Below are 72,089 nucleotides of genomic sequence, written 5' to 3'. Positions count from 1 at the left end.
TAAATGATGCACTTAATAAACGATGCTACTCATTTTGATTCACGAACTGATTCGCTGTCCTTATTAAACCTAATATTAATATTTGATTCCATTCAATTTATTGACTCGGGTATTATACCTATCATTAGAGATATAAGTGATCATGAAGGTACTTACATAACAGTCAGAAGCGGGTTCAATAACTCGAAGAGTTTCAAACGTACAATATGGGACTATACAAAATTGTTATCCGTTGGGAGTCCGTTGATGTACTGACCGAATAAAACGGACGTGTAACGGATGCATAACGGACACACACCGGATATGCAACGTACGAGAAACGGACACGTACCGGACAGAACGGATGTCGAACGTACATCCAACGGACAAGTACTGCATTAAACGGACACATAACAAAAGCGTACCAGATAAAACAAATAAAAAGATATATGGAAAAATCAAAGACGACAATAATAATACATGTAAATCGCATAAATATTCAAAATGTTTCTGTGTAACTGGTTTTGGTTTGTTCTTCAAAATTCCGCCAAAGGGCAGTGTCTTGCCTGAATAAGAACTGCTTGATTGTGAATACGTGCCTATACTCTAAGATCGATTATGAATAATAAGAATTCATGAACCTTAAGAAATCTGACATACCAATAATTGGCATTTCTGACGCTAAATTTTCAATTGGCATTTATCCGTTTCAGATCCGTTCATCATCCGTTTTATCCGTTATACGTCCGGTAGAAGTCCGTTTTTCATCTGTTCAACATCCGGTAGAAGTCCGTTGGTGAATTTATCTTCCAGACATCCAACGGATGTATAACGGACACGTAACGGATACAAAACGGAAACGAAACGGACGAGTATCGTACAAAACGGACGCCTAACGGACGTTCAACGGACATTTTATCCGTTGGACGTCCGTTCAAAGTTTTGAACATGCTCAAAATTTTCCACCGGACAGAACGGACGTCGACGGATATAACGTACGCTTAACGGACATGCAACGAATATGGACGGACGTCTAACGGATAAGAATGGACGTCTAACGGCCATGAACGGATTGGAAAAAAGTTATCCGTTAGGCGTCCGTTCGAGCTATCCGGTAAGGTGTGACCAAGGCTTAAAGAAATAAGAAAGCGAGACAGGTTTCCGAAACTATTTTTAAAAATAAAAGCACTACAAACGAAAAGAAATTTAAATACCAAGGGCATCTATTGAATAATTTAAAGAAACAAATGAAACAAAACTTGAATGAAAATATTAATAAAAACTTAAATGAACTTAAGCAAACAAATAGTAGAGTATATTGGAAAATCATCAACTCTTTATTAAAAGAAGACAGATCTTCAAATGATTTTCCACTGATGCAAAACCCTAGTAATAATTTGGAATTTTCTTTTGATGCAAAAGAAAAAGTTGATTATTTAAATATTTTTGTTCAACAGCTAGTCTAGATGAAGAAAACAAACATTTGCCTGACTTCTATGATAGAGGTATTAATGTTTTGTCATAAGTTATTGAAACGTTAAAAGACGTTAAGATATTATTTCTACTTTAGATCCAAATAAAGTTGTTGGTCCAGACAAAATCAGTAATAGAATGCTTGTAACAGTAAAAAATGAAATTGCACTTCCCTTATGTATTCTTTTTAATATATCGCTCTCTCAAAAGATATTTCTTAAAAATTGGAAATTGGCATATGTTATTCCTTTATTTATTTATATAGAGCCAAGTCAATGCCGTCTAATTATAGACCAGTATCACTTCTTTCTAGCGTGAGCAAGGTACTGGAAAAAAATATATAAACATATATTCAATCATTTAGTTTCTAATAAAACTTTTATATAAATTTCAGTCTGGTTTCATACCCGGCTGCTTTACTTTTCATCAACTAATTGAGATGTACTATTCTATCGTGTATGCTTTGGACAATAAATTTTATACAAGTTTAACATTTGCTGATGTAAGCAAGGCATTCGATCGAGTTTGGATAAGGGGCCTACTTCACAAGTTAGAAAGATATGGTATTAAAGGCAATCTGTTAATATGGCTTGAAAGTTACTTCAAAAATAGAACTCAGAGGGTAGAATTAAAAGAGGCGACTTCCAAATTAGACAATCTTAAAGCTGGTGTTCCACAGGGTTCGGTACTGAGTCCTCAGACAGTTGAATTCTGAAAGACTAGAAAAATTACAACTGAAAGCAGCGTGTATTGACACTGGTCTAACAAGCTTTGCTATCACCCAATCACTTTATTTAGAGACGGGATGGGAAAATTAAAGATTAGACGGGAAGTTAAGAAATTAACTTTATTTTATAAAATTATGAAAGAGGACGCTCCAGAATACATATTTGTTTAATACCCCCTTCAGTTGCAGAAACAAATAATTACAATCTACGAAGCAGTCAAAATATATACCAAACCTCTAGCAGACTGGCCGTTTATCAAGAATCATTTATTCCGTCTAGTATTAAACTGTGGAATTCGCGCAATTTATGTAATAGAAATGAACTGTCTTTAAATATGTTTAAATTAAAAATTAAACAGAAATGTTGTGAAAACAGTTCACCCTCTACATATTTCACTATTGGCGATAGATATTTGTATGTTTTGCACCCAAGATTAAGAAACAAACGCAGTGCTCTTAATATGGATCTGTATTACGTAGATATTAAACCTAACGCAATGTGTCAATGGGGAGATTTATATGAAAATGCTCAACATTATTTCCTCTCATGTAAAAATTATACAGCTCAAAGGAAAAGGCTATTTTGTGAACTTAAAAAAGAAAACATACCTGCTGACGTGGAAACTTTAATGTACAGTAATGATCTGTTTAATATGAGCATAAACACGCTAATCTATACAAAAGATCAGATTTATATCAAAGAGACCTATCGCTTTTCATAGTTTATAGACATTATGGTTAAATATATATCAATACTAATGTAATTACTTTTTGTTGACTTCGAATGAATTTTTTTTTCCCACAGACAAAGAACAGTTTGATTTCATATATAAAATATTATCAGTTGACAACAACAATTTAATTTAATTGCTTTAAAATTATATCTTACCTTTTGAGTGAATATTTATTCCAAATTTAAAATAACCTACTAGATCTATCATAAACAAATTTACGGTCAACTCGACTTGTAGAATTCGATGAGCTATGTCGTTTAAATTCTTGTTAATTTTAATGTCTCCATATAAGTATTGTTTATGATATTATTGGTATGTATTTATTTTGTTCGGTTATTTATTATTTGTATGTGATGGAGAAGACGTTCTAAGTTGCAAAACTTGGATCTAATCTTATGTAAATGTTTTTGGACAATAAAGTATTTTTAAACTACGTACGTTTCGATGATAAAAGGTGTCAGGTCTTATGCATTCATGTGAGAGTCAATTCGCATTCCATTAATTACAGACGTTTTTTTTATTTTAATAAATCACAATTCATGGCCAAGCTCAGTAAACATTCAATATACCTGAAAAATTAAACAAAGAGTTATCAAAGGTACCAGGATTTCAATTGAATACGCCAGACGCGCGTTTCGTCTACATAAGACTCATCAGTGACGCTCATATCAAAATATTTTTATAAAGCCAAACAAGTACAAAGTTGAAGAGCCTGATTTAAACTTAAGGACACTTTTTTCATAAATAATAAGGAATACTATAATCAAAATGTTGAATATTACAAAAAAGGAGCTCACTTCATAAAAATCAAATATAAACAGCCAAAAAACTGTCTTTGCCTAGATTAGGTTATTTTAGTTTCAGAAGTGGCGACTCTTTACAAAAAGGGTCGACAAAAATGACTTTCTTTTATCAAGATGCGAGCAATGTAAGATTTCTTGGTACTGAAATTCAATTTTGTTTATACATTAATTAAAACACATCTTATATATCACTATACACTTATACACTTTATGTTTAGATATGTACTGATTGATAATTTGTCTCGAACACATAATTGGCTGTAAACGAAAGGCGAAAGATTCAAGAGGTACACTCAATCTCAAAAATTGAAAATAAAGTTGCAACACCATAACTATTAAATAAAAAGAAAAAAAGAGAAACATTAGTACAAAAACACAACAAAGAAAAATAAAGACTAAACAACACGAAAATACCAAAAACTGGTCTCCGGTGTTCCGGAAGGGTAAGCAGATCTTGCTCCACATTTGGCACCCTGTTGATTATGTTAGTACAAAACCATCATACGTCTAATTCGGTAGGTCACATTTATGAAATGGGAACGAGATTGTAGTAACGACATATCCGCTAGCATCTGTGGAAGTTGTTATTAGCTTTGAACCAAATTTTGTGTTTGTGTCTAGTTTGGTTGTCGCTTATGCTTTGTATCAATCTGATGAGTCAGACCAATTTAACAATTTAACTGATGTATATGGTTATTTTAAATGTTTTGCTTTATCACAATTTTCCCATGTCATAGAGATGATTTAATAGTCACACACATACTTAACCCCGCCATATGTTATTAGTGTCTGTTCGATGTCAGGAACCAGTAGTTGAGTAGGTTATATCATAAACAGTAAACAACTGTCAGCAAACTTTAAGAAACTGTGAAAAGTTTTGATGTAACATTGTTTATCATTTCTCGTTTGAACTTCAATTGAAATCAATACATTTGCAGGTTTAAAATACCGGTACCTCGATTATGCCTGTTTCATTAGTAAATACCATTTGTTTGGCAAATTTATGCAAATATCAGTTATGTAAACGTTCATTGATATTAAATAAATAACAGTTTTGATGAAGAAAGATGAACTATCATACATATAATCGCACTACGGGTAAATTATGACTTTGTGATGGTTAAACGCCATCACGTGGTGACCACCTACGAATCGGCAGAAGGTTGGTAAATTACATATGGAGTTTCTTTTTATCTATCTACAAAATAAATACAAGGATTTATTTCCAAAACAGTGTTGTTAGTCGTGCAGTGTTCTGTCTCTAAGGGGAAAAAAGAGGTGCTTTATTTATTTCAGGTGATTGTCTATTCAAAATATAATTGAAAAATGAGTTACTTTTCTATCAATGAAATAAATTTTTACATAATTCTTAGTAACTTTTGATATTTCTGTTGAATATTTATGATATCGCGTTTTTAAACTTTATGTCCAAATTCCCAACACTTGATTAAATGTGACTTTCACATGACGATATGGTATATATATATATATATATCTCAATTAATATTTTAACGTTGTATTTTTCTGTCATGATTTCATTATTAAAGGGTTGCTCTTTACAAGGTAGCTTTTATAGAGTTCAAAATGGTAAAGTTGACATTGAAATTGGACAGACGCAATGACTAATTGACAGTTATGGAATACCACAAATGACGACGTACATGTATATTTTCCTAATGTCGTTACCACAATACAATTTCTCGTATATGATCTAGATAATAAGACTTATCACCGGGTTTCCAAGAGCAGCACGATTGGTGACACATGAGCATCAGGATATGCCTACCCTTAAAGAACACCTCATGATCAGATAACCACTGGTTTTTGGTGTGTTGCTGTTTAGGAGTTTTGAACAGCGGTATACTACTGTTGCCTTCATTTATTGCTCAGTCTTTAGATACTATTTTTGTCCTCTATATAGTGTCTGTATTTTCCTAAGGTATTGTCATTTTGTTTAGACCAATAAGTTTGAATGCTCCTCTGGTCTCTTTTGCCTTTCTTGAACCAATATGAATTTAAGTATCAGTCATAAATGGAAAGAAGTCCACATTTTAGTGAAAATGACAGCTATTTCGTTTATTAAGGATAGTGTGTTTGAAAATTTTTGATGCCAAAAAGTCTTTTATTTTTAGGACTACACAAAGTAATTTAAATCCCAACATATGTTTTTTTTATATGATAATATTCATTATAAGAAATAAATCAATTGATTTATACCCATTGAACTGCTCATCAAAAATAAAAAAAAAAAAAAAAAAAGATAGTGGAAAAAAGCATGAATAACCTAAAATTACCTATTACATAACTATTTTCTGCAATCTTAAATTAAAACATATACTGCAGTTCTAAGTTTTGATACCATGTTGAACTGCTGAAATTTATAATAAAATGTTGTTTTCAAAGTAAACATCTAGATCGTTAAATGTTTATCAAATTGCCTTAATTATTAGATTTGTACGTCATCGGAAACAATATTTGTTACATATCTTTTCAAATGTTTCATATTGCAATTTATATAGTATGCCCATTACTCTTTATATTATATTTTATATTTATATTTATAAATTAACTGTTAACAAAATTTTGAATTTTTTGAAATACTAAGGCGTTTCTTCCTCAGGCATAGACTACCTTATCTGTATTTGGCAACAAATTTCGGAATTTTTGATCTCATTGCTCTTCAACTTCGTACTTTATTTGGCTTTTTTGTTTTTTTTTTAACTTTTTTATATTCGAGCGTCACTGATGAGTCTTTTGTAGACGAAACGCGTGTCTGGCGTATATATAAAATTTAGTCCTGGTATCTATGATGAGTTTATTTAATTACGATTTTTTAGAACAGTGTTTGCACAAAGCACATGAACAATTTGATAAAATGTTGTTAATTGATTAACTTAGAGGTGCTAATTATTCTAAATTTCCTGGTTGTATGAATACACCTGAATTTTATTCGTATAAAATAAACTATGTTTGCGATCAAACAAATCGTTTTCATATTTAATGCGTTTCCCTCGGTTTTGGTTTTTGACCGGTATTTGTTTTTTCTTTCGATTTATGAGTTTTGAACATCGGTATACTACTGTTGCCTTTTTTCAGTCATTTAAAGATCAATAGGTGTATGAATTGAACAATTACAGTCATTACATTGTTTTATAACTTTGATTTTTATAATATAGACAGGAACATTTTATGACATGAGGTAGATTAAAGGTTAAGTGCCCTTAAACATGTTAAAGTGCTTCAAAAATTTGTAGATATGTTATCCATAAAATAAATCAAATTTTGCCAAATAAGTGCTATTGTAGTCACAAATAAAGCCAGAAGACTCATCATGTTTAAAAAAAATACACATTTGGTTCTTTAACCCATTCGTTTCACTAAGTATTACTTTACTCTCCTGTCCATCTTTTGATGTCACTATTATTCTATCTGCGTCATTGTCTGCTACAATAATGTTACCATACGTATCTGTACAAAGTCCTCTCGGTCCTTCTAAATCCTGAGTATATCTCCAGATCTGTTTATCTGATTTATCATAACAGTATACAGCTTTACCTCTCCAGTCACTAAAGATTACTCTGTCAATACAGTAAACATGGTAAAACAGTAATGATTTACTCTGGACTTGTATTACATGCTGTGTATTTCCTTGTAAGTCTATAATACGGATTTCATCATCGTTTAAACCTATAGCAAGATCATGTTAAGAGAATAATAAACCATAGCCTCTTTGTTTAATGAGATAACTTTGGTTACTTTTTCTTTCTTCAGATTGAAAATTTGAATGGCTTTCGCACTGGGATTTGTTAAGGCGAGAGTGTTCTGATTGATCTGTGTAACATTCAAGGCTCCACCAGATATAGATAGCTGTTTCTGTACTTTGCCATCAGAAGTAAGTTAAGTTTACCATGCTGTTCAACTGCTATGACTCTGCCTTCAACCAGACAAATCATATCGGTAATCAACTTTTTCATCTTTATCGGTATCTTTGTACTTATATTCATTGTCATGTTGTTTATATTAGACTCTACTTGTGCTTCTTTATGCTTATTTGTTTCTATTTTCAAGTTTATTTCTGATTTATCAACAATGATCTCTCCCAAGGATTTTAGTGATTTTATCTTGCTAAGAATCTTCTCTATCTCATTATTTTGCTTCATTTTGATGTCAACGTCGTTAGCACGATCGTCGTTGAACATCCACATATCGTTGACATTTATGTACTTCCTGTTCAAGCCTATGCAAATGTACGAATGATTGTAATTTAGAAGTTTTTGTTTTGACCTCTGTAAATCTTCTTTCATTTCCTGCAGGTTTGTCCTCTTCTTGTCAATTTTCAGAGATGAAATCAGTTGCTTTAGATTTTTCATGATTCCAAATGGTATCTAATTCTTGAAACAAATTCTTCTCCAGGTGGTCCAAATATTTGTTAAGTTCCTTTCTAATTTCTTTTATTGATTTCTGTATGCTTATATAATTATTTTCTCCAGTTTTGATGTTTCTAGATTTGTTGCTCACTAATTGGTAAAAAAAGATAGGATAGAATTTATGTCTGTCTCTATAATTTCTTTTGATTTTTCAATTTTTGTTTTCTCCACGACATCTGCTAGATTTTTTATTTCCGTACATTTTGAATGACCTGTGGAAATACATTTATCACAGCAAGGTATTAAATGACCGGGGCAATACAAGATGACCTGTTGATTATGTTCATCACATTTCATTTTGATCTAACGGTTTATCACTTTAAATAACCATATCATACGAACACTCTGATCTTATATGATGACCAATCATGTTTGGCATACTCATATTAGTTATACCAGGTGTCAGCCTCAGTGTTTATTTTTTCCTGATAACACAGTCAACAGAGTGTATAATTACTGGATTCTGAAACTAAAACATGTACAAGTTATTTTGCATCATTGGCCTATCCATTTAAAGACATTAAACGAATTCGAATGGAAAACAACTGTCATATCCTGACTAGATACAGACATTTTCTTATGCAGAAAACAGTTAATTTAGACTGGTTTTATTGCTAGCTCCACCTCTCACTTGTACGACAGTCATATAGAATTTCATTATATTGACAACAATGTCTGATCAAAACTAACAGACATAATCTGTAAACATGTAAAAAAAAGTATGGTACAACAGTTAACATCGTGTAATAATTGTAATCACTATGGAACCAAGCAACTATGTCAACAAGAAAAACAGAGCATGCAGAAAAACACATAAGAAAAACATGAAAGACGTGAATATGAACGATAACTATGGCCAAATAACACAATGGAATACATCTAAACAGAACCACGCTAAAAGGATGTTACAAAAAATAGATCGCAGCAAATGCTATGAAATATACAGAGACAAGTAAAAAATACACTTTAACACATAATAGGCATCACAGTTACCAGGCTTATAAATGAATACGCCAGACGCGGGTTTCGTCTACATAAGCTTCATCAGTGAAGCTCAGATCACAATAGTTAGAAAGCCAAACAAGCATAATGTTGAAAAGCATTGATGACCCGAAATTCTAAAAGGTTATGCCAAATACGGCTGAAGTAACCGATACCTTTGATAAGAATCCTAAATTTTAAATAATTCATACTTTTGCAAACAGTAAATTTATAAAAATGACCATATAATTGATATTCATTTCAACTCAAAAGTGCTGATTACTGGGCTCTGATTAATTCGGGGACGAAACGACCACCAACAGTGTCAACAACCTTATGGTGTAAATAGTTATCAAAGGTACAAAAATTTTACTTTTGCAACGTCTGCACCTATGATGTATGCTTCATTTATCTTGACGGGCCCATGGATATTTATAGTGACTATACGGTATGGGGTTTTTCTAGTAGATATAATATATATAATGTGAAAATTTGTATAAATATGAGGCTTTATTTAAGTAAGTGCCTTTTTTATTGTGAAAAGATATTTTATTTTCAAATCATTTACCTTTTGAGTCAATTTCCCTTCCCCCTTTAACATTAAATTTTTACCTTCCTTTCTGACTCTTTTTCCAAATATAGGCCTACTAGGAACTTACATCGGATATCAATAGTCATCAGTAAACATTTGAATGACATGCATATATATAATATATTGTACTCAACTAAACTATACTGAAACCTGTGTCCAAAATCAAACGCTGGAAAGATTATCTCTCGATAGTATAGACAAAATGTTTGTGAAGTTAGTATGCAGACAAATTAAATACCGGTTTAATACCATAATTTAAAACATTGTTGTGACGTCATTCTATTGTTTTACATGTTCTTTATTTTAGTGATTGGACTACCAATTACCTGCAAGAAACCATTATGTAACCTTTAGCAGTCCAATATTTTTAAGATTTTTTTTTCTTTCTTAAAAATATTGGACAGCTTAAGGTAGCATAACTGATTTTTACAGGTAAATGAAAGTTCAATCACTGAAATAAAAAAAAAAAACTATTACAGCTTATTTCCTACAATTTGTAGAGCAAGACTTTGGTTAGCTTGATTGATTTGTTTATATAGTGAACAATTGTAATTGGGATAACGTTCAATCACATCATAACATAGTAGACAGGTTTAATTGTACTGATGACGTTGAAGATGAAAAACATGTTTCGTTAAACTGTCCTATATATTCAGATAATAGTAATGTTATTTCTAACCATGCTAGTATTGTTTTCATCATGTAAACAAAAATACAACCAAAGAACAAATGACAAATCACTTATATCACAGCCATTTTTCTCATGTTTTTGGGTTGTCTCTTTAAGCACTAATTTAATAAGGTACTGTTGATTATGCCCGTTGTAAGTCTTGTTTGTGTTGCCTTTATGAAAAAGATTTATTCTCGTCCGTCTTTAGGTAATCAAAATTGACCTCTGGTGTTGCTCTAATTCTTCCTAACATCATTTGCAACTACAATTAAAATGAAAAAAAGCAATTAAGTAATCATGCTTCTAAAATTATCCATTGTACAAAGTTCGAATCTAGAACTTCCTTCATGAACTAGGGGACTATAATAGTTTCTATAATTTTCAGGTTTTTGCGTTGATTTGTAAGTTAACCAAGCGTGTGTCCGATTCGCACTTTGTTCGCAGTGATCGTTTTATAAAAAATTTTCCAAAAGAAAATCGAGAAACAAATACGTGTCGGTAACATTTAAAAAATACAAGGGACTCAATACACAAACTAACGAAAACATATCGACACTGACTTGAAGAAAAAGCAGAAAAGGGGGGAGTATTCAGGTGGTACTGTTTTAATGGACAATAACAGTCTCTTGAAAATTCTAACAAAAGAATATAACTGATTGCATGATGTTATCTCTTCGTTTAAATGTTAATATTAATTATAAATATGAAATAAAATCGACTGCGGTGCACTAGATATGGTTCAACAGGAACATATCTTCATATGCTTTTCTTTTTTTCTCATTCACCAATTACAAATTAAACCAGAGAAGAAGCAGGAAACTAATAAGAGAGAAATACATTTTGAAATATAATATATATAAAACTTGCCATTATGAGCTGTTTTGACTGTATCCTCTTAGTAATCGACACTGAAATAATGCACCTTAATATATTCTGAATACACATTTGATTTTAGTCCTAAGTTTGAAACAACACAATCACTAATAACGACATCTCTTCTTTCGTTTTTGCATTAAGAATATACTTTCATCACTTTTTCCATTTTGAAACACAAACCGTATATAAAGGTATTCACGGAAACTATGAGCGGAAACTATGAGCAGTCCTTTCGCGCAAAAATCATGATACGCATACCCTGTGTTATATTCTTCTTGTAGCAATACATGTTGCTTACCTCCAGCTGTACTTTCTTTTTGTCTATCTTTTTATAGATGAGCTACTGTATAAAGGGGCCAACATGTAGGATATATTTTAATGCAAAGAAAGTCTTTTCACAAAACAATTTTCATACTTGATGAAAATAAATCTTTGCTTGCTTTTTCTTGTGTTCTACCCTTTTCGACGTGTTAAACAATGTTTTAAGTAAGATATAAGCCTTTAACAGTCCATTCTGTAAAATATTGGCCATTGTCACATATTTTACAGAATGGACTGTAAGAGGCTTATATCCCTTACATAATATTCTAAAGGAAAACAATTATGAATAATACTGAAATATATTTCACTGCTGTGAAAGTCTGATGTTTGACTAGAAGTGACCAAAAAGGGGAAAAAAGTTCTGGTGGTTTTCTTCTATCATATGCACTTACTCAATGTTCAACTGATTGTCTCAATATTGATTTTGTATTCTATAAAGCAAAACGGCCATCACACTTATCGTATTCTATAAAGCAGAACGGCCATCACAATTATCGTATTCTATAAAGCTGAACGGTCATCATAATTATCGCGGATAATACATTCTATAAAGCAGAACGGCCATCACAATTATCGTATTCTATAAAGCAGAACGGCTATCACAATTATCGCGCATAATACATTCTATAAAGCAGAACGGCCATCACAATTATCGTACTCATAAAGCAGAACGGCTATCACAATTATTGCGGATGATACATTCTATAAAGCAGAACGGCTATCACAATTATCGCGGATAATACATTCTATAAAGCAGAACGGCTATCACAATTATCGCGGATAATACATTCTATAAAGCAGAACGGCTATTACAATTATCGCGGATGATACATTCTATAAAGCAGAACGGCTATCACAATTATCGCGGATAATACATTCTATAAAGCAGAACGGCTATCACAATTATCGCGGATAATACATTCTATAAAGCAGGACGGCCATCACAATTATCGTATTCTATAAAGCAGAATGGCTATCACAATTATCGCGGATAATACATTCTATAGAGCAGAACGGCTATCACAATTATCGCGGATAATACATTCTATAAAGCAGAACGGCCATCACAATTAGCGTATTCTATAAAGCAGAACGGCCATCACAATTATCGTATTCTATAAAGCAGAACGGCCATCACAATTATCGTATTCTATAAAGCAGAACGGCCATCATAATTATCGCGGATAATACATTCTATAAAGCAGAACGGCCATCACAATTATCGTATTCTATAAAGCAGAACGGCTATCACAATTATCGCGGATAATACATTCTATAAAGCAGAACGGCTATCACAATTATCGCGGATAATACATTCTGTAAAGCAGAACGGCCATCACAATTATCGTATTCTATAAAGCAGAACGGCTATCACAATTATCGGGGATAATACATTCTATAAAGCAGAACGGCTATCACAATTATCGCGGATAATACATTCTATAAAGCAGAACGGCCATCATCATTATCGTATTCTATAAAACAGAACGGCCATCACAATTATTGTATTCTTTAAAGCAAAACGGTCATCACAATTATCGCGGATAATAAATTCTATAAAGCAGAACGGCCATCACAATTATCGCGGATAATATTCTATAAAGCAGAACGGCCTTCACAATTATCGCGGATAATATTCTATAAAGCAGAACGGCCATCACAATATTGATTCTGTATTCTATAAAGCAGAACGGCCATCACAATATTGCCTCTGTATTCTATAAAGCAGAACGGCCATCACAATATTGATTCTGTATTCTATAAAGCAGAACGGTCATCACAATTATCGCGGAAAATATAATATAAAGCAGAACGACCATCACAATAATCGCGAATAATACAATATAAAGCAGAACGGCCATCACAATTATCGCAGATAATACAATATAAAGCAAAACGGCAATCACAATTATCGCGCATAATACAATATAAAGCAGAACGGCCATCACAACTATCGCGGATAATACAATATAAAGCAGAACGGCGATCACAATTATCGCGGATAATACAATATAAAGCAGAACGGCGATCACAATTATCGCGGATAATACAATATAAAGCAGAACGACCATCACAATTATCGCGGATAATATAAATTTTAGTTGTGTTGAGATTGTTTAAGGTCCCCGTTTGTTATTTTGTACCTTTGCATTGGTTGAAGAAGAGTTGGCCGTCGAAGTGAAATCTGTTTTTCTTTATGGCATCAGATTGGACGACATTTAAGAAACGGATTTCGATGATAAAAAATTGAAAACAACACGTTTAATAATTTCATGCGTCTGAAGCTCTTTTCTTGATTTACCTTCATCAGGAACGCTCAATAGAGAGTCGTGGTGTAGTGTTTAATGCATCGGACAACTAACACAGAGGTTCCTTGTTCGATTCCCGTTCCGGAATGACAATTTCAGGGCTGACTTAAGGCTCTCCCTTGACACCATTTGCGAGTATGGTCTTGAGAAAAACGATGATAGTCCGTCGATTGGGGACGATACATGGCTGGCCTGTGTTAAGAGAGAGACATATCTCATGCACGTAAAAGACACCCTTGTAGATTTCGAAAAAGAGCAGACTAATGCCGCTTCAACGCAGCACTCGCACCCGCAAAGTGTAAAGGTATTAATATAAGTTGCAAAACTTGTTTCCCAATCCACTTTAGATAAATATGTTTAAATTAAAAGGAACGCTCAAAGCCAAACATTTGAAATCCGAAGATGTATAAGTAACAAACCCGTAGAAGAGCTATATGACAAAAAATACCTAAAATAGACAGCCAAATTCATCTAAAGTAAACTTTAAACTGGGCGTCGATCTGAGTCTTACAGAAATATGGAGATATTGCACATATTTCTATACCATCAATATGTCAAGTTGGTAATGACAAGAGTCAAATCATTACAATTAAATAAGAACCTTCATCTAAATGTTTATTTCACAATTAAAATAAGATGCACTCATCATTTCGAAAAACTTGAATTAAATCACTTTTAAAGTTCTTGTGTTTTTACTACATCGAAATGATAGAATGTCAACGCATATATATGGCCATTGTTATATTATAGTTCGTTTCTGTGTGTTACATTTTAATGTTGTGTTGTTGTACTCCTCTTATATTTATTGCGCTTACCTCAGTTTTAGTTTGAAACCCGGATTTGTTTTTTCTCAATCGATTCATGAATTTCGAACAGCGGTATACTACCGTTGCCTTTATTTTCCACAATCTTTTGACATTTGGATCATCAATGCTCTTCAACTTTGTATTTGTTTTGGCTTTCTAACCATATTAATCTTAGCGTCACTGATGAGTTTTATGTCAACGAAACGGTCGTCTTGCCTATCCAATTATAAGCCTGATACCTATGATAACTATTTACACCATTAGGTCGATGATACTGGTGGTGGTCGTTTTGTCCCTTAGTGTATCAGCAGCCCAGTAGTCAGCACTTCGGTATTGACAAGCATATTTATTATATGGTCATTGTTATGAACTGAATATCTGAAAAAGTATGAATTAAATGAATTACTTAGGGTTTTCTTTTTCCAGGCATATGTATTTGGCATTTTAGAATTTCGAATCTTCAATTCTCTCTTTCTATTTTGATCTCAGCGTCACTGATGAGTCTTATGTTTACAAACGCGCGTCTGGCGTATCAAACTATAAGCCTAGTACCTTTGATAACTATTGGTATATCTTCTATTTTTCTCTTAATTGAGAAGCTCTTAATTCCAAAATTATGTCTTAATCTGCTGTCATCAATTCTATCTTATATGGTCCTGTTATATGTCTTCTAACAGAGGTGAAGAGATTAAATATTAAATGTAGATCTAAATGTCGTTAATGGTACTCTAAGATTCTTCTAGTATTTGTGCAACCTAATCCTCATAAAAAATATACAATGAAATCAAAACGCCAATTTTTAGTTTTCACATAATTTGTTCTGCAGCAAATCACCGATGTGTCGGTTGAAAAACTGTATCATTAATATGAGAGCCTACATACTCTATTAAAAATAGAATTACAGAGAAATTTTCAAGAAGGTGATAGTTAATGCGTAGATTTGAATATGCCCCTTCTCTATGTTTTAAATTGATCTTGACATATAATAACGTTTTAGTTAACTATGATAATGCAATAAGGAAGTTGTCAGAAAAAAGTTCAACATTCTTGATCATTACATCGACTGTGGATAAAAGGCCACAAGGAACTTTACAATAAATTCCTTTAGTTTTGTTATATCTTTCATTGATTTGTTGAATAGATTTCTGTGTTAAATTCATGAAACTAAATCTGTATTTGTAAGTTTCATTGAAATGTATCTCTAGTTAAGCCATTCAAACATGCAGAATAATTTCAATCTCACTGATTTATGCGTTATCATTCAAAGGATTGTTATTTTATTTGTCTTCTTAAAGATTTGAAATATCAGAGGTGAACATAAAAATAATTGTATTTCTTGTAGTATTCTTTGTAATTGAATTCTTGTGAACTTTTCTTTTTATAACAAATTTTTATTTTAATAGTTATATCATCATCACGATCCAATAATTTTTTTGTTGTACAAGTCTTGAGTTTTGTTATGCCCCTGTAACAAAATGTAGGGGTTATACAACGTTCCCACTATCTGGCTCATATTGAGCAAAAATTGTTCAGAAACATTCAGAAATCTATTATTAAAAATTGAAGTAAAACATCAGTATGAAAACTCATTCGTTTTCTTCTCCATTAATCATCATACTCTTGTCTTGTACTAATCTATGTCTTCAATGGCTTCAGGTTGCTCAACAATAGTTAGAAATAAGACATGTTTGTCAGGCACAAGTCTTTTTTCTATCTTATTGTCAACAATCATTTGACCTTTTTGTTCGTCAAAAGATTTCCGAATGCAATTACTTGTATTTTTTCCTGAACTTCATCAAGAAACGCCATATAAATCTTTAATCAATGTTTCAACAAATAAAAAAGGAAACAAATAAATATGTAAATAAATAAATAAAAAAAAAAACATATGCAAGGTTTCCACCGTAATCGTAAAACATACTAATGTTTTAAGTCAGTTTATTGAAACCTATAAAATGTCAACAGTAACTGAAGCCATGGAAACATACGATCAAGATCACCTATCATGTTTTCTGCGTTACCATGATAACTATAAACACGCTCATTTTATATCTGTGAGGATTTTTTCAGACATAAGCATTTTACATTTTCCTTTAAAGCGTATCTTTAGAGGCAAATAATGTGAAATAAAATGAAAACTTCTTGTTTTTAATATTTAACGGAAAGAGTTCCTTAGATAAGATTACAATGCAGCTTTGGATATTACAGTTATTATATATTTGACTTTAGAAAGGAACAGTAATTCTTGGAGTACAACCTTAATACTCATTTAATTTTGTTTTGGGTTCTTTTCTTTTGTTATTTCAAGGGATAGCTTCTATTTTCTATAAAGTTATATCCAAAAAGTTATTAAAAAGCAGTTATTGAAATAGGATAGATGCAACCATTGCCTAATGAAATGTAAATTGATAGAACAATATCGAATTGACAAGAAAACTGCAAACCAATAAAACCACTTGAAACCATGGACGTGCTCCTGAAATTGACAACAGTGGCTTCCGTCCTTTTATGTCAGATTTTATGAGAAAATGTCATTCCTTGGAATAATTAAAGAAAAGAACGCTCTAACTCTCAGGTAAATGGAACACAACTGACAAACAGGGAATGATTTTCTTATGTAGGAAATGGTAAATAAAACCTAGTTTTAAAGCTATCGAAACCTCTAACTTGTATGATAGTCTCGTAAAATTTCATCATCATGACAACAATGTATGAACCAAACAATAAGACATGACAGGCAATAATTTTCAAAAAAAGAGGTATAGCAGACACTATGTGTTATACAATTTAAAGAAAACGAAACAGTTTAACAAACTTTACTAAAATTGTCCGTTTACAAATTTTGAAATGTTATCCAATGAAAAAGATTGTGTCTTAAAAAATGCATTAAAATAAAGTATATTATTCCATATTGTTAATCTTTAGTAGGTTTTTCTATATGAATGGAATTTTGAATAATAGTTATCTAAGGTTCCAGGATTATCATTTAGTACGCCAGACACGCGTTTCGTCTACATAAGACTCATCAGTGACGCTCATATCAAAATATTGATAAATGAGCATATTCACCTGCATAAAAAAAGTATATTTATAGAATAAAGAATCAAAGATTTCAAATGTTTTGCTTTGTGAGCTCCTTATGAAGGTAAACCCATAAATGGGCTTCGGACGCAAGAAATTATTAAACGTGTTGTTTTCAATTTTTTAGAGGACGAGGGATATACACGAACATGAACAATACAAACAACAAATCCAAGAAAATAAATCCTCTATTTCCTTTAAAGAGAGGGAAAAGGACAATGAGAGCTTATGTAGCCTAACTGTAGATACTACAGTCGAGTAGCAGTTTCTTATGTTCTTTTTGTATGAGAGCTTATCTAGTCTAACTGTAGATACTACAGTCGAGTAGCAGTTTCTTATGTTCTTTTTGTATGAGAGCTTATATAGCCTAACTGTAGATACTACAGTCGAGTAGCAGTTTCTTATGTTCTTTTTGTATGAGAGCTTATGTAGCCTAACTGTAGATACTACAGTCGAGTAGCAGTTTCTTATGTTCTTTTTGTATGAGAGCTTATCTAGCCTAACTGTAGATACTACAGTCGAGTAGCAGTTTCTTATGTTCTTTTTGTATGAGAGCTTATCTAGCCTAACTGTAGATACTACAGTCGAGTAGCAGTTTCTTATGTTCTTTTTGTATGAGAGCTTATCTAGCCTAACTGTAGATACTACAGTCGAGTAGCAGTTTCTGTAGATATTACAGTCGAGTAACAGTTTCTGTAGATACTACAGTCGAGTAGCAGTTTCTTATGTTCTTTTTGTTAGTTTTTACAAATTTGACGATTTGTTACATGTATATAACACCACAACGGAACCTAGACTTAATTGATTAAATTTTTATGAAAGTCTTCGGTAATTATTACAACTTCACTTTTTTTTTCGAAAAAAAAAATTGGTGATAAAGAAATTATTATTGTAATTGAATAAGGAATTATTTACTTTTTTTGAATCTGTTAAGAACCATGCAACAAGATTGACTACAGAAATTGATTTCAATGATGTCCACTGATGGTCATCCAATATCTAATAAATCCAGGTATTAACAAACGAGGATGTGTTGACAAATCTGTCGACATATACATGTATATGGACTTCTCCCGTTCAGCAATATGACCAATTCTGACAGGGCGTCCGTTTTGGCTATTGTGGATGTTTAAATAGTCAAGGAGCTGCTTAGTTGGGAGCTTGACACAGCTACAAAACTCTCGAATACACGAGGTCTGACACTTTTGAAGATATAAGAAGATGAGTTACAAATACAAATGTCTACCAATATTGTAGATATAACAACAATTCAGTGGGATATTTCTAAAATAAAAGGATCAAATATGTAAACTGAAATGATAAATACTAATTAGTCACAGAGTTGGAAGCCACAAAAGATAGAATGTGTAAAGGAATATATCTACATAACGCCGTTGATTCTCTGCTCATGAAACCGAGAACATATTATAAAAATCTGCAAAGACCTTTTAAATTCTGAAAGTATATATTCGTACTTTATTTGGCATTTTTAACTTTTGGATTCGAACGTCACTGATGAGTCTTTTCTAGACGAAACGCTCGTCTGGCGTAATAAAAAATTTAGTCCTGGTATCTATGATGAGTTTATTGATACGAGGTACAGAGGATTTACAACATCCTTTTTCTTCACTCGTGTTATTATGTGTGTTGTTTAAGGTTTGATTGTTTAAAAAGATGGTTTTTAACAGAAAGGTTTAAAAACATTCTCGGGATTAGATCTTCGGTTTAGATCTTTTGAATATAAACATTGATATTCGTTTGATTCAGTGCTAACAATTGGCCTTTCATAAAACTTTTAAAAAATATGGCAGAAATAAATGAAAATATTTAAATTTAAGAAGGTAATTATCGGGTTTGATGCTATAAATAGTGAGATGATATAGTGTTGGCAGATATTAACTGTATGATACAGCCGTATTTAATCACATAACTCAAATCTTCCTTTAATAAACTTCCATGGTGACTGAAATATTAAGATTACATCATCTGTCTTTGTAGAAACCATGCAAAGACAGACTTAGGCTCAAACAGACAACAGCGAAGCTAGCAATGAATATATGAGTTGTGTTTGTTCATATTAGAAATAAAAATTATATTTAGTTTTTTTTCTATCTGGTTTATGAATACCATAGTAGTTTGACATAATTTCAGACTCTATCAATCATTGTCAGTTATAGAAACATAACTTCTACAATAACATACACAGGAACAAGGCGATGACAGACTTTATCGATCATTGTCAGTTATAGAAACATAACTTCTACAATAACGTGCACAGGAACAAGGCAATGACAGACTCTACCGATCATTGTCAGTTATAGAAACATAACTTCTACAATAACATGCACAGGAACATGGCAATGACAGACTCTACCGATCATTGTCAGTTATAGAAACATAACTTCTACAATAACATACACAGGAACAAGGCAATGACAGACTCTACCGATCATTGTCAGTTATAGAAACATAACGTCTACAATAACATGCACAGGCACAATGCAATGACAGACTCTACCAATCATTGTCAGTTATAGAAACATAACTTCTACAATAACATACACAGGAACAAGGCAATGACAGACTCTACCGATCATTGTCAGTTACAGAAACAAAACTTCCACAATAACATGTACAGTGAAAGGCAATGACAGACTCTACCGATCATTGTCAGTTATAGACACATAACTTCTACAATAACATGCACAGGAACAAGGCAATGACAGACTCTACCGATCATTGTCAGTTATAGAAACATAACTTCTATAATAACATGTACAGGAACAAGGCGGTGACAAACTCTACCGATCATTGTCAGTTATAGAAACATAACTTCTATAATAACGTGCACAGGAACAAGGCAATGACAGACTCTACCAATCAATGTCAGTTATAGAAACATAACTTCTACAATAACATGTACAGGCACAATGCAATGACAGACTCTACCAATCATTGTCAGTTATAGAAACATAACTTCTACAATAACATACACAGGAACAAGGCAATGACAGACTCTACCGATCATTGTCAGTTATAGAAACATAACTTCTACAATAACAAGCACAGGAACAAGGCAATGGCAGACTCTACCGATTATTGTCAGTTATAGAAACATAACTTCTACAATAACATGCACAGGAACAAGGCAATGACAGACTCTACCGATCATTGTCAGTTATAGAAACATAACTTCTACAATAACAAGCACAGGAACAAGGCAATGACAGACTCTACCGATTATTGTCAGTTATAGAAACATAACTTCTACAAAAACGTGCACAGGAACAAGGTAATGACAGACTTTACCGATCATTGTCAGTTATAGAAACATAACTTCTATAATAACGTGCACAGGAACAAGGCAATGACAGACTCTACCGATCATTGTCAGTTATAGAAACATAACTTCTACAATAACAAGCACAGGAACAAGGCAATGACAGACTCTACCAATCATTTTCAGTCATAGAAACATAACGTCTACAATAACATGCACAGGCACAATGCAATGACAGACTCTACTGATCATTGTCAGTTATAGAAACATAACTTCTATAATAACGTGCACAGGAACAAGGCAATGACAGACTCGACCGATCATTGTCAGTTATAGAAACATAACTTCTACAATAACATGTACAGAAACAAGGCAATGACAGACTCTACTGATCATTGTCAGTTATACAAACATAACTTCTACAATAACGCGTACAGGAACAAGGCGATGACAGACTCTACCGATCATTGTCAGTTATACAAACATAACTTCTACAATAATATGCACAGGAACAAGGCAATGACAGACTCTACCGATCATTGTCAGTTATAGAAACATAACTTCTACAATAACATGCACAGGAACAAGGCAATGACAGACTCTACCGATCATTGTCAGTTATAGAAACATAACTTCTACAATAACATGCACAGGAACAAGGCAATGAAAGACTCTACCGATCATTGTCAGTTATAGAAACATAACTTCTACAATAACATGCACAGGAACAAGGCAATGACAGACTCTACCTATCATTGTCAGTTATAGAAACATAACTTCTACAATAACATGCACAGGAACAAGGCAATGACAGACTCTACCAATCATTGTCAGTTATAGAAACATAACGTCTACAATAACATACACAGGAACAAGGCAATGACAGACTCTACTGATTATTGTCAGTTATACAAACATAACTTCTACAATAACGTGCACAGGAACAAGGCAATGACAGACTCTACTGATCATTGTCAGTTATAGAAACATACCTTCTACAATAACATGCACAGGAACAAGGCAATGACAGACTTTATCGATCATTATCAGTTACAGGAACAAGGCAATGACAGACTTTATCGATCATTATCAGTTATACAAACATAACTTCTACAATAACATGTACAGGAACAAGGCAATGACAGATTCTACCATTCATTGTCAGTTATAGAAACATAACTTTTACAATAACATGCACAGGAACAAGGCAATGACAGACTTTACCGATCATTATCAGTTATAGAAACATAACTTCTACAATAACATGTACAGGAACAAGGCAATGACAGATTCTACCATTCATTGTCAGTTATAGAAACATAACTTCTACAATAACATGCACAGGAACAAGGCAATGACAGACTTTACCGATCATTATCAGTTAGATAAACATAACTTCTACAATAACATGTACAGGAACTAGGCAATGACAGACTCTTCCGATCATTGTCACCTGCTGTACACACCGTGACAATTGATAGTCTGTTAACGTCTGTTCAAAATCCTTTAGGAATTCATCATATCAGAACTAAATTATACTCCATTCCATTGTCAAAACTTTCTTTACTATTTCAAGAATCTCAAAACACTTCCGTTACTGATTCTCGTTCTGTTTTGTATAGACTTGTTGCAATAATCATGGATATTGCTAACCATAGACTATTCAAATCTGTATTGACTACATCCAATAATGAGGAACAACGTTATTTGTTAAAGGTAGAATTCGCCAATAAAGGTTTAGATGCTGTAAATATTAGCAATATTTTCCATCAAAAATCTGTACAAAAAACCATACCTGATTACTTCAAAAATAAAGCTACACCTGTTATTTCTTATACTTACACCAAGTCTATTGCATCCAAGATTTTCAACCACAAGAGAGTTTTAGAGGCCTTTAACCTCAAAGATACGAAATCCAAGCCTCCGGATTGCTCATTTGCATCGTCACAATACAGTTACTTCTTTCTTTTGGTACCAACATCAAAGAAAACGAAGAAAATTTACCATCTTTATACTGGATACCTAAATTACACAAAACTCCATATAAAGAACGATACATAGCTGGTTCTTCAAAATGTTCGACTAAACATCTTTCTAAAGTACTGACTACTATTCTTTCTACAGTTAAAGATGGGCTTCAAAAATATTGTGATGAGATATATTCTACCAGTGGTGTTAACCAGATGTGGATTCTCAAAAATTCGAAAGATCTACTGCTTAATCTTCGATCACAATCTTTACAATTTTGCAGCAACATAAATAAAGGCAACAGTAGTATACCGCTGTTCAAAACTCATAAATCCATGGACAAAAAACAAAATCGGGATAACAAACTAAAACCGAGGGAAACGCATTAAATATAAGAGGAGAACAACGACATAACACTAAAATGTAACACACATAGACAAAATCCCACGAGAATAATATATATAACATCAAAACCAAATACATGAGTTTGGGATAGACAAGTACCGTGACACGTCTTATCGCAATGTGAATTTACACTCAAAAATAAGAGAAAACAAACGACACAACGTTATAATGTAATACACACAGAAACGAACTATAATATAACAATGACCATATTCCTGACTTGGTACAGGGCATTTTTAAAGGAAAAAATGGTGGGTTGAACCTGGTTTTGTGGCATGCCAAACCTCGCACTTTTATGGCCATGTGAAATATAACATCAAAATGACAACACAGGACTACAATATAAATAAATTGGAGAACACAATTAACAAAGAATCACACGAACAACAGCCAACAAAAGGCAACAAGTTCAAAATTTTAATACGCCAGAAGTGTATTTTGTTCACACAAGACCTATGTGTGATGCACAGATACAAAAGTTTGAAAGCCGAAACGAGTACAAAGTTGAACAGCATCGAGGACCAAAAGATCAAAAAGGTTGTGCCAAAAACGGCAAGGGTTTTCTGTTAAGTTACCAGAAAATCCCTATAATTTAGAGTAATTTATACTTTTGCAAACAGTAAATTTAATAAAATGAATATTCAAAAGATGTACATGATAAAGCTGAAGTATTAACTAATTACAGGAAACAACTGAAATACATTTACATAACCAGACATTTGAAACACAAAAGTAGACACATCCGAATACGTTTAAACCTCTACGCCAAGTGACGTCCTATTTGAAACTGAAAAATGACAAAAAAATGACGTCATTTGAATTAGTAAAACAGAGCATCAAAAAATGAAAAATGACGTCACATAAGAATGAATAAGATAGAATTAGGATTAATTTAAGATTATATATTTGAACTAAATACTGATATTTTAATTTTTCTACGCTATACACTACTATTCCCCATGCTCAGTTGAAAGATCGACTCTACCAATCATTGTCAGTTATAGAAACATAACGTCTACAATAACATACACAGGAACAAGGCAATGACAGACTCTACTGATCATTGTCAGTTATACAAACATAACTTCTACAATAACGTGCACAGGAACAAGGCAATGACAGACTCTACTGATCATTGTCAGTTATAGAAACATACCTTTTACAAAAACATGTACAGGAACAAGGCAATGACAGATTCTACCATTCATTGTCAGTTATAGAAACATAACTTCTACAATAACATGCCCAGGAACAAGGCAATGACAGACTTTATCGATCATTATCAGTTACAGGAACAAGGCAATGACAGACTTTATCGATCATTATCAGTTATACAAACATAACTTCTACAATAACATGTACAGGAACAAGGCAATGACAGATTCTACCATTCATTGTCAGTTATAGAAACATAACTTTTACAATAACATGCACAGGAACAAGGCAATGACAGACTTTACCGATCATTATCAGTTATAGAAACATAACTTCTACAATAACATGTACAGGAACAAGGCAATGACAGATTCTACCATTCATTGTCAGTTATAGAAACATAACTTCTACAATAACATGCACAGGAACAAGGCAATGACAGACTTTACCGATCATTATCAGTTAGATAAACATAACTTCTACAATAACATGTACAGGAACTAGGCAATGACAGACTCTTCCGATCATTGTCACCTGCTGTACACACCGTGACAATTGATAGTCTGTTAACGTCTGTTCAAAATCCTTTAGGAATTCATCATATCAGAACTAAATTATACTCCATTCCATTGTCAAAACTTTCTTTACTATTTCAAGAATCTCAAAACACTTCCGTTACTGATTCTCGTTCTGTTTTGTATAGACTTGTTGCAATAATCATGGATATTGCTAACCATAGACTATTCAAATCTGTATTGACTACATCCAATAATGAGGAACAACGTTATTTGTTAAAGGTAGAATTCGCCAATAAAGGTTTAGATGCTGTAAATATTAGCAATATTTTCCATCAAAAATCTGTACAAAAAACCATACCTGATTACTTCAAAAATAAAGCTACACCTGTTATTTCTTATACTTACACCAAGTCTATTGCATCCAAGATTTTCAACCACAAGAGAGTTTTAGAGGCCTTTAACCTCAAAGATACGAAATCCAAGCCTCCGGATTGCTCATTTGCATCGTCACAATACAGTTATAGTCCAGCTGGTCATGTTATTACTGGTGACCTTGGCATCGTTACCAATGAACAACTTAGAGAGTTGTTAGCCAAGGGACCAAAATATAGAATCACCCAGCCCATGCCATCAACTTGAAAAAAGAATTTCAAGTTACTGATGGATGCAGTTGAGGACTATGCAAGAAAATGGGTATAAAGCTTGAACCAGACGACACAGAACTGGACACTTTGTCTGAATGGATCAAAGCTATTCGATCATGCATTCAGAGGCGGATACAAAAACTACGATGTAATATGAGTACAAGAGTTACTAACCCTTTCAAGAATCCAGATGTTGTGGATGCTTTATCCTCTTTGCATGACAAATATGTCGTTGTTCCAGCAGATAAAGCCTCCAATAATATTGTCTTCATATGTAAAAAACATTATTTGGAATGTCTCACAACAGAGCTTGGAATAAATAAAACTACTGGTAACCCTACATATTCTTTAACATCATTTACCAAGGACGACATTTTTACAAAATCATAAATCCGTCCTTCTTTCTTTTGGTATCAACATCAAAGAAAACGAAGAAAATTTACCATCTTTATACTGGATACCTAAATTACACAAAACTCCATATAAAGAACGATACATAGCTGGTTCTTCAAAATGTTCGACTAAACATCTTTCTAAAGTACTGACTACTATTCTTTCTACAGTTAAAGATGGGCTTCAAAAATATTGTGATGAGATATATTCTACCAGTGGTGTTAACCAGATGTGGATTCTCAAAAATTCGAAAGATCTACTGCTTAATCTTCGATCACAATCTTTACAATTTTGCAGCAACATAAAGACTTTTAATTTTTCTACGCTATACACTACTATTCCTCATGCTCAGTTGAAAGATCGACTTCACCATCTCATAAAACAGAGCTTTTTCTATAAAAATGGGAATCGTAGATACAAATTTCTGGTTTTGGGTTACACTAATTTATGTTTTGTCAAGAATCACACTGAATCTTCCAAAAATATACTGAAGATGATATTATCAAAATGCTGGACTTTTTGATGACAATATATTTGTTGAGTTTGGGGGATTTATATTTCAACAGACAGTCGGTATTCCAATGGGTACTAGTTGTGCACCCCTACTGGCCGATTGTTTTTGTACTCGTATGAAGCAGAATTCATTCAGAACCTCCTAAAAGACAAAAAGAAAAAGCACCTTGCGAAATTCTTTAATTTTACTTTCCGATATATTGATGATGTTCTATCATTGAATAACCCATATTTCAGCCAATACTTACATCTCATATATCCCAGCGAACTTGAAATTAATGATACTACTGATACTAGAAGGACTGCTTCATACCTTGATCTTTTCCTCAATATTGACGCAGATGGACGACTTCACACGAAAATCTATGATAAACGGGACGATTTCAACTTCCCAATTATCAATTTCCCATTTCTCAGCAGTAACATACCCTTTGCCCCTTCGTATGGTGTTTAAATATCACAATTGATACGTTATTCTCGTGCATTTTCACACTATACGGACTTCATATACAGAAGTGTGCTCCTTACACAGAAACTGCTTCAACAAAGTTATGAGGACAGATTAAAATTGACACTCCATAAATTTTATGGACTCTATATTTGAGTGTCAATTCACATTACTATAAGACGTGTCACGATACTTTTCTATCCCAAATTCATGTATTTAGTTTTGATGTTATATTGGTTATTCTCATCGGATTTTGTCTAATGCTTAGTTCGTTGCTGGGTGTGTTACATTTTAATGTTGTGTCGTTGTTCTCCTCTAATATTCAATGCGTTTCCCTCAGTTTTAGTTTGTTACCCCGATTTTTGTTTTTTGTCCATAGATTTATGAGTTTTGAACAGCGGCATACTACTGTTGCCTTTATTTAAAGAAACATAACTTCTACAATAACATACACAGGAACAAGGCAATGAGAGATTCTACCATTTATTGTCAGTTATAGAAACATAATTTCTACAATAGCATGCACAGGAACAAGGCAATGACAGACTCTACCGATCATAGTCAGTTATAGAAACATAACTTCTACAATAACTTGTACAGGAACAAGGCAATGGCAGACTCTACCGTTAATTGTCAGTTATAGAAACGTAACTTCTACGATAACATGTACAGGAACAAGCCAATGACAGACTCTACCTATCATTGTCAGTTAAAGAAACATAACTTCTACAATAACATGCATAGGAACAAGGCAATGACAGACTCTACCGATCATTGTCAGTTATAGAAACATAACTTCTACAATAATATGCACAGGAACAAGGCGATGACAGACTCTACCGATCATTGTCAGTTATAGAAACATAACTTCTATTAGAACGAGCACAGGAAGAAGGCAATTAGAGCCTCTACCGATCATTATCAGTTATAGAAACATAACTTCTACAATAACTTGTACAGGAACAAGGCAATGACAGACTCTACCGATCATTGTCAGTTATAGAAACATAACTTCTACTATAACGAGCACAGGAAGAAGGCAATTAGAGCCTCTACAGATCATTATCAGTTATAGAAACATAACTTCTACAATAACTTGTACAGGAACAAGGCAATGACAGACTCTACCGTTAATTGTCAGTTATAGAAACATAACTTCTACAATAACATGTACAGGAACAAGGCAATGACAGACTCTACCGATCATTGTCAGTTATAGAAACATAACTTCTACAATAACATGTACAGGAACAAGGCAATGACAGACTCTACTGATCATTGTCAGTTATAGAAACAGCACTTGTACAATAACATGTACAGGAACAAGGCAATGACAGACTCTACCGATCATTGTCAGTTATAGAAACGTAACTTCTACGATAACATGTACAGGAACAAGCCAATGACAGACTCTACCTATCATTGTCAGTTATAGAAACATAACTTCTACAATAACATGCACAGGAACAAGGCAATGACAGACTCTACCTATCATTGTCAGTTATAGAAAGATAACTTCTACAATAATATGCACAGGAACAAGGCGATGACAGACTCTACCGATCATTGTCAGTTATAGAAACATAACTTCTACTATAACGAGCACAGGAAGAAGGCAATTAGAGCCTCTACAGATCATTGTCAGTTATAGAAACATAACTTCTACAATAACATGTACAGAAACAAGGCAATGACAGACTCTACCGATCATTGTCAGTTACAGAAACATCACTTCTACAATAACATGTACAGGAACAAGGCAATGACAGACTCTACCGATCATTGTCAGTTATAGAAACATAACTTCTACTATAACGAGCAGAGGAAGAAGGCAATTAGAGCCTCTACAGATCATTATCAGTTATAGAAACATAACTTCTACAATAACTTGTACAGGAACAAGGCAATGACAGACTCTACCGTTAATTGTCAGTTATAGAAACATAACTTCTACAATAACATGTACAGGAACAAGGCAATGACAGACTCTACCGATCATTGTCAGTTATAGAAACATAACTTCTACAATAACATGTACAGGAACAAGGCAATGACAGACTCTACCGATCATTGTCAGTTATAGAAACATCAGTTCTACAATAACATGTACAGGAACAAGGCAATGACAGACTCTACCGATTATTGTCAGTTATAGAAACGTAACTTCTACGATAACATGTACAGGAACAAGCCAATGACAGACTCTACCTATCATTGTCAGTTATAGAAACATAACTTCTACAATAACATGCACAGGAACAAGGCAATGACAGACTCTACCGATCATTGTCAGTTATAGAAACATAATTTCTACTATAACATGCACAGGAACAAGGCAATGACAGGCTCTACCGATCATTGTCAGTTATAGAAACATAACTTCTACAATAACATGCACAGGAACAAGGCAATGACAGACTCTACCGATCATTGTCAGTTATAGAAACATAACTTCTACAATAACATGCACAGGAACAAGGCAATGACAGACTCTACCGATCATTGTCAGTTATAGAAACATAACTTCTACTATAACATGCACAGGAACAAGGCAATGACAGACTCTACCGATCATTGTCAGTTATAGAAACATAACTTCTACAATAACATGCACAGGAACAAGGCAATGACAGACTCTACCGATCATTGTCAGTTATGGAAAGATAACTTCTCAATAATATTCACAGGAACAAGGCGATGACAGACTCTACCGATCATTGTCAGTTATAGAAACATAACTTCTACTATAACGAGCACAGGAAGAAGGCAATTAGAGCCTCTACAGATCATTATCAGTTATAGAAACATAACTTCTACAATAACATGTACAGGAACAAGGCAATGACAGACTCTACCGATCATTGTCAGTTATAGAAACATAACCTCTACAATAACAAGCACAGGAACAAAGCAATGAGAGCCTCTACAGATCATTGTCAGTTATAGAAACATAACTTCTACAATAACATGTACAGGAACAAGGCAATGACAGACTCTACCGATCATTGTCAGTTATAGAAACATAACTTCTACAATAACATGTACTGGAACAAGGCAATGACAGACTCTACCGATCATTGTCAGTTATAGAAACATCACTTCTACAATAACATGTACAGGAACAAGGCAATGACAGACTCTACCGATCATTGTCAGTTATAGAAACGTAACTTCTACGATAACATGTACAAGAACAAGCCAATGACAGACTCTACCTATCATTGTCAGTTATAGAAACATAACTTCTACAATAACATGCACAGGAACAAGGCAATGACAGACTCTACCGATCATTGTCAGTTATAGAAAGATAACTTCTCAATAATATGCACAGGAACAAGGCAATGACAGACTCTACCGATCATTGTCAGTTATAGAAAGATAACTTCTCAATAATATGCACAGGAACAAGGCGATGACAGACTCTACCGATCATTGTCAGTTATAGAAACATAACTTCTACTATAACGAGCACAGGAAGAAGGCAATTAGAGCCTCTACAGATCATTATCAGTTATAGAAACATAACTTCTACAATAACATGTACAGGAACAAGGCAATGACAGACTCTACCGATCATTGTCAGTTATAGAAACATAACTTCTACAATAACAAGCACAGGAACAAAGCAATGAGAGCCTCTACAGATCATTGTCAGTTATAGAAACATAACTTCTACAATAACATGCACAGGAACAAGGCAATGACAGACTCTACCGATCATTGTCAGTTATAGAAACATAACTTCTACTATAACGAGCACAGGAAGAAGGCAATTAGAGCCTCTACAGATCATTATCAGTTATAGAAACATAACTTCTACAATAACTTGCACAGGAACAAGGCAATGACAGACTCTACCGATCATTGTCACCTGTTGTACACACCGTGACAATTGATAGTCTGTTAACGTCTGTTCAAAAACCTTTAGGAATTCATCATATCAGAACTAAATTATACTCCATTCCATTGTCAAAACTTTCTTTACTCTTTCAAGAATCTCAAAACACTTCCGTTACTGATTCTCGTTCTGTTTTGTATAGACTTGTTGCAATAATCATGGATATTGCTAACCATAGACTATTCAAATCTGTATTGACTACATCCAATAATGAGGAACAACGTTATTTTTTAAAGGTAGAATTCGCCAATAAAGGTTTAGATGCTGTAAATATTAGCAATATTTTCCATCAGAAATCTGTACAAAAAACCATACCTGATTACTTCAAAAATAAAGCTACACCTGTTATTTCTTATACTTACACCAAGTCTATTGCATCCAAGATTTTCAACCACAAGAGAGTTTTAGAGGCCTTTAACCTCAAAGATACGAAATCCAAGCCTCCGGATTGCTCATTTGCATCTTCACAATACAGTTATAGTCCAGCTGGTCATGTTATTACTGGTGACCTTGGCATCGTTACCAATGAACAACTTAGAGAGTTGTTAGCCAAGGGACCAAAATATAGAATCCCCCAGCCCATGCCATCAACTTGAACAAGAATTTCAAGTTACTGATGGATGCAGTTGAGGACTATGCAAGAAAATGGGTAAAGCGCGAACCAGACGACACAGAACTGGACACTTTGTCTGAATGGATCAAAGCTATTCGATCATGCATTCAGAGGCGCATACAAAAACTACGATGTAATATGAGTACAAGAGTTACTAACCCTTTCAAGAATCCAGATGTTGTGGATGCTTTATCCTCTTTGCATGACAAATATGTCGTTGTTCCAGCAGATAAAGCCTCCAATAATATTGTCTTCATATGTAAAAAAAACATTATTTGGAATGTCTCACAACAGAGCTTGGAATAAATAAAACTACTGGTAACCCTACATATTCTTTAACATCATTTACCAAGGACGAAATTTTACAAAATCATAACTCCGTCCTTCTTTCTTTTGGTATCAACATCAAAGAAAACGAAAAAAATTTATCATCCTTATACTGGATACCTAAATTACACAAAACTCCATATAAAGAACGATACATAGCTGGTTCTTCAAAATGTTCGACTAAACATCTTTCTAAAGTACTGACTACTATTCTTTCTACAGTTAAAGATGGTCTTCAAAAATATTGTGATGAGATATATTCTACCAGTGGTGTTAACCAGATGTGGATTCTCAAAAATTCGAAAGATCTACTGCTTAATCTTCGATCACAATCTTTACAATTTTGCAGCAACATAAAGACTTTTAATTTTTCTACGCTATACACTACTATTCCTCATGCTCAGTTGAAAGATCGACTTCACCATCTCATAAAACAGAGCTTTTTCTATAAAAATGGGAATCGTAGATACAAATTTCTGGTTTTGGGTTACACGAATTCATGTTTTGTCAAGAATCACACTGAATCTTCCAAAAAATATACTGAAGATGATATTATCAAAATCCTAGACTTTTTGATGACAATATATTTGTTGAGTTTGGAGGATTTATATTTGAACAGACAGTCGGTATTCCAATGGGTACTAATTGTGCACCCCTACTGGCCGATTGTTTTTGTACTCGTATGAAGCAGAATTCATTCAGAACCTTCTAAAAGACAAAAAGAAAAAGCACCTTGCGAAATTCTTTAATTTTACTTTCCGATATATTGATGATGTTCTATCATTGAATAACCCATATTTCAGCCAATACTTACATCTCATATATCCCAGCGAACTTGAAATTAAGGATACTAAACATAACCGTATTTGACACAGCCTTTTTCAACTTTTGATCTTCAGTGCTGTACAACTTTGAACTTTTTTTCGATTTCGATCTTTTATATCTGGACGTCACTGGTGAGTCTTGTGTGGACGAGGCGCGTTTTTGACGTATTGAATTTTAAACCTGATGCTTTTTGCTATTCATTAATCATGTGTTTCTTTGTCTAAGACGTTCTCCTATTTATTTGTATTGTAGTCCTGTAATATTATGTTGTCATTTCAATGTCATATTTAACATTGCCAGGTTGTGAGGTTTTGCATGCCACAAAACCAGGTTCAACCCACCATTTTTTCCTTTAAAAATGTCCTGTACCAAGTCAGGAATATGGCCATTGTTATATTATTGTTCGTTTCTGTGTGTGTTACATTGTAACGTTGCGTCGTTTGTTTTCTCTTATTTTCTAGTGTAATTTCACATTGCGATCAGACGTGTCACGGTACTTGTCTATCCCAAATTCATGTATTTGGTTTTGATGTTATATTTGTGGGATTTTGTCTGATGCTTGGTCCGTTTCTGTGTGTGTTACATTTTAGTGTTGTGTCGTTGTTCTCCTCTAATATTTAATGCGTTTCCCTCAGATTTAGTTTGTTACTCCGATTTTTGTTTTTTGTCCATAGATTTATGAGTTTTGAACAGCGGTATACTACTGTTGCCTTTATTTATAGAAACATAACTTCTACAATAACATACACAGGAACAAGGCAATGACAGATTCTACCATTTATTGTCAGTTATAGAAAAATAACTTCTACAATAGCATGCACAGGAACAAGGCAATGACAGACTCTACCGTTAATTGTCAGTTATAGAAACATAACTTTTCCAATAACATCCACAGGAACAAGGCAATGACAGACTCTACCGATCATTGTCAGTTATAGAAACATAACTTCTACAATAACATGCACAGGAACAAGGCGATGACAGACTTTATCGATCATTGTCAGTTATAGAAACATCACTTGTACAATAAAATGCACAGGAACAAGGCGATGACAGACTCTACCGATCATTGTCAGTTATAGAAACATAACTTGTACAATAACATGCACAGGAACAAGGCAATGACAGACAAACAAGACATGCACTTCATGGAGGTGCTTTCATGGGTCAGAGTAATAGATTATATTAGAACGTTTGGCAATTCATAATGTTACTATTACACAAACTTGTATATTTACATGTCTAAAATTTTGAATATAGAAAATATTAGGATGTCTACCAAAGAAATAGATTATTCAAGGCGTATATGGTAAAACCTTCCGGAATTTCCTTTCTTTAATGCTTTTGAACATCGTATTTAATTTAATCTATGCATTTTCTTTAAATCAAGCGTCATTGATGAATCTTTTACCTGATCTGCTTACCCTTCTGGAGCACCTGAGATCAACTCTAGTTTTTTGTGGGGTTCGTGTTGCTTATCTTTAGTTTTCTATGTTGTGTCATGTGTTATACTGTTTGTCTGTTTGTCTTCTTTATTTTTAGCCAGGCGTTGTCAGTTTATTTTCGATTTATGAGTTTGAATGTCCCTCTGGTATATTTCGTCCCTCTTTTAAGGACAAAACGTGCATCGGCGTACACAAGTTAAATCCTGGCATTTATGTTGAGTTTATTTTAAGTCTAATTGCTTTGCTCTAATTCTATGACAATTTTATCCTTTCCGGACCTATTGTAAAACAAATAATTTAATCAACGTTTGGTTGCCGATGATCTGAAAAGATGATTGGATGAGTTAACGCGTCATAAAATTGAGAATGGAAATGGGGGAATGTGCCAAAGAGACAACAACCCGTCCATTGAAAAAAACAACAGCAGAAGGTCACCAACAGGTCTTCAATGTATCGAGAAACTCCCGCACCCAGAGGCGTCTCTCAGCTGGCCCCTAAACAAATATATACTAGTTCAGTGATAATGAACGCCATACTAATTTCCAAATTGTACACAAGAAACTAAAATTAAAATAATACAAGACTAACAAAAGCCAGAGGCTCCTGGCTTGGGACAGGCGCAAAAATGCGGCGGGTTTAAACATGTTTGTGAGATCTCAACCCTCCCCCTATACCTCTAGACAATGTAGAAAAGTAAACGCATAACAATACGCACATTAAAATTCAGTCCAAGAGAAGTCCGAGTCTGAAGTCAGAAGTCGTAACCAAAGAAAATAAACAAAATGACAATAATACATAAATACATAAATAACAACAGACTACTAGCAGTTAACTGACATGCCAGCTCCAGACTTCAATTAAACTGACTGAAAGATTATGATTTCATCATATGAACATCAGGCACAATCCTTCCCGTTAGGGGTTTAGTATCATACCATCATAACATATATGAGAAGAACATAACCCGTGTCATGCCAACAACTGGTTTTTGAATAAATGTGTTTAGTTCCGATGCAAAGACCCTATAAGTGAATCAATATTAACGCCAAAATATGCAATCTTTAATGACCTGACAACAGTATCGTAACTATATCCCTTCTTAATAAGTCTATTCAAAGGTTTTGTTAGTTTTTGAGGTGAATACTGACACCTTTGTGCTTTATAAAGAATATTTCCATAAAAAATTGGATGTGAAATACCTGAACGTATAAGAAGTCTGCATGTTGAGCTATTTTTACGAATGATGTCCTTATACCGATGATAAAATTTAGTAAATGTTTTAACTAGTTTGTGATATCGAAAACCCTGGTGTAATAATTTTTCAGTAATACATAAATTTCTCTCGTTAAAATCTAAAACATTGTTACATACACGAGCGAATCGTACAAATTGAGATATATAAACACCGTAAGATGGTGACAAGGGAACGTCACCATCTAAAAATGGATAATTAACGATAGGAAATGAAAAATCATCTCTTTTATCATAAATTTTAGTATTCAGCTTTCCGTTAGTGATATAGATATCAAGATCGAGGAAAGGACAGTGGTCATTGTTAGTATTAGCTTTATTTAAAGTAAGTTTAGCAGGATAAATTTCTTTAATATACATACTGAAGTCATTAATGAGAGCCAAAATATCATCCAAATATCTAAAAGTATTATTAAATTTGTTAATCAGATGTTGTTTCGATGGGTCTTTGCTTATTTTTGTCATAAATTGTAACTCATAGCAATACAAAAACAGGTCCGCAATAAGTGGTGCACAGTTAGTCCCCATTGAAATTCCGATAATCTGACGATATACGGAATTCCCAAAGCAAACAAAAATGTTATCTAGTAAAAATTCAAGGGCATATATAGTATCAAAGCATGTCCAATTGACATAGTTTTTTTTTGTTTATTGCTACTAAAAAATGACCTAAAAGAGTTTGAACATATATATTCACATTCTGACTTTTTAAATGCCCATTTAATTAACACGCCGGGTGCCGCATGTGGAACAGGATCTGCTTACCCTTCCGAAGCACCTGAGATCACCCCTAGTTTTTTGGTGGGGTTCGTGTTGTTTATTCTTTAGTTTTCTATGTTGTGTCGTGTGTGCTGTTGTTTGTTTGTCTTTTTCATTTTTAGCCATGGCTTTGTCAGTTTATTTTAGATTTATGAGTTTGACTGTCCCTTTGGTATCTTTCGTCCCTCTTTTTTAATTAGGTGTGTGAATTTTTTCTTAATGAGAATGTGAGGCAATGTGGTATACAGGGTAGAAAAATCAAAACTTTGAACAGATTCAAAATCACCAATATAAGCATGCAATTTATCAAGTACTTCCAACGAGTTCTTGACACTCCAAAAGTAATTAATTCCACTATTTTCGAAGGCCTCATTTGAACAATTTATTATCAGATTTTTAATTGTACAAAGTGTGCTGGTAAGAAGAATAGACAATTTAGTAGTGGAACAATGGCTTGAAGACGAAATAAATCTATATTTGTAAGGTGTTTTGTGTAGCTTCGGAAGCCAGTACATAGTTGGGACTTTCATTGTATTTGGCTCTGCTTGTAAAGCGGTAGCTAAAAGTTTATGTTTGTTACAGATGTTGTTTTCTGAAAATGGAGTCAGTTGGAATGTTGGTGAATTGGTGATTTCTTTTTTCAGAACCTCAATGTAAGATAATCTTTATCAGGTCATTGAACGTATCAAAATATGCCAACAGGTGTTAATGAAATTGACAATCTTGTGAAATGCAAAAGGCACTGGAAGGATTGTGTGTTTATTAAAAATCAAAATTTGTTTGCTAATCATAACAGAAACAGATCCTTCCTACAGAGTAGCTCGTGAATAATTAGTTAAATTATCAATTTTAAATTCCTCACCGAGGCTCGCACTTTAAAATTTAACAATGTTCCTATCTCGATCGGATAAATCCGATAATTCATGGGTATTAATGTAAGAATCTCAATATATATGATTGTTATGGCAAGCCGTTCTCGTCAAAACTATGTTTAAACCCTTTTTTCGAAAAAATACACACTGAGATTTAAAAACCTAAAATAACACACTGAGAAATCGAAATTACACACTGAGATTTAAAAAATACACTGAGAATTCAAAATTACACACTGAGATTTAAAAAAAATACACTGAGAATTCAAAATTACACACTGAGATTTTAAAAAGACACACTGAGATGAAATAAATTGAAAAACATACACTGAGAATTGTTAATTACACACTGAGATTTCTAAAATACACACTGAGATTAATATGCAAATTACTAATGAATATTTATGAGATGAATAATTCAACAGATTAATATCTTGATCTCAAGAACTCTTGTCATAATGAAATGCGATTCCTTCAACCAACATTAGTAATAAATTTCAAGACTTAATCCCACTAACATGTTTAACCCAGCCACATTATTTATGTATGTGCCTGTCCCAAGTCAGGAGCCTGTAATTAAGTGGTTGTCGTTTTTTTTTTTTTTATGTGTTACATATTTGTTTTTCGTTAATTTTTTTACATAAATAAGGCCGTTAGTTTTCTCGTTTGAATTGTTTTACATTGTTTTATCGGGGCCTTTTATAGCTGACTATGCGGTATGGGCTTTGCTCATTGTTGAAGGTCGTACGGTGACCTATAGTTGTTAATGTCTGTGTCATTTTGGTCTTTTGTGGATAGTTGTCTCATTGGCAATCATACCACATCTTCTTTTTTATATTAACATCGCTCATATTCATAAGTTTGTTGCCTATAATTCAGATCATTACTACCAGTATATCGGGATTTTTTTTTAACTTAAAACCGTTTAAGCATGGGTCCCTTTTCAAAAGTCTTCCAACTGTTACCCTGATTTCGCAAGGTAATCTTTTATATTTTTGTTACGTTTATATGCTATAATAAACACTTGAGTAAACATTTCACTGCATTCTTTGTTTTTTTGCAGATTGTTCCAATGTTTTCTTATAATTTTGATAAAGTTTTTCACCATTTGGTTATATTTTGTAATAAGAGTAAGTGGGTGTTTTTCTTGTTCTTGTGTAATTTTTAATTCTCAGTGTGTAAATTTTTCGAAAAATGGTTTAAACATAGTTTTGACGAGAACGGCTTGCCATAGATTGTCATTTAGTCTTTAAATGATCGCTGGGATAACTATTGGCATTGGTATTTATATCGCATCATTTTAATTGTTATCACTCCGAAGGGAATACTATGTTGAAGATAATATAAAAAAGAAGATGTGGTATGATTGCCAATGAGACAACTATCCATAAAGACTAAGTCAATTTGGACTTTTGTACCGCGAAGGTACTGAAAGATCTCCAATAACATGATTTTTCGAGACTTTTTGTATAATATGAAAAGGTAATATCCCAAAAGCATTGAACTCTGAAAAACTTCAAAAGGGAAAGTCCTTAATCAAATGGCTAAATCATAAGCTAAACACATGAAATGAATGGATTACAACTCTCATATTTCTGACTTGTAACAGACATTTTCTTATGTAGAAAATTGTGGATTAACCCTAGTTTAATAGCTAGCTAAACATCTTACTTGTATGATCGTCACATCAAATTCGATTATATTGACAACAATGTGTGAATAAAACAATCAGACATAATTCGTAAAAATAAATGTAAAAAAAGAAGAACATCAGTCAACAATGTGTTATGATCTTAATCACCCTAAACTATTAGGTAAAATAACATGAGGAATACTAAGTTATAAGCTGTAAACTTAGTAAGTTGTTACAGCAAATATGCAATAAAGATAGTGTTACGTTAAAAAAAATGATTTTAATCACTATAAAAACAAACATACAAGTTAAAGACTAAACGACCATACCATTCGAAAATGTGTTTATCCGATTATCAAAATGATGTACGGTGTTGAATAGTACTTTTTCATTTAAGATCTCCATAACTTGTATTATGATGGCGCATCACCATCGTTAAAATATCTTCCGCCACCATCAAATTGGACATGACAATGAAATGAAGGTATTTATAAAAATACTTTTTAACATCCTTTCATGATTTTCAGATTCATCAAATCAAGATGACAAGCTGAAATTACCAGTACTTCAAAGGGCCAGTTAATTTGAACTTCAACCGTTGGAGTTCAATTAACTGGTTCCTTGAAGTACCGGTACTATCGGGCTTGTGATTTTGTGTATTATAATGTTATGTTTAATTATCTTTAAAATACCACAGTGATCATAAAAGAATTGGTAAGATTTGAAATAGTTTATTATATTTCAGTTATGACGGATTCTGTTATGTGAAAAAAATAAATAAAAATTTAATCCATCACAATTTGAAAATAAACAGAGGAATTAACAATAAGAAGTATTTATTTTTAACGATATTTTGAAAATGGAATGAATATGAAAACGGCTTAGTAATTAAAAAAGATATCTCATCGGTATCTTTTTAAAGTTCATAATATATATCTTATCAAGTATATAATATGTCTTATCAACTTCAAATTAAATAAGATATTTGATATAGAATACTTGATATTCATCGAAACCCGTTTCACTTTTAAGACCACATGTTGGTTGCTAGATAATTTTAGACACTGTTTGTCATCATATTGTTGTGTTATTGTACTTCTCTATTTATTCATTATTACAAAGGTGGAACTATTTTTGATTGGAATTTGCAAACCTATATAACATTTTCTTCGTGGCTATAATATGTGATCGGAAATTGGTAGAAAGTTATATGATCAAGACAGGGTTTAACAAAAGATTATTATCTTGATATCCGGAATGCACTGCAGACCAAACAAACTTTAATAAGAAAACGAGAACCTGTTACGGGACGTAAAATAGAGTTCACAAAAGTCTTGAAATCAAAAGGCCATAATTGTTCAGATGTAGTACACATTGATTTTTTTTAGTATTCCCACAAGTCAAACACAAGTCAAACCATCTTCGCTAGCCAAGGGTTACGATCCACTCCCGCTCCCTTCATGGTGAAGGGAGCGGGAGTGGATCGTAACCCTTGGCTAGCGAAGATGAAGTCAAACTAAAATACTCAGCTATGTCAATTATCCTATCTAAACTTTATTTTAATGTATTCCTGTTTTGATCTTGAACTACGTTTTAAATTATATCTGCTACTTAGTCTATCAAAATGTTATTCAATCAGCTTTGACGTTAAGAGGCAACACAACAAAACTTGGTTCCAGCCATTTCAAACTTATTTTGACTGTTTACTCTTATGTTATGCTGTTACACCATTGCAAGGAGTCTATAAGTTAGTCATCAGTGGCTGTCGGTTATATCTGTTGTTCTGTTTCGTGTTATTACACATGAGGCTGTTTGTTTTTCGTTTGAATTATCAAATCATCTTTTTATATCTGACTATATATGACATGATTTTTCTAAGTGTTAAAGGCCGTATTTTCACCTATAAATGCTTTATTAAACGTTTTGTGCCCTAATTGTGGTTCTAGTTATTTCTTATAGCTTAGTTCCATGATACTGTTTGAAAATGTATTTTCGACACAAAAGAGTTATTTTCTCTTATAACTACATAAGCTGAAAAAAGAACTTAACATACCAAAGTACACATCTAGATGTCAACACATACTGTTCAAACATGCATTTATTTTGTTATTGGTTTTTTTTTTTGTCTAGGAAGAACTAACATAATGGTACACCACATTTTAACTCGAATGTATTTCGAATACAAAGAACAAATGTTACAGTCATTCCTAAACATAAATTCTAAAATCTATTTTTTAGGAATAACTCATGAAAAACGGTTGATGAGGTCACGATCACATGACAAATGTTATGTCTATGAGCTGACATACAAAAACACTAGAACACAAGTTCCATACAAGGAAAATTGCCTCCCAAAACATCAAACAATCATAACAACAAATTTACAGTGAATCAGAAGACGTGTTACATTCAAAATTTAAACAAGTTGATATTATAGGGTATTTACACAAGTATTGACGAAGTTGTTCCAAGCAGTATTGTACGATAACTTTAAGAACAATAATCCTCAATATTAGAGCAGGATATTGTAATGTAAACCATTGATAATATACAGTATCAAATAACTCATTTTTGATACTTCGTCCAATTCTTCCAGCTCTTTTGCCTGAATAAAAACACAACGTCCATTTCTGCCATCTTTTTAATTATATATCGTCTGCTCGCTCTCTCTCCCTCTAAATGCGTATCACACTTAAAGGTGGAAGTGTGTAATATTTTAATTCATCAGATAAGCTATTCTTTTACAATATATCTATAAAGAAAGACTAGTAAAAATATCGACAACGGGTTACTTATCATGTTTCAAAGGAATATTTTTCAAGATAGTTTCTCTAACGTAATTTGAACTCTTTTTGTATAATTGAACTCAATATCTTTTCTAGAACGTAATGCTGCTGAAATACAGCTAGATGAAAAAACACCTGTAATAACGAATTAAGACACCTGCTAATTAGTAATTTGATTCGTGACGGAATCCATGATTGATTGGATAATTGAACAAACTATAATTTCAATGTAAATATAATTATACAACAGTATAAACATCAGAGGTGGCCAAAGAAGAAATAACTTTATAGAAATAACCATCTTCATAAAGAATATAATCAGTGTTTATACAGTAATGATCCTGATACGGTAACTAAATATCAAGAGTGTCGACATCCAATCAAAGCTACAAAACAGATGCCGAGGACAAACAAGTTGTAGCATTTTATTGTTTATCCATGAAGTACATGGAAGAGAAACAAGTTGTAGCATTTTTAAATTTATCAATGAAGTACATGGGATTTAAGCTTCTACTGTAATGTATATATCATAACAGAAAAAGTAAAGTAACAAAAATACTGAACTCCGGGAAAAATTCAAAATGGAAAGTCCCTAATCAAATGTCAAAATGAAATGATAAAACACATCAAACGAATGGACAACAACTGTCATATTCCTGACTTGGTACAGGCATTTTCAAATGTAGACAATGGATGATTTAACCTGGTTTTATAGTGCTTAACCTCTCACTTGTATGACAGTCGCATCAAATTCCGTTATATCTACAACGATGCGTGAACAAAACAGACATTATAGGTAACAGAGCCAAAATATGGGTACAGCACTGTATTACATTCTTAAAACAAACAAACATTTACAAAAAAGCACAACATTTTAAGTACAATCGGAAAAAGAACGTGCGTCAGTTGAGAACACAAAAACATTAACTTTGAATATATTTTTTTTTTCAAATTGAATTAATAATGATTTATTTTTACATTATATGTACTATGAATTAAGAACATAAACACTTACGAATAAAATTATTTACATGGTAAACGTCATAAATTTCTTTTCTACCCCCCCCCCCCCCCCGGCCAATCCTCCATTGATTTACTAAACGGAGAACAGTTACTCCAACAACACAAAGTATGACATTTACTATCAAATCAAATCAAACCAAACAAAAGTTTTATTTAAAGCCGATTTGATTTTATTTCTTATAAATACAAGAAGACATTTCTTGAAAGTATTGTGTAAATCCAATTTTTAAATTAGGTCGAAGAATATAAAGCCTTTTTTGTCTGACAGCGATCTAGAATATTTGAACGTAGAGATGTTAAATTTTTGATAAAACCAATTAATTTTGAACAGCAGTCAATCAAATTATGTTTTTTCATCTTTTTGTATTGATTACCTCGAGTAAAGATTGACAACACATTAATCTAGTTATGACTTTCTCAAGTGACTTAAAACAAAACTTAGCATTTGATATGAAACCAAAGAAGTTCTTCACTGAATTCGAAACATTATTATATTCTTTTGACAATTATCTTGTACAATATAAATAAATCAAAACATCTTGACTTGTTTAAATTTCCTTGAAAGATAGGAGTAGTCCTTGAAGTTTAAGTATGATTAAAATTTCAAGAAATTTTCAAGACTATTTTACAGCAAGGTACATTTGTTAAAAAAGGTAATTCATTGCTGCTTGCTTATACAAGAATTATAATTCAATACACCAGACGAACGTGACGTCTACATAAGCTAATCAGTTCATCGCAACGTTAGATATTGCTACTAGCAAAAAAAAAAAAAAAAATAGCGCTAAGTAAATATTTGACGGGAAAATTTTCTTAGAGATGCTGAAATAAATATTTCAAGTTATACATGCAAATTAAGATTGCTTCTTAAATGTTCATATTATGATAGAGAAAGAATAAAATTATGATATTCATAGGCTTCGGAAGACGCAGATTATCAGAAAAAAACGTTTACTGAGCGTTGTCCCATATAACAAACTTGAAACATAAAACTCGAACAATTCGCGAAATGTTCAGGCAACTCTTCCAAAATTTGCCTGACGGTTCAATGACGTGATATATTTCAGTATTAGTTTACATGGCTGTCTCCATTTTAAAATTGCATAGATATTTTGAAAAGAATAGAAGTATGAAAATGTCCCAGCGAAAATTTTATTTGGAAATTCAAAACATTTCAGTTAAAAAAAATAAAATTTTGACAAATAATTTATTAAATTGTGAACACGATCGTTTTGTACTAAGTATAAGCTCCCAAATATTCAAATTAATAAATAAATTGAGCTACATATTCAATTCAAAACAATGGATCTGCAATGTCTTGCTGAAATGTCCGAGTTAAAATTGCATACATTCACAAAATGTTGACGGTAAAAAAACATAAATTTCATTTCGTTAAGATGATTTTTCGGCTTTTAATACTATACCGATAAAAGGTACTTTAAAAGCTGAAGTTGGTACACCAAATTGAATTAAGATTACAGGTTTATCTATGAAAAATGCAGATTTATGAAAATGTCTTGCAAGGATGTCCGTTAACATTATTTAACGTCGCCACAATCGTAATTTGCTAAAGACGGCACAAACTGCATTCGCGGGATCCTTCCTCAACTTAATGTAAATGTCCTGCTTTCAACAAAACGAAATAATGCACATATTACAAAAATACACATCTGTGAGATGATCAAAAAGTAAGAAAACTTCAGTATCATAACTATAAGTCATTGTACTCACTTGAATAAAATCATACTTGGGTTGAATATATAATGAAGCAATTTTCACCCCAAAAAACATAATTACTGGCAGTGAAATTTAATATTCTATGTAAATTATAATTTCATATTGGATTGGATTGGAATTGCACGGCATTTCTACTTGTGTGTTATATTTTGCATTTACTCAACAAGGAAAGCAGAAAAAAATAGATAGTGCGTGTTTCCCTTAACGTCATTTTTCTGTTACAATAAATGGTAGCAATATCTGACGTTATATATGCCGCTCGAACCAAAAAGTTATAACCTTAACCCAGGGACCCGTTTCACGTTTACTTTTTATTAATAATTTCCTTCGAAAAAATAGAAACCATTAATAAAAATGGTAATTATAATAAAAAAAAGTAATAATGCATGCCTTGAATTATTTACCATCTATGTGTATTCTAGAAATGTTAGCAATGTTTCGTGATAACATACACTGAACAAATGAATTTGACAAATACGCCTTAAGGTTTAACACACCATCTTCAAGTTAGAAATGTTTGAAGAAGAACAAAGACGTAAAGTGACGCAATACAAATATCGATATGATTTATCAATTATTTTTGTTGTCTAGTTTTTTCAATAAAGAAAAGATAATTACATAACTATAAGCTGATTGAGGATAATATTACCCTTCACACGTTCATTGACCCTGTAACTTGTTCCAATCTGTGTTCAGTCAATGTAAGAATACATTCTAAATGAATGCACTAACTGAAGATTATGAGATAGATATGAGATGAACAGTTAGGTGAATCCTTATGCAAGCTATCTCTTAGCATTTGTCAAATAGTCTAGTTTTTCTATAAATTAAGTTCAAATCTGACAAGTACGCTTTAAAAATTCAAAGAGGACGTAATGTTTAAAGAAACGTTTGGTAGTATGTAGAAACTGAAAGTCAAAATCTCTTTATCTACAGCTAGAATAAAAATATAAAATTACAGTTTAAATAATTAATATGTCTCATCACCAGCTGGCTCTCTTGACCTAGGGATAAACGTTGTGTTTCATACACAGTTTTCGGCCTTTAGTACATATTCAAACGTTCTTAATATTCAAATTCTATTATAAATGCATCAATGTAATTTAAGTGAGCTTACAAACAAGCAATCAACCAAACTGTCAAACTATGCTGAAGTATTTTCCGCTTTACTTATTATAATAATAAAACTTTTATAAAAAAATATTTTTATTTAAGATCTCAAACAAATGCATGCTTACAAAGACGTTCAACATTGGTTGCAGATTATTGATGAACTCCTTTTATTTCAGTCATAACTGTATATACTTTGGTCAATTTAGAGCTAGGCACTTCTTTCATCGTGTTGATCCCTCATTGACGTATACCAAAACGTACCGCATTGTAATCATTTATAATCATTTAGCGATTTACACTTTCATATATTGCTGTCATCCTTTCAAAATTACTTTCTTATACATTATACACACATCAGCAGATTGAACATGTAGCGAATCGAAATCTGTCGAAGTTTGCCGAATGAAGTTTTGCATATTTCCTTTTTAGACCTGCAATCTACAACACTAATGACTTTAGTCTAAAACTACAACACGACTATGAAATATAAAAGAAAGAAAACGACGCATCCTAATTACTTTGAAAAATATAAAGTTTGAAATAAAGAAACAGCATGTTGTATCAATAGCTGATGTTAATCCATTTATCTTTATCTGCTGCTAATAGCAATATTACATTATAAAAAGTTCTTAATGAGTGAGAAAATTATAGGATATTGGCAGATGATATGATTGGAAAAGATGTCACCAGATACAAGTTTCACATTTCAATCCGGAAAATCACACCTGTCAAAAACGAAAACAGGTGAGAGAACTCCTACGAGTTGTAATCTGATCGTCAAATTAAGGGAGAAGTACGACTCAATCAAAAACAAGTATCGTCATTGGTAGATGTGATTTGAGACAAGTACTATTATTGGAGGATATTTTATCGATTGTTGAAGCTGCAGAGAGATAGAAGTTCTGTCTATAGTCATTATAACTAAGACATTCAAACTCTCTAGTGGTCATAGAGTAGACAACGAAAACAGCAGTCAGTTCAACAACTATATCGTGTTACTAAACTAATTTTAATTTGAACAAACAGTATTGCATGTTGTCATGGATAATTCATTGGATGTAGATTTCTAATTCTAAGGTAGGGTTTTTTATAAAACAAAACAATATCTGATTCTATCAAGTTTTAGCGAATCTGGCTTATTCTAGATGGTTGTAAGCAGAATTTTACAAACAGGAATGATGAATAATTCTAGCTGCATTTTTGATAATCTAACTGACGAAAGCCATAACAACTTTACGTTACCGCCATTTAACATAGGTATATCCGTATCATTAGTAACTTGCTATGGAATCATTTGTGCCTGTGGACTCTTCGGAAATGCACTTGTTATATACGTCATTCTGCGTTCATCCAACATGAAAACTGTTACTAACATGTACATTGTCAACTTAGCTATATCTGATTTTATATTTCTAATAAGCATGCCGTTGCTAATGACGACAACATGGCTGCGATTCTGGCTTTTTGGACCAGCAATGTGCAAGGTATACAACATAATGTATTCTATAAACTTATTCACGGGTATTTTCACACTGACCGCCTTAAGTGCCGATAGATACCTAGCAGTTTGTCACGCCGTTGCCTCACAAAGATTTAGAACACCAATGAATTCGATGCTTGCTATTTTAGGAATCTGGGCAATATCTGTATTAGTGATGTTACCCATCATTTTATACGCCAATACAGTTCCTAGCTTTTTGTACAAGGATAAACTGTCATGCACTATTTCTTGGCCAAGAAATCAGATAGTTCCACCGGAGAAAGCTTATACTTGGTATACATTTATGCTTGGATTTGCAGTACCCGTATCTTTGGTTTCAATATTTTACATTCTTGTTATAATTAGAATACAAAATCTTGGCCCTGCAAATCAGCAAAAATCATCAGAACGAAGAAAAAAGTCTAAGAAAGTGACAAAAATGGTACTAACTGTTATTTCTGTGTATGTTATTTGCTGGTTGCCTTACTGGATATTTCAGGTACATTTAACTCTAAAACAAGGTCCAGAAAAACTAGCGCACTGGAAAATTCTACTTTTCAATTTAATGACAGTAATGACGTTCGCAAACAGCATGCTGAATCCAATTTTGTATGCTTTTCTAAGCGAGCACTTCCGTAAAGGTTTCAGAGAAGCCTTTAAATGCAAAATTAATGCGAGCGGAGCAAACAAGTCTATGATCGAGGAGCAAAGTAATTTTGATAGAATAAAAGCTAAGGCTAAAATTAAAGAAACGAACGTAGAAATGAATCCGAAAACTGGAAGTTTAAGTCACAGGGTGTTGACTGAAACATCAAATTGCGTAAGCGGTAATGGTGTCACGCCTGAAAGCCCCGTCAACCATTTAATGAACAACGAAACACATGTGTACGATGGAACAGAGTACGAAGTAAAGGGAAATAACTCGTCAGATGAAAACTCTGTGTTGATAAATCAAAGTGTAGAAACAACAGATTTCAAAAAGACGTTAATAGCTGAGGACGAGAGTGACGACAAAAACTCTGTTACATACATAGATAAGGAAAGTCAGACCAAATTACATTGAAGTTCTATGTAACAAAAACTCTGTTACGTACATAGATTAGGGAAGTCAAACGAAATTACATTAAAGTTCTAACACATAGACTATTTAAGTCAAACTCCATTACAATAATGTTCAATTCTTCTCTTAAACTAACATTGTAATTAGTGGGTTTATCGTAAAAGTGGGACTAAAATTTAATTTAACTTTGATATACGACGTTACATTGGCAGTATCATTCACCAATGGTATAGAAACAGATAAGTCGGTTAATCTTTATAAAGATTATCCCAAAACGACGTCTCATATAGCAGTGTAATTCTACAGTAATTGTTCTTATATGTTCATTCTTAGACAAAATGTAATTATCACAACATTTTTTACTCTGAAGAGAACACTCCATTTTTTTAACCTTAAACTATTTCTAAACTAAATTTACGCAGTCGAACGCATACTATTTTAGAAAGACATTTTTTTTTAATTTATAATTATATTAAAATTTAAAAAATGATTTAAGAAAAATGTCGGATAGAGGTGATACAACAATCTGAATGGAGAAGGGGAAAGGTTTTATTGCTATAAAATTACTCTTAATCAGATAATATCCATAATATGCATAGTAAAAGTTCAAATCATTTGTTTATATGTTTTATTCACAATAATCTTTGATATCAATGAAAATTCGGTAATCTGATTTTAATAGAAAATCTTGAATGGAACGAAATTATAAAAAATTAATCCATCCTAGTGTATACGGTCTCATAGGGGGTCACCACGTGACGGCGATAAAATTAAACAATGTTCCTACGTCGTTAGTATTTTATTCTTTATTTTGTCTACATCTATGTAATCGTAATTCGTTATCAGCAGTAATTATATACCAATAAACATGTACTTTTTTTCTTATTTTGTTTTTCCACGTTGATAACAAGCCTCCCATAAGCTTTTCATGTTAAAATTAATCATATATCAAAAAAGAACTCGCAGTAGTGATTTTCTTGACAAAATAAATAGCAGTCCCTCATGGATTTAACGTAATATTATTTTTGGTAAAAGCTGATTTATGATTAACATTCAGTAAAGATAATACAGTATATCACAGTGTATTTATTATTCCTCAGAGGAAGTAGCTTGACATTTATTACGCAAAGAAAATAAAATTTTAGTATGTCTTCCAAATATTTATGCATGATAAAACTATGACATAATGTTTGTCAATATTAATATAATAAACACGTAAAAGTCATATTGCATAAAAATCGCACTACATATATCCAGCATTTATAAAAATATGAGTGAGTCATGTGTAATATTATGTTGTCAGAGAAAACAATTTGAGATGATCTGTCTGACAATTTATAAAAAGTTTTGTTGACACTAGGACTGTACTTTACTACACATTACCAACACTCACCTTGTCAAGAATGAGTTAGAATTTATACATCGCAAAAAAAAAAAAAAACAAAAAAACAAACAAACACAAAAACGGTCAATGAATAATTTCAATACTTTCACGCGTATACATGTATTAATAACAGAAAATACTCATAATTTCTTAGATCAAATAAAACAAAATTAAACAACCATCATATGCCTAAAAAAGAGATGTGGTATGATTGTCAGAAGACAACTCTTCACAAGAGACCAAATAACACAGAAATAAACAACTATTGGTCTATTACGGCCTTCCACAAGGAACAAAGAACATACCGCATAATCAGCTTTTAAAGGCCCCGAAATGACTAAAACGAAAAAACGAGAAAAACGAACGGCCTCAATTATATGTACAAAATAGTGAACGGAAAAAAAATATGTAACACAGAAACAAACTACTACCACCGAAGTACAGGCTCCTGACTTGGGACACGCATATACAGAATTCGGCGGGGTGAAACATGTGAGCGGGAGCCCAACCCTACCCTAATTTTAGGCCATCGGGCGAGTGGCCATATCTTGTTCGAAGTGTATCACCAGTGCTGTATTTTCTTGAAGCCAACAAGAGAACATTGTATGATTTCCTGTCAAATATTCAAAAGCTTAAATGTGGTCAGCAAAATATTGATAAAAATAATCGAGAATTCTAGACATACACCAATTGAGTAAATCAACGCCATACAATTCATTCTCATCGAAAAGGACAGAAGCAGCACGTGTGACGTTTAGTGGCAAATACTTCAGACATACTAAGGAATACTAAGGACGAGAATAAATAATAAAAAAAATAACTTTTGAAGCTGAGTTTGTGCTATTGGATGTGCTCATTGTTGAAGGCTGTATGGTGACCTATAGTTTTTAATTTATGTGCCATTTAGTAAAGAGTTGTCGAATTGGCAATCATACCACATCTTCTTTTAAAAACAACCTTTCGGTTCTGCATAGAAGGTCGGCCATTATGATCTGTTTCTCTGTTTAACATTTCAAACGATTAATACTACGAAATGGTTGCAATTTAGTAATTAATGCTGAAAATGTTCATGACACGTGTAATTGTTTTGTTTTTTGTTTCGCTTTTTAAGTGTTATTATAAAAAATAATGAGATTTGGTATGATTGCCTATGAAACAACTATCAACAAAAGAGAAACGAACAAATATGTAAACAGCTACATGTCACGAAAGCCTTCAACAGTGTGCAAACCCTATACCTTATATTTAGATATAATGACCTTGTCCTTGGATAACAGAATGATTGATTGATTGATTGATTGATTGATTGTTGGTTGTTTAACGTCCAGTGGTAAATATTATATGATTCCAAATGGAAAAACAATTTTTTGGGGGTTCGTGTTGCTAAGTCTTTAGTTTTCTATGCTGTGTCTTGTATACTATTGTTTGTCTGTTTGTCTTTTTTTTTAGCCAGGCGTTGTCAGTTTAGTTTCGATCTTTGAGTTTGACGGAAAGTATCTTTCGTCCCTCTTTTAAACTAAGAAGTTACATGAAAATGATAAAAATATGACTGCAACCAACGACATCCATTTCAATTAAAACCGAGAAATCTCTTGTATACTAGGCACCAATTAAGTAACGTGTCGGCATTAATATTATTCCTCTCCCTGGGACAGAGGAGTCAAAGTACAACAATAGAGCAAAACTATAGAAGTCACTTGAAAAATGTTTGGTCAAACAAAACAGCATTTAAACCATAACAAAAAGTAATACATTCATTTGAAATTCACTTCGAAGATATTTATATGAGAATTTATTAATAAAGCCGTAAAGGGGCACAGAGAAATCAGTGTCAAGTTAGCGATACAGCTAATTATGGAAGAGATTAGTCAAATTTAACAAACAGATAAATTTTAAACGATTTCAAGATGTGAAACTATTGATTTATATATAAAAGTGAAAATGTAAAAATGGGAGATACATCTGTACAATTAGTTTATAATATGACATTCTAATAAGTTAGAGTAAATGACCAATTTGCATGTTTTTCCTTTCATAAAAAAAATGACAGTCATTGATATCAATGTTTGATATATTTGTAATTGTAACCTGTGATAATTATGTATATAGGAAGTGTGATTGTAATAAAGATAAAAAAAAACAACCAAGGAGATGTGGTATGAATGCTAATGAGTCCAGTTTAGATATAAGGATAATGATGTAAACAACTATGGTTTCTTTACGGGCTAAATCAATGAGACAATCGGTAACTATAAACAGAAGATCTGGTATGATTACCAATGAGAGAGCAGAATGACACAGAAATTAACAACTATAGGTCACCGTACGGCCTCCAACAGTGAGCAAAGCCCCGAATGCCCGTAAAAGGCCCGAAATGACAATGTAAAACAATTCAAACGAGAAAACTCACGACCTCATTTATAGAAAAATGAACGAAACGAATGTAAAAACATAATCAAACGACAGCCACTGAATTACAGGCGCTTGACTTTGGACAGGCATATACATACATAATGTGGCGGGATTAAACATGCAAGCGGAATCCCAACCCTACCCCTATCCTGGGAGAGTGGTATAACAGTAAGCATAATATAAAGAAAACAAACTAACATAAACAGTTGGAAAAGGCTCAACTCATCAAATTGGTTATAAGCAAGTGAAAAAAAAAACAACTAAAAACTTAACACTTAACATTACAAGAAAACCACTTAGGAGTACTGACTATTTGATCAGTGAAAAGTAACACTAATATTCAAATCATACTAATGAACTAAAATTAAAAACAAAACATACAAGACTAACTGACTTGAAATATACTTTGTCAGATCTCATCCCTCTCCGTATATCTCTAGCCAATGTAGAATAAACAAACACACAGCAATACGCACATTAAATCTCAGTTTAAAATAAGTCCAAGTCCGATGTCACAATAGGAACCAACTTTACTAAGCAAAATGACAATGATACGTATATTAACAAAGGATTACTAGCAGTAAGTGACATAACAAATCCAGACTTCAATTAAAATGAAATTTTTTAATGTAATTTGGTATCTGTTGGGAATACTTCTTATCATTTTCTGTATCAAAGCATGGACTCTGTCGTTGATTTATTTCGGGTTTCCATTTTGTAAATGCAACCTTACATTCTTTTTACAATTAATATTTTTTTCTATAAATCATAACCATACACTGCTACTGTGCATCTCCAGTTTGGATGTGGATAAGAATAATTCACCAAATCATGTGCACACTACAGTACCCATTTACGTAACTTTTCCCTTCTTAACCCACAACAGAAATTGATCAAATGTTCGTAGAAATTCACATATCATTGATATCCGTTATTAAGTTAGGTTACTTTCCTTATTCGTAGCAGGTATAAAAGGTGTTTAACTTTTGTGAGCTTTGCATATCTTATTTGTTTTTTTCTCAACACTGTATTTTATTTCAAGTATTCAGAATCAGCATCACCAATTGTGTTTTTCAATTAACAGTAGACTGTTTCCGTAGGACATATAATGGAATAAAAGTAAAGCTGATTTTGATTGGATTTTGTCTGTGATTGACAATCTAAACAGAAGGTGAAATCTCGTATAATATCACGAGATTGTTATTCTCCCAACTGTACGAATTTATTATCTCTCAGACTTAAGTCGAAACATAGTTGACATTGTTACAATATGTTATGTACATATATAAAAAGAAAATTTATTGAAAAAAAGTATTAAGATAAAAGTATAGATGGTGGAAGTGACAATAAGACACCTCTCAACCCAAGTCACATTTTGTAAAGAAGAAACCGTTATAGGTCAACGTACGGCCTTCAACGCGGAACCTTGGTTCACACGGCCGGACAACAAGATATAGAAGACCACAACACATTACTAGTGTAAACCCACTCATACAAGACAACCACCTGTTTAACCTATACAAAGACGAAAAACGAGAAACAGTTATAACCTACATGAAAACACGACAACCAGTGAACAACCGGTGCATGTTTTATGGCTGATGCAAGCAGTTTTCTTTTATTAACATGAAACATACAAAAGTTTAAAAAGAGCACCTGCGTTCACCCCCGGATTAACGCGTTGCTCAATTTAGTTTTCTGTAAGATGTTTTGATGTCATTTTTTGTGTTATTTTTTTTTTTTTTTTTTTTTTTTTGCCATTACCTTTTTAGTTTTTGTCGGACACATATACATCTAAATGATAAACCATCGCCAAACACTTCAATTAAAACAGCTTCACTTTAATACGAAAGTATGTAAAATATCAAGATTGATATAAAAAAAAAAGCAACCTGAAAACTTCTTCAAAAGTAAGAAAGTCGTTTTAACAAATTGTTTGTGGATATCCCTGTCACAGGTGAAATTTTCTGGTTGAACCATGTTAGATTTTGGCTCGTGAATATTTCAAAAACTGCTTTTTTTCGATTTGATAAAGCAATATCAAAATGTTGCATATATAAAAAAATATTAAAATAATAACAAGCCGACCGTCTGGCACCTCGGGATCCTCTTAGGTCTACGAATACACATTATGTACTAGACAAAAGGATGACAAAAAAATGGAAAACATTGAGATTTGTTAAATCTCGCAGTACAATACATTGATATACAATCGCTAGAGAGATAGAGTCTGATACAGCAGTATAAATATTGCTTTCCTGAAAACATTTCATAATTGCATTCACTGTAAATAAAAACTAATTTTCCCTCTCTCGAGGTAGCTCATCAATCACTGTACTCTAACGTTAAAATATAGAATATGGAACACAGAACACTTGGTAGGAGAAACAGGTTTTATTCAGAATGACATCGTTTTTACTTTTACATTATCATCCAATCAGATTTTGCTTAAGTTTTAGTGTTTTATTTTGCGCTATTCTAGTTTTAAATGTCAGTGCCAGTCCGGTAAAATTCATGCTCATACTTTTCCAGGAAAACACTGCTCTTACTTCAAACTTTTACAATCGGTCAATTAATAGGGTTACATGAACATTATTATCCAATGGTCTTTGATTCCCTTCATTTAATTTTCTTCTTAATTTCTCCGAATAAATTATTACGAACGTAACCAAGCTCATTATTAGGCTAATATAAGAACTATCGTAAAGCAAAGTATTTGAGTTATGATCAGTACAATTCAACATACATCTTACGGATTTTTACAAAACGTGCACTGAAGTGGAAAGTGTCTTGAGTAGACTACACAATAAGATGACGAGGTGTACTGTATTTTGATGTTTGTTGGGGACACGAACTGCGTGCCAGTTACCAGCAACATAATGTTACCGAAGATGTGGTATGATTGCCAAAAAGACAACTCTCTACAAGAGACAAAATGACACATAGATTACCAAATATAGGTCACCGTATAGTCTTCAACTATGAGCAAACCCATACCTCATAGACAGCTATGTCAATGACAAAACATAACACTTCTGCTCATTTCTTAGTTGTTGTTTTATGTACAATTAAATTCCACTAAATACACTATCTCAAACATGAAATATTTACCAATTTCAACAATATTATTCAAATCAATTCTTTACGCCTTGTGAGGTAAATTGTATAATCAATGTTGCAACGAAGCCGTATTTTATGCTGAAAGACCCCCTGTGTTCCTCAGTGTCATAATGATGAATCGTTATGCATCCCATGAGCTTGAAATACATCCACAATGTATATTTCCTACCGAAATCATCAAGTACAAATGATGACAACAATATCGAATGTCTGATAAGAATTCATCGCGACATATATAATAATTCTATATTCCCATGTTTAAAGTTTTACAGGCTAAACATCTTATGATTCTTCCATTAGAGACAAAAATAAAATCAAAAAAATAATGAACTCCGAGGAAAATTCAAATCGGAAAGTCCCTAATCAAATAGCAAAATCAAAAACTCAAACATATCAAACGAATGGGTAACAACTTTAATATTCCTCAATTGGTACAGGTATTTTCTTATATAGAAAATGGTTGATTGAACCTGATTTAATAGCCAGCTAAACCTCTCAATTGTATGCTAGTCGCATCAAAATCCATTATTTTGACAAACTGCATCCCTCTAATTGAAGATTTATTCAGTTATACTGTTATGAATTTGAACTTTTGTTTTATTCTCAAAAGTATCAAAATGAAACACTACTGGAAAAATATGTTGCAATACAAAGTCTTGTAAATTATTCATATCAGAGGTTTGACAAAAATGCTTTTTACATAAAATATATTCCCCTTAACTCATTCTTACTAAATCTAATGATGTAAATGTAACCGATGATACTTTGACATTGAAACCTCATGGTTTTTTTAAACCAATAGTTATGACAAAGGAGCGTCTTTTCATTTTAATTGTAAATATTCGATTCCTTGCGTTGGTTCCATGTTAATAAAAGGTAAAATAGTAAAAATGTCAGGGAAAACTCAAACCGGAAAGTCCTTTATCACAAGGCAAAACCAAAAGCTCAAATAAAGGTTATAGTTGTATATCGCTGTTCGAATTTCATAAATAGCAGCGGGTTCGTATTGGTTTGAAATGGGATTTATAACAGGGTTTCAAATCATTGTTTTACAGAGAATGACGTTTTTAAAAGGATAGTGATTATTACTCAAAGCGGAGTTGATGTAAACTCAATATATTCGGTATCAGTAGAAAATCATTGATATGAACACATTAAAAGTAAGGTGACGTATAATGCATATGACGATGACTGCGTATCCGTCGAGAAACAGAGTCGAAAATATTCTCAACATTAACTGCAAAGGAACTAGATAGAGTAATAACTCTATCAATTTTGCCAATGAAACCATATGGTGTTCCAAGTTCAATAAGTCAACGTAGAAGTGTTGTAAGGTAGACTAGTGCGAATTTGCATTAAATAGAATGAATTATCAGACTAAGAGAAATTGTGATAAATAATGTCATTTGCGTTGTTGATAACGCATGATCTATCATGGCCGTACTTTCGTTTCTTAATACTTCCTTATTTCGTTTAACCATCATATGCCAATCCCAAAAGGATACACTCTTATAGAAAACAAGACTGATTTACAGTTCTAATTTTTTTTGAGTTTAGATTGTTTAGTTGAATGACTATATAAACTTTTAATTAGCATTTGAACATGGAATTGTACAGATTTTGCATTTCTGTCGTAGTTTATTTCAGTAATAGTGCTGTGTTGTTCAGGTAAGAAGTATATCGAAACCCGACTAGGTCAGTATTCTATTCGATTTAATAGATTGTAATTTACTATGCGGGTGATGTCCTCGCGGACATAAATGACCACTAACTGTGAAATCAACCCAGGTGTAGAACATAAGAGATGGACGATACCAAAAGGGATTGATCAAAATTCTAAGGACATGGAGAAATTATCAAAATCATGCTCAACATTAACATTAATCCAGTTGGATCAAAGGCAAAAGTAGTATACCGCTGTTCGAAACTCATAAATCGATTGAGAAAAAAAAACAAATCCGGGTTACAAACTAAACCTGAAGGAAAGGCATCAAATATAAGAGGAGAACAACGACACAACCGAAAAACAACATTAAAATGTAGCACACACACAAACAAACTATAATAATACAGCGATCAAAAAGTTGTTTTCCCATTATGAGTCTTTGATTTAAAAAAAAAAGTAAATCAAATAAGACATTACTGAAGAAGGACACAACAGAATAGAAATGTCTTGTCAAAACCATGACAAAAACACAAATGAAGAAAATAAAGCAATCCAAAAACACATAAAGTATAACAGGACAACACGAAACCTTCAGATCTTGCTTCACACATGAAAGTGGCATTCGTCGTGTTGTTCATGTTAAATACAACTTTTTTCTCAGTTTTATAGGACATTTCAATCGAGAGATGATTAGAACTCGATTACTATAACTAAAAGCATATATAAAAACTGCAATAAGAATTAAATTGATGGATATAAATTTCATATACATGTATTTGTTGATAATCAAATATTGCGATAAGTACAAATATAATAAACACAAGAATCTCGACCGCCTTTAATACCAAGCTTTGATATTCTTTTTGTAGAAAGTACAATCAAGTAAATAATATTTAATTGATGAATACCTGTACCTTTTTAGCGTAGATTAATTTCGTTCTACCCGATTTGCATTAATTTCCAATACATTGTAGGTTTAAGAAGTGCAGCTTATTAAAATTCCTTAATTAATAATATAACCCTTTTGTTGCAATACCTGTGTATAACTAAGCTTGCAATGGTATCACGATACGGACTAAATTTAAGAACAAGAAACGAGAAGAATGCAAAATGAAGAAAATGCACTGCCATGTTAATTTAATATTCCTAGACAAAAGTATCGCATCTTTATTAATTTCTTGTCAGTTAAAATGTCCATAAGTAATAATTGAAAAGAGTCAAAACTTAATGAGAATTTTATTGATTTTTTTTTTTTTTTAATTCATTTTCATTAATACAGTTGTGAAAAGTTTACCTGTGTTTAACTGAAACCAATCAAAAAGACTTTCATATTAGTTTCTTAATAGAATTCCTGTCTTATGACCAATTTTATATTGATATATCTCAGACTTTCTAAGAAATAAGTAAATAAAGACAACAACACTAGTATACTGCAGTTCAAAAGTCATGCATCGATTGGGAGAATACAAATCCGGGTAAAAAAATAAAATTGAAGGAAACACATCATCAATAAGAGGAAAACAATGGAACATTAGAAACACTGAAGTGCAGTAAAAAAAAAACGTACGCTTACAATAAACCAAGTACACTTTTTACTATGATTAGGTGTAGTACGTTACTTTTGTTGTTAAGAATACAAAAATCTCACACGAAAAGGATATTAAAATCCTATTACAGTTTTTTTCCCAACATTATCAAATTTAAAGAAACAACAACTTCAACAGCCAACATAAACAAAAATAAAAACAAAACATCAAGAAAATTCAATAATGTTCTGACATGTGTTTCTTGAAATTTATCAAGTTCAAATAATTTACTAGAATATGTTATCTTATAATTATGGTAATTTGAGTTTTTTAAACTATTAGGCACTATTTGTCAATATATATAAATGATTGGCTACTTCCTGTAATAAAACATTATTTCTGTTATAAGAATACAAATGATACCGTATATATAAGTTTTTTCATCTAGCTTGTGGCAAGTCCTTTTTATAGAGACCCACACCGAAGTAGAACTTATCAAATTCAAGATATTTATATCGCTAGGACTTTTAATGAGTGTGATGGATTCATAATCAGACTGTTGGCATAACAATGGGCGCTGAATATTAGCTTCTACGTACTGTATTTTTTTGGTCATAGTGTATGGGCATTATATTTGTTGTTCACTCGTTTGATGTGTTTGAGCTTTTAATTTGCAATTTGATAAAGGACTTTCGTTTCAAATTTTTCTTGGAGTTATTGTTATTTTACTTTTCATATCATAATACTTTAAGTTAAAACATAAACTGTTTAATAAGCTATGGTACAAGATAAATAAATTATGTAATCATACGACCTCTCCTTATTTTCTGATGTTATCTTTAACTCCATACTATACAGCAACCAACAGGAAAAATCCTTTCAGAAAAATATTTGATTCATATTGCAGTTATATTTGTAACATTTGTTTTATATTTGTCTATCACCAATTGCCAAGAATGCTTTTAGATCACAAGACATCTACAGGTCAACATTCGATCTTCAAAAATAGACAGTTGTGCATACCAAATTTCAAGTTGTATATCTCTTCCATCCGGGAATTTGTAAATACAAACTGTGTAATGTTTTAACAGATCTACAACAAAACCAAATCCTCTAAATGACAGAATATCTTTGCCATATTCAAAATAATGCTGCACCAATCATAACAGTTAAAAGTCCAAATTATAAGAAATTGGAGAGCATTTAAAACCAAAAATTCAAAAATGTTCGACATAATAAGACAACCATTATTAAAATTTCAAACTTGGGGTTGTGTTTCTTTAATTTTATTTTGGGTATTGTTGTGTCTGTAACTTTACACATACAAAAGGACGTTTGTAATACAAAACTGAAATATATTGTTTTCCGTGAAAACGAATTAATTGTTTTCTGTGAAGACGATTTAATTCAATCATGCAATGATATATAAGGAATGCATTACCAGTAATAAAGAAAAATATCGGACAGACGATACCCAATCAACTCAGGTTAAATGGAAATCTTTTATTCATGTATTTGAATGTCAAACGAAATCAGGAAAGAAAACGTTTAATATCATCAAAAAGAAAATATCTTAGCCGATTTACCTTTGTTTGTTGTTTGCTATCACACGTGGCAATATTTTTCAAATACAAATAAACCAATATAAATGCTATTAATGATAAGTTTTCTTAATAACTGTGCTGATGTTGTCTGTCATCTATCGTCCTCCTCGGTTAGCTTTTATAACAATCTCCTTTCTAAAACTACTGACCCCAATATGGTTACTACACTCCTTCTCTGAAACTACTGGTCTAAACATGGCTGCTACAAACGTTGGGGACCAACAAACGTCCAACGAGTCAATAAAGGACAACTGTTATCAACAAAATAGAGAATAGCAATGTTTGTTTGCTTATTTCTGAAAAACCTGAAAAGAATAAAAAAAAACTAAAATAGGAAAATATAATAATAAATAGAAGATTTGAAATAGGTCAAAAGAAATGGATGCCGTTACATTACGATGTTTTATCACTTTTTGCGTCTTCTGTCTTGGTGGTCACAGATCCAGAAGAGTTTTCCTCGGTATATATCGCCCCTTTTTTGCTTGATATATATATATGATAAATAGGAACTATAAATACCAAAAACTATCACAATGACTAGAACTACAAAATGGCCGAAATTGTCTGTCAACTTCATATATGAGCTTTTGCCTTTAATAATGATTTTTCCCAATTGTGCACTTTCGAAAAATCGTGATAAAAAGCAAAAATATATCAACAAAACAAGATCGACAAATTAGTAAAAAAAAATAGTTGAAATGGTCAATCAACTTCTGACATTAGTTGTCTGATTCTGTATAAGCCATATTGTGGATTCGAAGCTGTATTAGCAACAATACTCCATAAAGCGGATCAAGAATATTTAACGAGGTCATAACAATAACAAAAGTTCAAAACAATTTTATTACTGATTCAATTTCGTCGATTAATCTAAAATCCGTACCTTGAAGTACCACTTAAATGGGTCTTATATAATTTCAGTACGTCCAAAACTTGCTGAAGCCTAACAACCTGAATACGGACGTGAAAAACTTGTAGTGTTTTTCGGTTTTGTTTGATTAAAGCACAAATACCATATCTATACTTTAATGTGTTGTTGATAGAAATTCGATGATTCTTTACATTGGATCAAAAGATAACGACAATTGAAAGTTAAACATCGCATCAATTAGATATTCCATTATGCTCAAATAATTTGTGATAGAGTCAGTCAAAATATACAGAGCAATTCTCAAATATTTAAAGATCAGCAATTTTGAGTGGTATATATTAAATGTTAAAGAAACGGACACTTAATTAATATCGTTCGTGTGAAGCGGTTTCCTGGATTTACAATCCGGAACAGAACTCTAAAATTTGAAATACTTGGATATATGCATTAAACGCTGCAATGTTTTGGAGCTTCATGACCAAAAACAGAGCTTAGCAGAAAGAAGTAAAATAGAAAAAATAACTAAATCTAAGGAAAATTTAAAACGGAGAGTCTGTTATGAGAACAATTAAAAGCACAAACACATCAAACGAATGGAACTGTCATACACAGCTACTTTTGAATAGGTACTATTTCTGTACTAAAAACTTGTAGTACTGGAAATGTACTTTTAATATTCAGTACTATTTTGTTACTCTAAAATTATTGTAATATTTAGGTACCTGTAATTTACAGTACTTTATTTGTACTTGAAATTTAGTTACTACAGATTTTTGGTTACTGCCATTACATTTTCAGCATTTTGAAAGTTTTTCTGTTTCAAATCTCTTAAAGTTTTGATTTTCAAACATGGAATATTGTATTATTTCTGTACCAAAATATTTAGTACAAATCAAGTACTGTAAAATACAAGTACTTAAATATTACAATAGTTTTAAAGTAAAGAAATAGTACTAAATATTAAAAGTAAATTTCCAGTACTGCTTTTTTTTAGTACAGAAATAGTACCCATGCAAAAGTAGCTGTGTAGTCCTTACTTGACAAATACTTTTCCTCATGTTGAAAGCGGTGGATAAAAACAGTTTGTATTATTTGATTAACCTCTCACTTGTATGAAATTCTCACAGATTTTAACTATTTTGGCAACAATATGTGAGCAATAAAACAAATTGACATGATAGGTTAAATTGTCAATAGTGAAGACCTACCTCGGTTCGTCCAACTATGGTTGACTAAAGTTTAAAGATCAGTGCTTTTGTGCATGTGCGCAACCTTTCCAAATCGAATTAAAAACTCTGTCATCGAGATGACTTTCGTAAGGGGAGTGAAAAAAAAGTATCCACTGAGCATTAAAATAAAGAAAATATGATTCCGAAAGAAAAGTCCTAACCCTGTATGCTTCACAAAAAAGTTTGTAAGTAAAATAAAATGTGAGAAAAAAAATCGCTATGAGGTAAAAATTGAATTTCTGTTCTCTTTATAAACACCATCCACAGTTGATATACACATGAACAATATTTATTTGCTTATTCCAAAATACAGACAAAAATAAATTCCTCTTTTGTCAAAACCAAGCTATTTTTATCAATGTTTTTTGTTTCAAGTACTTGAAGCCATCTTGAAACGCGACTAAACCCGCCCCGACCCAGGGTAGATGTTGAGTTAACTTTGGTAGGTTCAAAAGGTCAAACTCGGGGGGGGGGGGAGGGGTGTTCTGTTGTCAGTCGATTAAACTCGACAGACTCTACTCAACCGAGTTGGACGAATCTAAATATGCTTATCAGTCAGCAATGAGTAATAATCTTAATCATTATAGAATAAATAACTTTTTCAACAAAGAAGAACAAAATGGCATACAAGCACTAAATAGACAAAGTATATTAGCAAAAAATTAATATTAAGAATATGTAAAATTTACCATAGCGAAATAACACAATAACGGGATGTTAAAAAACATAGTCACACAAAAAGTATATTACAAACAATAAACTTAACAGAATAAATATTTATCAACAAGGCCTTGGTAAATTCTGCTGACAACATTTTATAAATTCCGAGGAGCACTTCTTGAATACCGATAGGGGAAATGTATGCAGCAGAACTTGGTATACTACTGATAAGTTTGGGGAAATCTGTAATTTGAAATCCAAAATTGATTTGTTTGTTCTAGAATATGGTACTTAGATGACCGCTTTTGTCCACTTCAAGGCATGAGTATATAAATGAGGCGTAGGAAGCCAACTTCCAAATCTGTCGACGATGAATTGTACCTGCTGGCGATTAGTCCTTAGTTTATATCTTATATTCAAATCTTTCTGACAAACTTCACCGTATGTGTGTTTGTGTACACCCCCTTCCCCTTTTTAAATCATATCATTTCGAAAACGTTTAAGTATTTTTTACATCATTCCTTGTGATTAATACGTTTATTATGAAAGCAATCATACATAGAAATCATATATATCGGATATTGTAAGACATAGATAAATACACATTATCCTCCTGTGTTGGTTCATGCAGCTGATTTAACAAGATACATAAATATTCAGATCTACAGAATTCACATCATAGATACACTCTACGTTAAACAGATACATAGTAACTACAGTTAGTCGATGACACTGAAATATCATATTATATTTCCATGAATGAAACATACCTCATCGAATTTCATAAATATATCATATCCACTACTAGATTTTTTGAATACTGATTTTCAGGTTCATGTAAGTGACATAAAAGTTCTCGGAAACGTTAAAACTCGCAAGCTCATTTGAGTACATGATACTGAATAATAACTCCGTCAGATTAATTCCTTAATGACACAAAGTTCACGTCTCTTTATAATGCATAAATCTTTGAATACAATTTTGACGTACTCATGAACGTTCAAATTAAGTGTAATGCCTTACCGTTTAAGTTTTGAAAACTGTCAAACAAAAGCAAGACAAATAAAAACTATGTGACCCTCCAACTGCTGAGTTGGGAAGTTACAGAATTACTTCCTTTAATGTATGACTTTTTGTGACATATAGTTTATATCTAGGATAGTCTATTTCATGTTTACACTATTTGCCTGATAGAAAAAAAAAGGTTTCATGTTTACACTTTTTGCCTGATAGAAAAAGACTTTGGTTATAATTAAGTTTGTATGTACGAGTAAGTTATTATTCGAAATATTTAATTCACGTGAAATATATTGTGATATAAACCATCTAGCACGTTTATCTTTTGTCCTGAATAATTAAGCAAAAGATTATCATACATTGTCATTAAAACACATCAGTAACAAATAAACAGAGAAGTGATGAACAGGAACGATCCAGTGGTGCGATGTGTACATGTTATATTGCTGAATTTTAAATCATTGCGATAATCTTATTATTTGTGTTTCAGGGTTATGAAAAATATATAACTAGTGTATGTTGAGTTATTAACTATGAGACATATAGAGTCAATAATATGATGTACATGATCTGTTTACCCGTCCGGAGAACCTGAGATCACCCCTAGTTTTTGATGGGATTCGCCTTGCTAAGTCGTTATTTTTTTTTTTGTTGGGTTTTGTGTACTATTTTTTGTCTGTTTTTATTTTTATTTTGTAGCCAAGGCGTTGTCATTTTTTTTTTCTTGATCATGAGTTTAAATGCCCCTCTGGTATCTTTCGCCCCTTTTTTATGTGTGAATCCTTTGTTTGTAAATAAAATCAGAATGAAAAATATTTAAAAAGACGTGTGCATATACGTTAAATAACATTTTTGGTAGACGTTTATTGCATATCATGTGTTTATTGATATTCTAAGTAATCAGTAATTGCTTCCTAATTGCAACCTTGTCGTCTTTAAGTCTACTTTTTACGTCTTCTTTGCAAAACTGTTTATTTCATTTAGGTCAGTAATTTGAAGTAACAGAAAACACCTGCGGCTATTTGTTTTGCGATGTTAAAATGTTTAAGGTTCTAATAATAGAGTTCATTGATTGGTTAATAACCAATCATTCACGGCACTTAATCATTTGATTCAAAATCACTTATTTCAACAATGTGTCGTGTTTTTTTTTTTTTCTCGTTTTTCCTTAATATCTATGAAAATAAATAGATTTTTGGCAAATATCAATTTATTGTTTGAGTTATATTTATGACAAATAAGTAACTATCGATCGAATGACAATACACATGAAAGGTGAGGAAGGGAAACAAATGCTTTTGTCGGGACATTCTAAAAGTTAACTCGGCTTAAGATTTGCCAAATATTTAGCTGAACAGGAATCAATTCAACACTGTAATGAGGTAGTTGATTTTTTAATCGGAATAAACATATTTTAGTCTAATTGGTTGTTTTTATTGTTATTAGGGTTGTGTTTGATTTTAGTAACTAAAAGTACTTTCCTATCTGAATTTTGTGTTTTAAGTCCATTTGTTAGTTTTTTGTGTGTTTTTGTTTCGATTGTATGCGTTTAACAAACTTTTTTCAATTTTTCAAATAGTGTGTACTATTTTGTGTGTTAAAGATACAAATAACGACGAGATTATGAAATGTATTTTTTATAAAAGTGAATTGATGTAATGTTAGAAACAACTGGTGAGATTTTTTCCTTCGGGTTTCTTTGTCGCAGCCACAAAATTAATCTTCGTAGATATAAGACATTTTATCTACAGACAATCTCGATTATATACACTTGAAAAGTCAACAACTGATTTATTTTGTAAGGATTTACGTATTTAGTAAATTATAATTAATAGCATATTTGTTCTTATATTTTTTCTTAGATATTTTATGATAGGGGAAACAAAGGTAAATAATTATTTCAAAACACTATTCCTCATTTGGCGATTATGTCATGAAAAGAAAACTTTGTATATCCAAATTCAGATATGTTCTACAAAAATTTAAAATCACAAAAATACTGAACTCAGAGGAAAATCAATTCGGAAAGTCCATAATCACATGGCAAAATCAAATAACAAAACGCATCAAAAACGAATGGACAAGAACTGTCATATTCCTGACTTGGTACAGGCATTTTCAAAAGTAGAAAATGGCTGGTTTTATAGCTAGCTAAACATCTCACTTGTATGACAGTCCCATCAAATTCCTAGGTTATTTGGTTATTATCCTTTAATCTTTTCAGTTCATTCATTTTCAATATGGACATTTTTAACTGCAGTTTGGTAAGCTACAATAGAAATCACATAACAAACACTAAGGCAGTTGGTCGTTTTTATTAATATGTTCGTTATATTTGCACTCAACCACCTCTATCTAACTTCCACAACAGTATCTGTTTGAAAAAATGATATAGTGACCAGCATGACAAGATCCAAAAAATATATCAACATAATGAAATATCCAGCTTACTTTTTAAGAGTTTTTGCCCTTTTAAGATGATAATTTTATTCGTTTTTGTATATAAAAGAGAGGCAGGGAAATTGTCAGCAACAAAATTGACAAGACCAAATCTCCAAAAATTAAATAATCATTGTCGATTGATCGAGGAGTTATTGCTATAACATATCAATTTTATGGGTTGGCTTACCTTTAGAAGATAAGAAACTTGAGAAGATAAGAAAAATTGCAATTAGCTAAAATGATCAACACAAGGTATACAAAATGGTAAACAAAACAGAAGGTGCACCTGTGAAAACAATTATTGTCTTATAGTGACAATTGTTCGCCATTTGTTGTAATGTAGACAAATATGCACACAAATAGTAGTTAGAAACAAAAGCAAAACAGATACATATAATCAGCGATATGTGACCGACGAAAAATTACCTAAATTATAAGAAAGATTTTAGTTTCTAATATCGGGGGGTTGCATTGTGGAAAATGTACATTATGTCCAGATGAGCGATATGGTCTTTCGATGAATATATTTTTAATTCTTTCTGCTTGCTATCCTAACAGTTTAGTTATTGATACTTGTGTCATTTTCTTGAAAACTTAGAATATAATGTTTGGGCATGTAAATAAAACCTATTGAAATTATTTTAAAATGCTACCTAGTTCATTATTGACCACATTCAAGAGCTCTTGCATCACTTAATTTATTAACGTGAATGTTTATAAACTAATTTTAGGGAGAAAGATAAAGAGTATAATTCAACTAATAACAACAGACACTCATTTCGTAAACATCAGAATCATCAGTGACGCTAGCGCTAGATTAAAAAAAAAAAGGTGAAATCATTTAATGAAGTTGATGCATACTGATAACCAAAATATCGTAGAGTCGGCCCGTATGACGATAATCTATCTATATGAAATGGAGTACAGAAGAACATAACATAACTTGATATTTATTCTTCAATCTTTAAGACGTGATGTTTTTTGGCGTACATTTGTACCTAATTTTAAGCATACTATCTTTGATGATTTTTTTTCGGACTTTTTATGATCAAAATAGTCTTCTCAATTATCAATCCATTTTCGAGTGTTACGCACAAATAGCCTGACCGGATTTTAACCTATCATCTATATATATACATTCATATAAGGTGGGTTTAATAAATGAAGAACCGGAAATTCTATATTCTTTAATCAGCCATTAACAGGAAACGTAATCAGTATGTACGAGAAATTATATCTCATCATCAATAAACTCATCCTATACGAGCATTGAATTAGTTAATCGCATCAAAGTAAAGAAATGGGAAATTTAAACAAGATAATTATGAATTACTTCGATAGATGTATTAACAATCATACAATGATAATAATATCAAACCGTGTTCAGTTGTAATTTATATAGTTTAGATAATTAATAGTTGGTTCTGTTGATAAATACAAGATATGTTCAAGATAATTTCATTCGCAGGAATGTAATTGTATATATGGACAGTGTAGCTGTCGGTTTAATTTTCCCTTTTACTGTTTGTGGCATCTAACCATTTTATTTTGTTTTCGTGTTAATATGACAGTTATCAAATAGTGAAAATTCGAAACAAGGGTCTTTTATGCCAGACGATAAAAAAATATAACCAAAATAACGAATAAAGTTGTACCTAGTCAGGAAAATGGCTGTTGATACCTTATAGTTCGTTTCTCTGTGTGTGTAACATTGTCGTGTGGATATTGTTTTTGTTTCTGTTGTTTTGTTATTTTCTTTTTATATTTCTGTTGTTTTGTTATTTTCTTTTTTATATTGATGAATTTTAAGAAATTAAGAATCAATCACCTTATGGGATTTAAGTGCTGTTGTTGTGGCCGATATATATTGGTATATCTGACAACACGACGGGTATCACATGCAGGAATATTTAAGAACTGCTTCTTTTTACCATAATTTCTATGTTCATTTGCTGTTTTGGTTGAGTTTATATTGCTCAGTCCATAATTTTCTATGAGTTATTTATTTCTGGCGTGTTTATTGCCTACTTGAACTTCTTTTTAACTTATTTGGCATTTGGTCTCTCATTGGCAATCATCCTACATCTGATTGTATTGGTAAATGGCTATTGCTATCTTTGTCTTGTAAAGGCGATATTTTTCAATGTCCTTTTGGATATTAAAACAGAAGGACGATTATATGTTATTTTAACATCATCTCTTTCATGAAATTGTACCATAAAGTCAACATTATTATACCGTTGTAAGAAAGTCATAAATCGTTTTAGAGAAAACAAATCCAGGTTACAATCTAAAACTGAGGGAAACATATCAATTATAAGCGGAAAACAAAGAAACAACAGAAACATTTAAGTGCAAAAACAAAATAAACGACAGTGTAACACACACAAAAACGAACTATAAGAAACAACTGTCATTTTCCTGACTTGTTACAGAACATTTTAAGAAAAAAATGGCGGGTTGAACCTGGTTTTGTGGCTAGCAATTTTGTAGCAATGTTAAATAAGATATACGATAAGTATCAGATTTCCATGTTCTAATTATTTCTCAACCGTCTATCATACACAAATCGCGCGTCTGTGTGTCTAATGTTAAGCCTGGTATCTACGATAAGTGTATTAGACAATATTAATTATAAAACCGTATTGTTTGAGATATTTCTACCTGGAACAAAAGTATATGGGCTATTTAAAAAAAAATGATGCCTTCCCTTGAAACCTTTGTCAGTCTCTTGTGTGATATTATATATGTGGTGTTTTTATGTCAGATAATGTGTTATGAGAAGTTAGTTCTAACTACCAAAGATGATAGCAGTATGTGCTATGTATAAAAAATAATGTCCAAAAATGTACAGGAGTGTAACGCTTTTAGTGTAACATTTAAAAGAAGGCATGTGCATTCATTGGTGATATAGAATAAATAAGGGCAGATACACTACCAAACAAATTTGAATGTTTAAATAACATATGTACCTTGTGTGATAATATTGAATGTAAATGTAAAGGAATGGAAAATTATCAATACTATTCTTTCAGAATTCTTTAAGTGCAGAAAAAACTTTACACTTACAGAACACTACTTTAAAGAAAAAACTGATTTTTAAATAATAACAGAAAAGAATCAATAAAGGCAACTAAATATCAAAATAATGAAAATAAAACTACAAAATGTTTAGAAGAAACATATTTTGGCCTTAAGAAAAATAGATTAAAAATTTCTCATTTAAACATAAGGAACTATGTCCAGTGCACGATGTTTTGTCTATATCGTCAACATCGCAATGTCACCTTTATAGTGTCGTTGTTGTGTTTACATTGTATCCTATCAATATGTTCTATACCTTTCTGTTTACATCGTTCACATCGTATACATCGCGATGTTAACAATATCGTGTCAACATCGTGTTTATATTGAATATGTAGAGTCTATACCTTTCTGTTTACATCGTTCACATCGTATACATCGCGATGTTAACAGTATCGTGTCAACATCGTGTTTATATTGTATATAAAGTCTATATCTTTATGTTTACACCGTTCACATCGTATACATCGCGATGTTGACAATATTGTGTCAACATCGTGTTTATATTGTATATATAGAGTACATAGATTTTTGTTTACATCGTTCACCTCGTATACATTGCGATGTTAACAATATCTTTTCAACATCGTGTTTATATATATAAAGTCTATACCTTTCCGTTTATGTCGTTCACATTGTATACATCGCGATGTTAACAATATCTTGTCAACGTCGTGTTTATATTGTTTATAAAGTCTATCCCTTTCTGTTTACATCGTTCACATCGTATACATCGCGATGTTTACAATATTGTGTCAACATCGTGTTTATATTGTATACATATATTGCAAAACTTTAAAGAAAATGGGTTCTTTAAAAAAGTGTAAAACAGCAGGAATTTGTGCCTCAGTTTATAATTATGGAATAATAAATGGAATGAAAGAATTGTACGGATGTGAATCTTCAACTCAAGTTTACATGTTTTAAGTTTGGTTTGCAAAGGAATTAAAACATTTCCCGAACCTGTTGGCATATGATGGTGCTTACCATTTAAAGAAATTCATTATGAATCCAATTAGAGTGAACAGAAGCCGGTTGTCGCAATTTCTAACAGCATTGAGCATAGTTGTGGACAAAATGCATTTTGCCAACCATATACACAAGTGGTGTCGACGTAATGTCAACCCGTACACAGATGAACAATTTTAAAAAATCAACACAGAAGCATGTGAACAAACTTTCCAATTCGTTGCAAAATATAAATATGCAACTAAGCATATGTTTAATGGAAAATATAATTTGTTTATGTTAAAACTGTCTGAAATGTTTAATAGGAACCAACTTGTAAGAAAAAGAAAAAAAATCTAAGTGTTAGTCCTGTACCTTATTTAAATGACATATTACAAATTACTAATTATCTGTTCTTATTATTTTTACCAGTATCAGGTTTTCATTTCACATTACAACCTAATTAAAACAAAATAATAAGTGTAATTATTTTAAAGATATCAATTTAACATCTCTGCAAAAAAGTTTTTTATTCCTTAATCTTATTCAATAAAGTTTGTAGATAACAAGAATACAGTTTGCATTTATATGGGTTTTTTTTTAACAACAAAAAAGCTATTGTATTAACATTGTAAATATCAATATGTAGAAAACCCGATATCGTTTCAACATTGTATACATCGCTATGTTAACGATGTCAACGATTTAAACAATATATAAGAGTTCAAACAATGTTAACGATGTTGACACAATATCGTTTCAACATTGTAAACATCACGATGTGAACGATGTGAACGATGTCAACAATATATAAGAGTTCAAACAAAGTTAACGATGTTGACGCGATATCGTTTCAACATTGTATACATCGCGATGTTAACAATGTCAACGATGTAAACAATATGTAATAGTTCAAACAATGTAAACGATGTTTACATAACATCGTGTTTACATTGTTTACATTGCAATGGTAACGATGTCAACAATGTAAACAATATGCAAGGGTTCAAACAATGTAAACGATGTTGACACAACATCATTTTAACATTGTAAACATTGCGATATAAACAATGTTAACACAATACATTTTCAAAATAGTATACATCGCGAAGTTAACAATGTCAACGATGTAATCATTATATAAGGGTTCAAACAATGTAAACAATGTTGACACAATATCGTGTTAACATTGTAGATATCGCGATATCGACAATCTTGAATAAACATCCTGCACTGGACAATTTGAATTTGAACTTGAACGCAAAGATCGATGTGAAACAAGTGAGAAAAAGGGAGGGGTGTACTTGCTTACGTTTCTAGCTCTTTAAAATACAAAAGAAGAACTGATTTAGAAATAAGTTCACTGGAAAGTATATGGCTTCAGATTCATTTCAAAAACTTCAAATCCCTATTGATATGTTTTATCTACAGACCTCCTGATATGCCACAATCGTGGATTGATGAATTTGAAAAGGAAATCGAGAAGGCAAATGAATTAGAACTAGAAATGATAATAATGGGCGATATCAATATCGATTTTACAGGGGGAGGAGTACTTGAACAATAAATGGGAAAATCTTTTACTAACACAATCCATTGTACCATTAATTGATACTCAAACCCGTATCACATCAACATCAAGTACTATTATTGATCATGTTTATACTAACAACCCTGAAAATATAGTTGAAACAAATGTCCCAAAAATAGCCCTTAGTGATCACTATCCAGTATGTATTACGAGAAAAATAAACCAAAAAGATGTTCCAAGCTTACAGCATAAACAAATTCGGTATCGATGATTCAAAAACTTTAGTGAAAACAAGTTGTTGGAGGATTTAATTAAGACAAATTTTGCTCAAATTGAACAAATAAGTGACATTCAATCTGCCACTGACATGTGGTATAAACTATTTCTGTCAGTTATTAACAGGCACGCTCCTGTCAAAGTAAAAAGAATTAAACATATACGCCAACCAGATTGGCCTACCGATGAGATAAAATACGCTCAAAAGAAAAGAAACCATCATCAAAGCAAGAAGGATTAGGAAAAATTCCGTTATTGGCGCAACAAATGTACTAAATTAATAGAAAAATTTAAAGAGTCCTATTTCAAGCAAGCAATAGAAAATAACACAAAAAACCTAAAGAAATTTGGGCTTCACTCAAAGATTTAAATCCCAAAACCCAAAATGATA

The 72,089-nt window shown here is 32.2% G+C and overlaps 1 protein-coding gene across 1 annotated transcript; it reads left to right on the top strand.

Moving 5' to 3' along the window:
- Window positions 1-46,322: 46,322 nt before the first annotated feature.
- LOC143046382 (somatostatin receptor type 2-like) lies at window positions 46,323-49,001 on the top strand. The gene has a single exon (XM_076219522.1). It carries the CDS (start codon window positions 46,534-46,536, stop codon window positions 47,929-47,931), a length of 1,398 nt encoding a protein of 465 aa, XP_076075637.1. The 5' UTR covers window positions 46,323-46,533; the 3' UTR covers window positions 47,932-49,001.
- Window positions 49,002-72,089: the final 23,088 nt, after the last annotated feature.

This window comes from Mytilus galloprovincialis, chromosome 9, assembly GCF_965363235.1.
Source record: "Mytilus galloprovincialis chromosome 9, xbMytGall1.hap1.1, whole genome shotgun sequence".
Taxonomy (NCBI): domain Eukaryota; kingdom Metazoa; phylum Mollusca; class Bivalvia; order Mytilida; family Mytilidae; genus Mytilus; species Mytilus galloprovincialis.
The sequence above is the reverse complement of the archived record's forward strand: the minus strand, read 5'-3'. Positions and strand labels throughout refer to the sequence as shown.

What these genes read in the sequence shown, in the direction of transcription:
- LOC143046382 (XM_076219522.1), top strand. Translation starts at nt 46,534, where the DNA reads ATGGTTGTAAGCAGAATTTTACAAACAGGAATGATGAATAATTCTAGC.